The sequence below is a fragment of the Pongo abelii genome, chromosome 19 (assembly GCF_028885655.2).
Source record: "Pongo abelii isolate AG06213 chromosome 19, NHGRI_mPonAbe1-v2.0_pri, whole genome shotgun sequence".
Lineage (NCBI taxonomy): Eukaryota > Metazoa > Chordata > Mammalia > Primates > Hominidae > Pongo > Pongo abelii.
Window position 1 is genome coordinate 24,534,283 of NC_072004.2, and position 72,089 is coordinate 24,606,371.

Below are 72,089 nucleotides of genomic sequence, written 5' to 3' on the forward strand. Positions count from 1 at the left end.
ACCAGCCTGGACAGCATAGGAAGATCCCATCTCAATTTTTAAAAATGAGAAAAAAATAGATAAACTTAAGCCTATTAAAATTTTAAGGGTTTATTTGAGCAAACAGAGATTCATGGATCAGGCAGCTCCAGACTGAAAGTGGTTGGAGGATCTACTGGAGGTGTTTGTAAGGAAAGCTTTTATAGGGTGAATATAGAAGTAGAGTAGAGAAATTATTTGATTGGCAAAAATTTGGGCAGTTGCATTATTTGAACTATCCTGGTGGTAGGTCTCTCGTTACACAGCTAAAACACAGCAGATCACTTGTTGGTTGGCTAAGCTTGTTTCATTTTGTCTATGTAGGAACCCAGGCCATGGGAGCTATCTCAGCCTGATGCTCTCCCATTACGATATTTTACACTTTCTCTCTGTATCAGCATAAGCAGGAGTCTTCCCCAGGAGGGTTCTTACCACCCTGTTTCCCTCAGCAAAATGAAACTGTCCCTTTTGCCTCTGAGGCAATCTTCTGAACAAGGCTTTCCTAATATTCTTATCACATCTTATTTTATCTTATCCTCTTTTCTGCATCTTGTTTACATGCTTCTGGAACACTTGTGTGTCTTGCACCCATCTCCTGCATTATTTAGGCAATCCTAAAAGAAGACCGTTAGGATGGATTGGTAGAGAACTGCTGGCATATTGAGCCCTCTCTTTGTATCTGGAACTTTCATAATTACCTTAGTTCTCCATGCCAATTTTGCACTTATCTTTGTTCTCCACTTCAAAATACATTTATCTCTGACAGAAGCTGCGTACATAAAAGGGACCTTGTCCAGTGGTACTTATGAGGCAGGAGACATGATATAGTTAAAATTATAAACTATAATCACTATATAGTTATATACTATATATAACCACTATATCACTCCCAGGTTCAAGTGATACTCCTGCCTCAGCCTCCTGAGTACCTGGGATTACAGGCATGTGCCACCACACTCGATTAATCCTATATGTTTTAAAATAGGAATAGATTTTCTCAGCTAAACTGAAGGGAAATGCTAAGGAAAGAGTGAGATTTGACTTGATAATTATGTGTCTGAATGAATCAGCCAATTAATAAAATAAAAACAGGCTGTGGACAGTGGTGCACGCCAGTCATTCCAGCAATTTGGGAGGCCAAGGTGGGCAGATCACTTGAGTCCAAGAGTTTGAGACCAGCCTGAGCAACATATCAAAACCCCATCTCTACAAAAAATACAAAAATTAGCCAGGTGTGGTGGCTCATGCCTGTAGTCCCTGCTACTTGGGAGGTTGAGGCAGGAGGATCACCTGAGCCTGGAGATGTACAGGCTGCAGTGAGCTATGATCATGCCACCGCACTTCCAGCCTGGGTGACAGAGTGAGACCCTGTCCCAAAGAAACGAAACTAAAATGAAATGAAAGCAAACACAAGACAAAAATTGATGGACTTATTTTAACACATAGCATGATGAATACACATAGACAACGATACTAACCCAATGGGTTTTTGTCAATCAAATGCATAGTCACTAGTCTAAAGGAAATAGGAATAATGACTGTGAATTAACAATCATTTACAACATTAGAAATACAAAATACAAATTATCATCAGATATATCAGACTCACCATTATTTGACCTTTTAAGAATTCATCCTGCTCTCCATAATGAATAAGAAAATATTGATAACTATTTTTTCCCTTAACATAGCCCTTCGTGCTCCTCAATCTCTGAATTTGTATTTACATCTTAACACTCTTTTTTTTGTAATTATTTTCTGCAGCTTTTTTCTCTTCATTTGAGACATCTCCTATATTCTCTTTACACTTTTCCACAAATGACTCAATTTTTTTTGTAAACTTCATTAATGAGTTCCATGTATGTGATGATAGTGTAATGATAAATTATCCATGTGGTTTCCCTCCAGTCTTGTTCATTATTCAAGTGACTCTCGTTGGTTTAGCAACAGGTAGGAGATATCTATGACATTTTGTTCAGGTTAAGCAGAAAGAAGGAAACAAAATCTACATTCTCTTTTTCATATTTTAAACACAAGCCAACAAATAATTTGAAAGGACCCATGATTAGACAGGGAGGATTTTATGCTCCTTCAAGAGTAATTGAGATTGTTTAATTGTATGGAGGAATGAGCATATCTCAAGGGGAATCGAGAAGATATGATATTTGGATGACAGAATCATTAAGAACTGGCTTTGTGCACTGGCTACACCATTGCACACAGGAAATATTAGGGTGCAGTGGTGCATGCCTGTAATCCCAGCACTTTAGGAGGCTGAGGCAGTTGGATCACCTGAGGTCAGGAGTTCAAGACCAGCCTGCCAAACATGGTGAAACCCCATCTCTACTAAATACAAAAAATTAGCTGGGTGTGGTGGCACATGCTTCTAATCCCAGCTACTTGGGAGGCTGAGGCAGGAGAATCACTTGAACTTGGGAGGCAGAGGTTGCAGTGAGCTGAGATAGTGCCATTGCACTCCAGCCTGGGCAACAAGAGTGAAACTCTGTCTCAAAAAAAAAAAAAATCACAGCCCCACCAACTATTTCACATAGGATGATTAAGGATTCCAGAGCCCATGCTACCTCTAGTGGCTCCAACCCCTGCCACACCACACATATATCTTGACAGGGCCTGTTACAGAGAAGAAAAGGCCCAGTAAATTAATATCACAATCATAGCCACATACCCACTAAAAGACTCAAATTAAAATTTTGACGAAATTAAGTGTCAAGAAGAATGCGAAGGTTTGGGAATTATCAGACATTGTAAGACTGTCAGTTGGTGTGTTAACATTGGGATGAAACGAATAATACCTAGTAAAACTGACGATATGTTTACCCTGTAACCTATGGCTTCACCTCTTGCTTTATACTGTACATAAATACACACTAATGGTAACCAAATAGAAATACAAACATGTTCACAACAGCATCATTTGTAACTGACAAAAATGAACACAACCCACATGTCCACCAACAATGAAGGGATACACACTGGTGTACTGTATTTTTATTTTTTTATATTTATTTTATGTATATAAATATAAATTTGTATATATTTTTTGAGACAGAGTATTGCTTAGTCACCCAGGTTGGAGTGCAGTGGTGCAATCTTGGCTCCCTGCAACCTCTGCCTCCCGGGTTCAAGCAATTCTCCTGTCTCAGCCTCCTCAGTAGCTGGGATTACAGGCACATGCAGCCACTCCCGGTAAATTTTTGTATTTCTACTAGAGATGGGGTTTCACTTTGTTGGTAAGGCCGATCTCAAACTCCTGTCCTGAGGTGATCCACCTATCTCAGACTCCCAAAGTGCTGGGATTACAGGTGGCAGGCACTGCGCCTGGGCTTTTTTTTTTTTTTTTTTTTTTTGAGACTGTCATTCTATTGCCCAGGTTGGAGTACAGGGCTCGATCTTGGGTCACTGCAACATCCACCACCTCCCAGGTTCAACTGATTCTCCTACCTTAGCCTCTCAAATAATTGAGATTACAGTCGCACACTACCATACCTGGCTAATTTTTTTTTTTTTTTTTTTTTTTAGGAAGTCTGGTTCTGTCACCCAGGCTGGAGTGCAGTGGTGCAAACTTGGCTCACTGCAACCTCTGGCTCCCAGATTCAAGTGATCTCCAGCCTCAGCCTCCTGAGTAGCTGAGACTACAGGCATGTGCCACCATGCCTGGCTAATTTTTTGTATTTTTAGTAGAGATGTGGTTTCACCATGTTCGCCACGATTGCCTCCATCTCCTGACCTTGTAATCCACCTGCCTTGGCCTCCCAAAGTGCTGAGATTACAGTCATTAGCCACCACATGGCCTAATTTTTGTAGTTTTAATAGAGATGGAGTTTCACCATGTTGGCTAGGGTGGTCTGGAACTCCTGACCTCAAGTGATCTGCCTGCCTCGGCCTCCCAAAGTGCTGGGATTATAGGCGTGAGCCATTGTGCCTGGCTGGTGTGTGTTTTAATAGAATGCAGAAACAATGCTAAGTGTGAATCTTAAATACTTAATATTGAGTAAAAGGAGCCAGATGCACCAGGATACAGACTTTTACTCCAATTATGTAAGAGAAAAACCAGGCAAAATCATACTTTACTTTAGGCACATAAAAAATGCATAATAAGGCCAGGCACTAAGGTCAGGAGTTCTAAACCTCCTGACCAACATGCAAAACCCCATCTCTACTACAAATACAAAAATTATCCAGGCATGGTGGTACATGGCCCATGCCTGTAATCCCAGCTACTTGGGAGGTTGAGGCATGAGAATCACTTGAATCTGGGAGGCGGAGGTTGCAGTGAGTCAAGATCATGCCACTACACCCCAGCCTGGGTGACAGAGCGAGGCTCCATCTCCAAAAAAAAAAAGAGATATAAAATACATAATAAAATTATAATGGGAACCAAGGAGAGGATGGCAGATATCCACAGGTAATGTGGATATCTGTTATATCTGTTACTAATAAGGGGAAGGAAGACTTTAGGATCAGTTAGGAGCATACAGAGGACTTCTTGTGGTGATAGTGCTCTATTTCTTCACCTGGATAGGTATCAAACAGATGTTTATTTAATAACGATGTATCCATATCTTTGTTTGTATATTTTAAAATAAGAATGAAATAGAGGAAAGGAAGGTGAATGGAAAGAGATTTCTCCATTCATCAAAATTTTAAAGTCATGTTTTTCCTCAGGTTCTTCTCCAAGCTCAGTCTGAAATGGTGAAAGCAGCCAAGCGTGGTGGTTCATGCCTGTAATCTCAGCATTTTGGGAGGCCGAGCTGGATGGATCACCTGCGGTCAGGAGCTAAGACCAGCCTGGCCAACATGGTAAAACCCTGTCTCTACTAAAAATACATAAATTAGCTGGGCGTGGTGGTGGGCACCTATAATCCCAGCTACTCAGGAGGCTACAGTGAGCTGAGATCACACCACTTGACTCAAAAGAGTGAAATTCTGTCTCAAAACAAAACAACAACAACAATGACAAAGGAAACAGGAAAACATCCTCAATAATAGAGGACTCATTAAACTAGGGTGCAGCCACTCATACTGTGTCTTGATTTGTAGATTAAGAAAATGATGACCCTCCCTAGGTACTGATTTAGAGTGACATTTCTGTGAAAATAGAGAAATACTTACATATCCATAGAACACATATATGTATTTAAAATTGTATATGAGTATGACATACACATACATATTTGTGTGTATGGCATCTGCATCCTTGTATGTTTAAATACAATCTGGCAATTGCATTCTTTGGTATATACCCAAATATTTGAAAACTTATATCCACTCAAATCCTGCACATGAATGTTTACAGCAGCTTATACACAACTGAAAAAGACTGGAAGTAACCAAGATATCCTACAATAGAGAAATGGATAAACTAACTCTGAAACGTTCATACAATGGAATATTCTTCATGAATAAAAAGAAATGAACTACCAAGGCATGAAAAGACATGGAGGAATCTTAAACACGTATTTCTAAGTGAAATAAGCCAATACAGAAAGGCCACATAGTATAGAGTTCCAATTATATGGAATACTAGAAAAGGCAAAACCAGGCAGATGGTATTATAAAAAGTTCAGTGGTCGCCAGAGGCTTGAGCAGAGGGAAGGATGAATAGGTGGAGCACAGAAGATTTTTAGGGCAGTGAAACTTTTCTGTGTGATGCTATAATGGTGGATATATGTTCTTAAGCATTTGTCAAAGCCCATAAATGGTAGAACACAGAGAGTGAATCTTAATATTAGCCATGAACTTAATAATATCGATATTGGCTCATCAAGCATAACAAATTACCACACTAACAAGACGATAATAGAGGAAGTGTGTGTACTATGGTGTGAGGTAGATATTAGAGCTCAATATGCCTTCTGCTCTATTTTTCTGTACACCTACAACTGTTCTAAAAATTAAGTCATTTATTTATTTATTTATTTTTATTTATTGAGATGGAGTCTCACTCTGTCACCCAGGCTGGAGTGCAATGGCCTGATCTCGGCTCATGGCAACCTCTGCTTCCCGGGTTCAAGCGATTCTTCTGTCTCAGCCTCCTGAGTAGTTGGGATTACAGGCACCAGCCACCATACCTGGCTAATTTTTTGTATTTTTAGTTGAGACGGGGATTCACTGTGTCAGCCAGGATGGTCTTGATCTGCTGACCTCGTGATCCACCCACCTTGGCCTTCCAAAGTGCTTGGATTACAGACATAAGTCACCACACCTGGCCTTATTTATCTTTTTGAGACAGGTTTTATCTCTGTCACTCAGGCTGGAGTGCAGTGGTGCAATCATGGCTCAATGCAGCCCCAACCTCCAGGGCTCAAGTAACCCTCCCGCCTCAGCCTCTTGAGTAGCTGGGATCACAGGCATGTGCCACCATGCCCAGCACATTTCTTAGACCTCTGAAAAGATGCTCAACACCATATATCACAAGGGGATTCAAATTAAAACAACGATGTGATACCATTACACATCTCTTAGACTGGCTTGAATGCAAATACCAACACCAAATGCTGGTGAAGATATGGAGTGACAGGAACTCATCTCTATTTCTGCTGAGAATGCAAAGTGGGACAGCCATTGTGGAAGGCAGTTTTGCAAGTTCCTGCCAGTCTAAACATATGCTTACCATACGATCCGGCAAAAAAATGAAATTTTAAAAATATATTTTATATACTTAAAACATATACATTTAAATAAATATATAATTTATATATATTTAAAAGTATATATATTTTTATTTTTTGTAGAGACAGTCTCTACAGACTATAGCCTGCAGAAGCTATTAATTTTAAAAGCATTTTAAACTCTTGAACAAGAAATTATTTGAAGAGTGAAAAATAAAATGATAGAGTACTGATTGGTAAATTCCAAATGTTGTATATTACATAATTTGGATTAATTTTAAATTCCAAAAAGTGAAACTTTAAAAAATATTTTAAAAATTTCCTAATCTGAAGTCCATCCTAGTTCAACACATTCAAGAGCTGATTTCAACGGAGAGATAAGTGGTCAACAAGTTCTTAGGTTTTGACTTTGTTTTCCGACTATTTGTGTTTGTGAAGGGTGAATTTTTAGATTTTGTTCCTTTCTTCTTAGGGTATTGACTAATATTTTATTAAGTCAGAGAGACAATAAATTAGAATTATCTGTTAGTCCATTTTATCTGTTATAAATATTTCCTCCAAATTCACTTATCTAAAGTTTTTGGTTTATTTAGTCGTGTGCGGTGGCTCATGCCTGTAATCTCAGCACTTTGGAGGCTGAGGTGGGGGATCACTTGAGGTCAGGAGTTCAAGATCAGCCTGCCCAACATGGCAAAACCCGGTGCCTACTACCATACAAAAATTAGTTGGGCGGCTGGGCGTGGTGGCTCACTCCTATAATCCTAGCACTTTGGGAGGCCAAGGTGGGCAGATCACCTGAGGTTGGGAGTAAAGAAACAAGAGAGTAAAGAATTTCTGAGACCAAAAAGTCTGAGAACAGCTGCTCAATATATTCATTCAACAAATATTTGTCTCCTTACCATGTGCATGGTACAGTTCTAGGCTCTAGGGACAAATAGCACTGAACAAAACTGACAATATGTCCTGCTCTCATCAAGTTTACATTCTAGTGGACATAATAGAAGAACAGAGATGATTTGTCAAAAATCAGTCCGGGCACAGTGGCTCATGCATGTAATCCCAACACTTTGGGAGGCCAAGGCAGGGAGATCACTTGAGGTCAGGAGTTCGAGATCAGCCTGGCCAATATGGTGAAACCCTGTCTCCACTAAAAACACAAAAATTAGCCAGGGCTGGGTGTGGTGGCTCACCCCTGTAATCCCAACACTTTGGGAGTCCGAGGTGGTTTGGATCACCTGAGGTAAGGGGTTCAAGACCAGTCTGGCCAACATGATGAAACTCTGTCTCTACTAAAATACAAAAAAAAAAAAAAATGTTAACCAGGCGTGGTGGCAGATGCCTGTAATCCCAGCTACTTGGGAGGCTGAGGCAGGATATGACTTGAACCTGGGAGGCGGAGGTTGCAGTGAGCCAAGATCACACCAATGCACTCCAGCCTGGGTGACAGAGCGAGACTCCATCTCAAAAAAAAAAAAAAAAAAATTTTAAGTGCTATGGAAAAAAAGGGAAGCGGCAAATAGTTTCAATTTCAGATAGGATGATCTCTGACAAGACAAGAATGATATTAAGACATGAAGAAAATTAAGACAAAGATCCTTACAGGTATGTGGAGGAAGAGCTTCTTTTCTTTCCTTTTCTGATTTATTTATTTATTTATTTATTTATTTATTTATTTATTCATTTTTTAGACAGAGTTTCATTCTTGTTGCCCAGGCTGCAGTGCAATGGCACCATCTCAGCTCACTGCAACCTCCACCTCCCGGGTTCAAGTGATTCTCCTGCCTCAGCTACTCTCCCGAGTGACAGGTGACCAAGAGAGCCATTGAAAATAGTGAGAGTGACCGGGTGCAGTCCCAGCACTTTGGGAGGCTGAGATGGGTGGATCATGAGGTCAGGCATTCAAGACCAGCCTGGCTGAGAGTGTGAAACCCCGTCTCTACAAAAAATGCAAAAATTAGCCAGGCGTGGTGGTGTGCCCCTGTAATCCCAGCTACTCCAGAGGCTGAGGCAGGAGAATCACTTGAATATGGGAGGTGGAGGTTGCAGTCAGCCCAGATCATGCCACTGCACTCTAGCCTGGGTGACAGAGCAATATTCTGCCTCAAAAAAAAAAAAAAGAAAGAAAAGAAAAGAAAAAGAAAATGGTGACAGCACTATGTTTAAAAAGTGGTCCAGGCACTGGGGTAAGGGGTGAGTGTCAGCCAAGTCATCAGCTGTCAGAACAGGAAGCCATCAGGTAATGTATCAAGTTGACATATTGAGAAGGAGGATCTACCTATTATATAATACAGAGATAAGCACTCAGATATATAGATTAGAAATAGTTAAGAAAATTTAAACATTTGATTATTCAGGAAGTAGACCTGGGAGCATTGGAGAAACAGGGTGGGGGAGTAGACTGCATGGAAAGCTCTTTCTTAGTTTGTGATTTTTCAATTATGCACATAGGTTTCTTACATAACATGGAAAATTCAATTAAAGAAGAAACAACATTGTGTTCTGAGGTCCCAAATGTTTAGTGATTAATTAGAAAGACTCACAAAACTGAGTGAAGCTGTTATACTCATAGTTTATTACAACAAAAAGATACAGATTAAAATCAGCAGCAAAAAAAGGTGCACAGGGCAGAGTCCAGGAGAGACAAAAGCACAAGCTTCCAGTTGTCCTCTCCCAGTGACATCGTGTGGACAGTGCTTAATTCACCCAGCGATATGTGGCAAAAAGTACAGAATATACTCCCCAACAAGAAGCTTACCTGAGCCTTGGTGTTGAGCATTTTACTGGAGGTTGGTCACATGGACAAGAGCACCCACTTGGATGACCTTAGTTTCTCTGTCTCCACCCTTCCCAAGGTCAAGCTGACACTGCATGGTCCAAGGTCCCCATAATAAATCACGTTGTTAACTCCCAGATAGGCAGAAGATTCCAAGGACTTAGAGGTTATTTCCTGGGAGCTAGATTAGATTTCTTTGGAGTGTGCCAGGTTTGGGCAATTCAGGCCTACTAAGTTTCCTTGAATGCACACAAGTGATAGTATGTAGGAAATGATTACTCGCATATATTGCTGGTGAAAGTACAGTGTTATATAACCTTTTGGAAAGAAATCAAGTGTGTAGCACATAAACATTATATTTGGTTTGTTTTTGTTTTTGTCTGAGACAGGGTCTCACTCTGTCACCCACACTGGGGTGCTGTGGCATGATCACAACTCACTGCAGCCTCGACCTCCCAGGCTCCAGCTATCCTCCCACCTCAGTCTCCAGAGTAGCTGGGACCACAGCCACCTGCAAGTACACCCAGCTACTTTTTGTGTTTTTTGTACAGATAGGGTTGCACCATGATGCCCAGGCTGATTTCAAACTCCTGGGTTCAAACAATCCCCTACCTCAGCTCCCCAAAGAGCTAGGATTGCAGGAGTGAGCCACTGCACCCAACCTATATTTGTATATACATTAAATTGTATATGTTAGGCCGGGCACAGTGGCTCATGCCTGTAATTCCAGCATTTTGGGAGGCCAAGGTGGGTGGATCACTTGAGGTCAGGAGTTTGAGAGCAGCCTGGCCAACATGGTGAAAACCCATCTCCACTAAAAAAACAAAGTTAGCTGGACATGGTGGAAGATGCCTGTATTCCCAGCTACTCAGGAGGCTGAGGCAGGAGAATCAATTGGACCAAACAGTGGAAGTTGCAGTGAGCCGATCACACCACTGCACTCCAGCCTGGATGAGAGAGCAAAACTACATCTCAAAAAACAAAACAAAAAAATTGTATGTTATTGTATGTATGTGTACATATTAAGTTGTATATACACATATTAAATATATATACTTATATTACACTTTATACACATACACTTGTTTCCTCATGCAATTTGTTTCAGCAGAAGTAAAAATTAATAAAGATATAAGTAGAAGAATATTTACAGAAGCGCTATTTTTGGTGGCAAAAGTACTTTAATATCTTAAAATGCTCATATAATGAAAGATACTTTAACTCTTACAAAGAATGAGTTAGCTTTTTATCTACTATAAAGGTACCCTAATATCTTTATACCTAAAGTGATATACGTGGGCAATTGTTATATTAAAAAAGGAGAATGCTTTATAATTAAAGAAAAAAGAAAGAAACGTTATATAGTAGCCCTCCCTTATCTGCAGGAGATGTGTTCTAAGACCCGCAGTGGATGCCTGAACCTTGGGTAGCATTGACCCAATTGCTGTCAATCAGAACACATTTCTGTTTATGATTTCCAAGCACAAATTTAATGCCTTTTTCATCTTAACTAAGCACTTATCACACACGTGGTTGTACTTTTTAGAGCTTGGGTTGCAACAAACAATACTAACAGAAATTTATTTTTCCTTCTTACATTTTCACCGTCGGAGGATTTGTTCTTACCATTGATCTTAGCAACCTGAGCACATGACTTCTCTCTTTTTTTCTTTCTTCCTCCCTTCCTCTTTCTTTCTTTCTTTCTTCTTTTTTCTTTTTCTTTCTTTCATCTTTCTTTCTCTTTATTTTATGTATTTACTTATTTATTGAGATGGAATCTCAGTCTGTCACCCAGGTTGGAGTGCAGTAATGTGATATTGGCTCACTGCAAACTTCTCTTCCTGGGTTCAAGAGATTCTCGTGCCTCTGCTTCCCAAGTAGCTGGGATTAATGTGCTCGCCACCGTGCCCAAATAATTTTCGTACTTTTTATAGCGATGGGGTTTCACCATATTGGCCAGGTTAGTCTCGAACTCCTAACCTCAAAAGATCCACCCGTTTCAGTCTCCCAAAGTGTTGGGATTACAGGCATGAGCCAGCACACCTGGCCTATATATTCTGTTGTTTGCTGGCCAATACTTATATGAATCTTGGAGAACATCATGGAAAGATACTCATCATCTTGTTAACTGGTTATTTCAAGAGTGGAACTGGAGGGGGAATACTGCCTTTCCTGTGTATTTATTTGTAATGTTTCATTTTCATTATGAACATGCATTATTTTAATATGTTTAAATATTAATAAAGAGAGGTAAATATATGTAATTTTAATTCAAGCTGAAATCCTCAAGGCAATCACATATAATTAAATAGATGGAGGAAAGAAAACATTTAAAATACCTGAAGGAAAAGGAGGGAAGTCCGGGCAAGGAGGCTTATGCCTATGTCAGCACTTTGAGAAGCCAAGGCAGGTGGATCACTTGGGGTCAGAAGTTCGAGACCAGTTTAGCCAACATGGTGAAACCCTGTCTCTACTGAAAATACAAAAATTAGCCAGGCATGATGGCATGCACCTGTAATCCCAGCTACTTGGAAGGTTGAGGCGGGAGAATCGCTTGAACCCGGGAGGCAGAGGTTGCAATGAACCGAGATTGTGCCACTGCAGTTCAGCCTGGGTGACACAGCGAGACTCTTTGTCAATCAATCAATAAAAGGAGGGGGAAAAACACAAGTAAAAAATAAGTGATTCAAAAGTAGCAATGTACCATAATGCCTAAATTTGTGGGATTGGCAGGGTGTGATGGCTCCCACCTGTAATCCCAGCACTTTGAGAGGCCAAGGTGGGTCGATCACCTGGTCAGGAGTTCAAGACCAGCCTGACCAACATTGTGAAACCCTGTCTCTACTAAAAATAAAAAATTTAGCAAGATGTGGTGGTGGACACCTGTAGTCCTAGCTACTAGGGAGGCTGAAGCAGGAGAATCACTTGAACCTGGGAATCAGAGGTTGCAGTGAGCTAAGATTGCCCCACTGCACTCCAGCCTGGGTGACAGCAAGACTACCTCCAAATAAATAAATAAATAAATAAATAAATAACACTTTGTGGGACCAATTCCAATTGAGTCCAGGGGAGCACAAACTGGCGACCAACATCCCCCCTCAGATCCCTTCAGGGTCGAGAGAGTGCATCTGGAACAGACTGGGAAACTCCAGCAGGCAAAGTAAGGTGCCAGGAATAGACACCACCTGACACATTCTCCATGTTCCCTCCACCCACCCCTCTCCCCACCAGGCTTCCATCGGGCTCCAATTCTGCACTCTCCCCAAGAGCCTCAGATTGAAACATTGCAAGGAAGACACCGATGCTCAAAGTCACAGGTTTAGGAATCTGAGCTACAAAGAAAAATGAGCCCCTGCTCCCCCAACTGCCCGGTACTCCCCTCAGCACTGCTGCCCTGCACCTGCCCCCTCCTCCATAATTTGAGCTGTCCTCACAGAAGCTGGACAGATGGCCCGCCTGTCAGGAAAGAGAGGACCAGCATGTGGCAAATGCCTGGGGTATGTAGGAGCAGATGGTGAGATTAGCACAGGGATGTAAGAAACAAGTGGTTCTCAGACCAAAGACGACTTTGTGGGAGAGGGCACATTAGGCCTTCATGGGGGCGTGCGCTGGACAGGAGCTCCCCAGTTACCGAAATAATTATCTGAGAAAGGCTCTGATCTGACCCGAAATGCCCTTGAATCCCGTGGCAATGCCTCAGCGTCTGGCAGTAACAGGCTTCTGTGCCCAGAATCTCTATGTCTGGAGGTGCCGCCTCCATCAGCCTCTAACAGTCGAGAGGTACCTCCCATTGGCACCTGATGGGTTAGGGAGGCTGTTCTTCCAGCTGTGACAGATCCAGCCAACGAGCGCTCCCGGGACTTCTTAGTTGTTTCTTCCCACACACCTGCCACTCAAAGCCACAAACCACTTGCACGCCACCTTGAGGACACCTTAAAACGGCCATCTAGATCTGAACTGCACTGAGGGAATGGTCAGCTTTACTCCCATTAGATGGCTTGGCCCAAAGGACCTAGTGACCACCCAGACAAAAATTCTTCCTAAAAGCTGCACGCGTCTGTGGTCTCTAAGAGGCAAAACTACATCCTAAAGAAAAAGCCAACCCACCCCCACCTACAACACAAAACAAAACAAAAAGAAAACCCACCACCAACCCACCTTTCATGTGAGGAGTCCTTGAGAAGGGCCTCTCCAGCCAGGACCAGGCAAGGGAATCTGTGCACTTGGCCAGACCCAGAACACAGTGTCAGGGACCTGACAGTCACACTCTGACCCCGTAGAATTTCCACCGACACGCAGATCAGGATGTGTCAGCCTGAGAGATGACACCGCAAATCTGGCTTTCACAGATTGATTCCACACACATCCCATCACTGACACCAGATTCCCTCATCACTGACCCTACATATCCACAAGAATTGATTCCATGGACCTCATCACTATCCCAAAGACCACACATCACTAGAGATCATCATCTCTCACCCCAGGGACCCCACATATTCCCCATCCCTGATTCCAGGATCTATAGAACCCCATCTCTTGCCCCCACAGACCTATTAATAAAAGGATACATTTATAGGAGACTGTGTTGACCATTTTGCACACCCATTGCGCGCGCGTGTGTGTGTGTGTGTGTGTGCTGATTAATGGACTTAGGTAAACTTTAGCGTTTTGGTAGGCAATGCAATTTTTCAATGCCTTTTCTTTCTTTTTCTTGTACATCTTTAAAGGCCTTACTCTAGTAAGTGTGCATTGCAGTTTATTAATGCCTATCCCTTATTGAGTCCTTGTCATGCATATTTGTTATTAATCATAATTCACAATTCTTGTAATTCAGAGACACCAGAGATTCACATAAGAAGAATGGCTTTGGGTTTTTATTTGTTTTGGTTTCTGTAGATTATCAGATTCATTCATTTGTATCAAGTCACTAAGTGTATACATTGTTTTCTAAAAAAAAATTCCAATTAATTTTTTTTAAGACAGGGTATCACTCTGTCACCCAGGCTGGAGTGCAGTGGTATAATCATGGCCACTGTAGCCTCAACCTCCTGGGCTCAAGTGATCCTCCCTCCTCAGCTTACGGAGTAGCTGAGACTACAGGCATGAACCAATATGCCCACCTAACTAAAATTTTTTTTGTAGATATATGTGTCACACTATGTTGCAGAGACTGGTCTTGAACTTCTGGGCTCAACTGATCCTCCCACCTTGGCCTCCCAAAGTGTTGAGATTACAGGTGTGAGCCACTGTACTCAGCTGACAAAATCTTAAAAAGAGGAAAATACTTTGGGGCCTAATGTAAAATTTCCACTGAGATGATGCATCAGAAATTAAGGTAGAATAAGATGGCCCTAGGGCATCAAAACAACAAAAACTAAATCTTGGGCTGGGTGCGGTGGCTCATGCCTCTAATCCCAGCAATTTTGGAGACCAAGGTGGGGGACTCACTTTAGCTCAGAAGTTTGAGACCATCTAGCCACCATGGTGAAACACTGTCTCTACTGAAAATACAAAAATTAGCCTGGAGGTTGCACTGAGCCAAGATTGTGCCAATGCACTCCAGTCTGGGCAATAGAGGGAGATTCTGTCTCAAAAAAAAAAAAAAAAAAGAAGAAGAAACAAAATCTTAATTTCTTCATCAAATGTAAAAAATATGGACTGGACTCTGGAGGAATAATACACAAAAAGACACATAGGCACTATTTTCTTTGAAGTTTTATTGAGAAATATTGATAACATACCACAGAAGCCACTGATTTAAAGTGTAAAATTCAATGGTTTTCAGTATATTTGCACTGTTATGCAAACATCACCACAACAAATTTTAGATCATTTTCATTATCCTGAAGTAAACACCATATCCCTCCATTTCCCCCCAACTCCCCTAACCCTGGGCCACCACTAATCTACTTTCTGTTTCTATGTATTGGTCTATTTTGGACATTTTATTTAAATGGAATTACATAACATGTGGTCCTTTGTGACTGGCTTCTTTCACTTAACATAAAATTTTCAAGGTTTATTCAATCTTGCATGTGCAGAGGGGGCACATTACATAAGGATAAACCTGGGATGGGGGGTGCTTACTGATTTGATTTGGAATCTTCCCTCCAAAATTGTAAAGGGAAATGATTGTTGGTTTCAAATAGAGGAAAAACCTATTCAGGCTAAAATCCTGTTTTCAGCAGTTTGTAATGTGGGGTTTTATCGCAAAGAATGGCAAGACTTTTAGGCTTATTTTCTGCAAATTCTCCCTGTGTTTGGGGAACAGTCACAGAATGTGTAGGAATGGGCTTCTAGGCTCTGTGGCTGGAGATTCAAGTCCAGGAGAACACAGGTCCCAGGGTAGGCAGAGAAAAACAGTGGAAGAGTGCCAACAGAATGCTTTGAAATGGAAAATTTTAAATGTTCCCTCCAAAAGGAGTCCCAGATAACCACACAAAAGAGGACTTTACTGGGCAGGTCCATCGCAATGGTTCAATAACAAGACACAGACAGACTGGGAAAGAAGGAAGTTTATTTCTGCAGCCACTTACAGGGAGAAGCACCGGGTAACTCACCAGATCAACTCAAAGTTACAAGTTTTTTTTTTTTCTAGTGCTTATATACTTCTTAAGCTCCATGTGGGATTGCACCTACAAGCAGGAGTGTTTCATTCAATCAGCAGCTAATTTTTAACTCGGGTCTAGCGTCTGGAAAGATTTCTCTAGAGTCTTGGTAAGTTTCTGAATCTTAAGACAGGCCAAGGTGAATGTGTAAGAATGCTATCATTATTCTATTCAGAATTTAGGGTCTGAGAAAACCCAGAAGGGGTCTCAATGGGTTGGTTTTCACATTCCATCCCTGATACTCAGGCACCAGTTTCTTCATTTCTTTAACGTTAACTTATGCATTCATCAAAATTATAGTAAAGGGTTAGTAGAAACTGTTCTGGTTGCTATTGGAAACCTGGCCTGCCACACTGCCATAGGAACTGAAGCCTACTACAGAACATCGAAAATGCCTGCGAACACTGACTTTACTGACCATTCAATTAAATTGCAGAAAAGCAAGCTCACGCTGCCTCCCTGATCTGTCCTCCAGAATTGCTAGTTAGAAACGTGCACATTGTCCTAGGTTCAGTTTTGCAAAGATGGAGTCTGGCAGTGAAAGCATTTGTTTGAGTTCATGCATTAAGGTCTGCTTTGTCTATTTCTTTTATATTTGTTTACTTGTGTCTTTTGAGACGGAGTTTCAATCCTCTTGTCCAAGCTGGAGTGCAATGTGGCGGTCTCGGCTCACTGAAACTTCCGCCTCCTGGGTTGAAATCGTTCTCCTGCCTCAGCCTCTCAAGTAGCTGGGATTACAGGCATGCGCCACCATGCCCGGCTAATTTTTGCGTTTTTAGTAGAGATGGGGTTTCACCATGTAGGCCAGGATGGTCTTGAACTCCTGAGCTCAGGCAATCCACCCGCCTCGGGGTCCAAAGAGCTGTGATTACAGGCATGAGCACCCTCCGCTGGCCTATTTTATTTTAAGATGAAGTCTTGCTCTGTAGCCCAGGCTGCAGCGCAGTGGCACGAGCTCGGCTCACTGCAACCTCTGCCACTGGGATTCAAGAGATTCTTGTGCCTCCGCCTCACAAATAGCTGGGATAACAGGCGCCCGCCACCATGCCTGGCTAATTCTTTATTTTTAGTACAGACGGAGTTTCACCATGTTGGCCAGACTGGCCTCGAACTTCTGACCTCAAGTGATCCGCCCACCTCGGCCACCAAAATTGCTGGAATTACAGGCGTGAGCCACAACACCCAGCCCCATTTCCTTTATTTTATTTATTATTTCGAGAAGGAGTTTCGCTCTTGCCATCCAGGCTGGAGTGCAGTGGCGCGATCTCGGCTCACTGCAACCTTCACCTCCTGGGTTCAAGCTCTTCTCCTGCATCAGCCTCCGGAGTAGCTGGGATTACAGGCGCGTGCCACCATGCCCAGCTACATTTCCTTTATTTTATTTTTTATAATTTACTAGCCTGTTTGTTGATAACAAGACTGGCGGTGCTCAAGGTTGGTCTGGGTGCTCACCGGGCGGTGGGCGTGAACCAGGTGGGAGGGTCTCCAGTGCCTGGTACAAATCTGCAAGAAAGTGCAGGAAACGGCACTAAGGGTGATAGTAAAGTTTTGGTTTGGCGGGGCGGGTAGGCGTTCCAGCGCAGAAATGCGCAGGAAAGGTTTTGCTGTGCTTGTAGGCAGGTCATCCCCAAGAGCTTCTTATTGGCTTGCAGTGACACAAGATCGCGCCACTGCACTCCAGCCCAGGCTACAGAGTGAGACTCTGTATAAAAAAAAAAAAAAAAAAAGTGAATGAATATCCATTGATGCATGAAATGGCTGCATTAAAGGAAAACTAGCCAAGAAAAGACAAGGCAAAAAAAAGTCAAGGATCAGTATGAAAAATAAATATATTTTAAAAGATTTGTTTTTAAAGCAACAACACGGGTTTAAATTTTAAAGGGAAAGAAGTAGCTCCGAGATAGAGGAAACAGGATGGCTTCTGAAAAGGGAATACTATTCTTTGAAATGGAAAGAAATTATGACAAGAGGGTAGCACAGACTGAAGAGGTGGAGGTAAAAGGGGGTTCTTGGCCAGACACAGTGGCTCACACCTGTAATACCAGCACTTTCGGAGGCCAAGGCAGGTGGATCATCTGAGGTCAGGAGTTGGAGGCCAGCCTAGCCAACATGGTGAAACCCCGTCTCTACTAAAAATACAAAAATTAGTTGGGCATGGTGGGTGCCTATAATGCCAGTTCCTTTAGAGGCTGAGGCAGGAGAATTGCTTCAACCCAGGGGCGGAGGTTGCAGTGAGCCGAGATCACATCACTGTTCTCCAGGCTGGGTGACTGAGGAAGACTCTCTCTCAAATTAAAAAAATTTTTAAAAAAGTGTGTGTGGTGGGGGTATCTTGACTTTTCTCCATGTGTCTTAGGCCAAAACTCTTACATGGTACCTTGCGGAAGAGATTCCTCAACCAATACCTTTACGGTGCTGCCTCCCTGATGGGCTGGGTTCTAAACAGCAGTGCCTTCCCCATCTTCTCAGTCCTTACTCACCTGGGCACCATCCTCCCAGTACATCCCTAGAAACCCTCCAGGGCTCTTTCCCTTGCTCCAGTAAGGAAATCACATCAGGCTTTGGACAGAGAGACCTGTTTATAAGAAAAGGAGTAAGATGGCCAGGCACAGTGGCTCACTCCTGTAATCCCAGCACTTTGGGAGGCCAAAACAGGTGGATTTCTTGAGGTCAGGAGTTCAAGACCAGCCTGACCAACATGGTGAAACCCCGTCTCTACTAAAAGCACAAAAATTAGCCAGGCGTGGTGTCGGTTGCCTGTAATCCCAGCTACTCAGGAGGCTGAGACATGAGAATCTCTTGAACCCGAGATGAATGTTGGAGTGAACTGAGATCGCGCCATTGCACTCCAGCCTGGGTGATAGAGTGAGACTTCATCTCAAAAAAAAAAAAGAAAAAGAAAGAAAAGAAGTAAGACATACTCATGCTGTACCTGAATTCAGTTAGTCCCTTAGTACTCACGAAGGACTAGAGAAAGGTGTAAAGGCCTGAAGCATGGAGAAGATGGAGTGACCCCAAAGAGCTGCCCATCTATTAATCTACAAAACATAAAACAATTCCCTAGGCAGCAGGTGAAATGTCACCCAGAGAAGTGAAAGCTACACCCAAAATTCATGAGTTATTTGGGGATAGACATCCTTACCTAGTGAGACCAGGCTGCTATACTTCTCCATCATTACATCTCTGTGTAAGTCCTTCTAAGCAGCGTCCAGGCACTCCCATTCCTCCTGAGAGAAGTCTATAGACAGATCCTGGAACATGCCCAACCCCTGAAATGACAAACCCAGGCAGCACTGCTGAAATTAAAGGAAAGGTTTTTAAGATGAAGGAAGAGATGGAAAGGTGCTGAAGGATGGAGAGAATATAGTGAGTGGACCGGCTAGTCTGAGAGTGGGGAAGAGTAAAAAAATTAGTGTAACTTCAACAAAGTACCTCCGTGTTCATGAATGTTCCTGTTGTGGCCAGCAAACCTCCTTCATAGAATGGGACATTCCCAGTATTCCATGGTTAGAGCTTGGAATGAATAAAGTACATTGATATATAATATTATTTCCCAAATAAATGAAATAGAGTTGAAAAGCACACAGCAAGCTGTAGGCCTGGCAAAGCTTCAAGAATATTACAGTAAACATCTGATATGCAAGTTACTATTTACTATTTACAACAAAAGCTTACACTTCCCCCTTACCATTTTCTTTCTTGTTTTTTTTTCTCGTTTCATTTTTTTGTTTTTGTTTTCACTTTAAGACAGGGTCTCGTTCTGTTGCCCAGGTTGGAGTACAGTGGCACAATCACAGCTCACTGCAGCCTCAACCTCCCAGGCTCAGGTGATCCTCCCACCTCAACCTCTGTATTAGCTTTGACTATAGGCATGCGCCACCATGCCCAGCTAATTTTTTTTGTATTTTTAGTAGAAACGAGGTTTTGCCATTTGGCCAGGCTGCTCTCAAACTCCTGAGCTCAAGCAATCCATCTTTGGCCTCCCAAAGTGCTGGGATTACAGGCATGAGCCACCACACCCAGCCTTGTCTCTTTTCTTAAAGGAAGATAGGATCTTTCAAAAATATCTACAAAAAGTTTAAAAACCTCTATTGGCCAGGCATAGTGGCTCACACCTGTAAACCCAGCACTTTGGGAGGGCAAGGTTGATGGATCACCTGAGGTCAGGAGTTCGAGACCAGCCTGACCAACATGGAGAGACCATTTTAGTCTCTACTAAAAATATAAAATTAGCTGGGTGTGGTGGCACATGCCTGTAATCCCAGCTACTTGGGAGGCTGAGGCAGGAGAATCGCTTGAACCTGGGACGTGGAGGTTGCAGTGAGCCAAGATCGCACCACTGCACTCCAGCCTGGGAATAAGATTGAAACTCTGTCTCAAAAGAAAAACAATTACAACAACAACAAAACCTCTATTGCACTTTGATAATTAGTACTTCCATAAAATAGTATAGATAGTACTTTGATAATTAAATGTACATTGGCTGGGTGTGGTAACCCACACCTGTAATCACAGCAGTTTGGGAGGCCAAGGCAGGTGAACTGCTTGAGCTCAGGAGTTCAAGATCAACCTGGGCAACATGGCAAATCCCAATCTCTACAAAAATATATATCATATACAAATTAGCCCGATGTAGTGGGACATGCCTCTAGTCCCACCTACTTGGGAGGCTGAGATGGGAGGATTGCTTGAGCCTAGGAGGTCAAGGCTGCAGTGAAATGTGTTCCTGCCACTGCACTCCAGCCTAGGCACCAGAGCAAGATCCTGTCTCAAAAAAAAAAAAAAATATCAGGCGCGGTGGCTCACGCCTGTAATCCCAGAACTTTGAGGCTGAGTAGGGCAGATCATGAGGTCAAGGGTTCAAAACCATCCTGGCCAACATGGTGAAACTCTGACTGTACTAAAAATACAAAAATTAGTTTGGCATGTTGGCGCGTGCCTGTAGTCCCAGCTACTCAGGAGGCTGAGGCAGGAAGAATTGCTTGAACCCAGATGGTGGAGGTTGCAGTGAGCCAAGGTCGTGCCACTGCACTCCAGCCTGGTAACAGATCGAGAGTGCGTCTCAAAAAAAAAAAAAAAAAAAAAAGAGTGGGTATCATGGTAGGAATAAACTGCACACAGGTCAGACAAAAGTTACAAGGGCCTCTGCCAGTATAAACAAGCTTCCTGTGAGACACCTGGTCATGGGTCAGACACTTGAGCATTAGACTGTGGGCCAGGAAAAAGAAATTTCTGGTGAAAGGCTACTCTAAAGACCCACAGGCCCCTCCCCTAGAGCCCCATTAGAGTGAGGTAGAGTTTATAGCCATTCTCCTGAGAGACCTCAAGACCCAACTAGAAGAAAACCATAACATTTGTTATATAGAAGGCATTTTCCAAACAGTAGTTCATAGATAAAAGATATTGTCTTCCTTTGGATATAAAACAAAATCTCAAGATACACCAAAACTGTTTTGCTTTTACTGAATAATTTTTGTGCATATGTGTTTAGCTGCAAGTGGCTAACATGCTGTGATTTTCTTTCCTTTCCCTTTTTTTTTTCTTGAGACAGTCTTGCTGTGTCACCCAGGCTGAAGTGCAGTGGCCTGATCTTGGCTCACTGCAACCTCAGCCTCCCATAGCTGGGATTACAGGTGCCTGCCGCCACACCCAGCTAATTTTTGTATTTTTAGTAGAGACGGGGTTTCACTGTGTTGCCAAGTCTGGTCTCGAACTCGTGGCCTCAAGTGATCCACCCATGTTGGCTCCCAAAGTACTAGGATTACAGGCGTGAGCCACCATGCCTGGCCAACTCTGATTTTCTAACTTGCCTCATGTATCAGGTTCATACTGGGAAAAAAACAGGTCAGAGCCATTGGAGCCATGTGTACAGATGTGCAGTAGCTCTGCTAGTAACACTGCTGCTTGCTTCAGCTCTTAAGACAAGAGCTCTGCCCTTGCTCTAGCTGTCTCTCATTCCCCCTAACAGATGCACAATCATGTCACTCCATTAGATTCACTTTCAATATCCCATCATTAGATTAAAACAAACAGGCCAAAAAGATAACTTGAGGAAATGCTTTCACGTCCACAGTGTTCTCATAGGGCCAGTATCATTTAGACATGTCAGGACCGTGGTTGCAGGGGACAGAATGGAGTGTCATCCTTAACTGGCCATCCAATGTCATCAGCATGAACAGGAGGACTTTATAGGCTATTATCTGATGTTTTCTGAATATTACCTTACAAATGCTCCTTTATTTATAACTTAAGAATAGGGACCCTGTCTTTTAAAGCTTTATACATCCTCAAGTAAAGGTTTTTCATATTAAATCCATTAATAATATCTAAAGGCTGACCTGGAAATTCCATTTCTAAGTATTTATCCAAAGTAAAGAAGTTTTTTCTTTTTTTGAGACGGAGTTTCTCCCTTGTTGCCCAGGCTGGAGTGCAGTGGTGTGATCTTTGCTCACTGCGACCTCTGCCTCCTGGGTTCAAGCGATTCTCCTGCCTCACCCTCCCGAGTAGCTGGGATTACAGGCATGCACCACCACGCTCAGCTAATTTTGTATTTGTAGGAGAGACGGGGTTTCTCCATATTAGTCAGGCTGGTCTCAAACTCCTGACCTCAGGTGATCCACCCACCTTGGCCTCCCAAAGTGCTGGGATTACAGGTGTGAGCCATCACGTCCTGCCAAGATTTTTTTTTTTGAGACAAGTCTCAATCTGTTACCCAGGCTACAGTGCAGTGAGGTGATCACAGCTCACTGCAACCTCTGCCTCCTGGGTTCAAGTGATTTTTGTGACTCAGCCATCAAAGTAGCTTGGAATACAGGCACACACCACCATACCCCGCTAATTTTTTTTGGTATTTTTGGTAGAGAGCAGGTTTCACCATGTTAGCCAGGCTGGTCTCAAACTCGTGGCCTCAAGCAAGGCCACTTTGGGAGGCTAAGGTGGGCAGATCATCTGAGGTCAGGAGTTCAAGACCAGCCTGGCCAACATGGTGAAACCCTGTCTCTAATTAAAATACAAAAGGTAGCCAGGCATTGTGGCAGGTGCCTGTAATACCAGCTACTCGAGAGTCAGAGGCAGGAGAATTGTTTCACCCTGGGAGGCGGAGGTGGCATTGAGCCAAGACTGTACCACTGCACTCCAGCCTGGGCAACAGAGCGAGACTCTCTACCAAAATATAAATAAATATAAAAATACAAAAAAGCCAGGCACAGTGGCTCATGCCTGTAATCCCAGCACTGTGGGAGGCCGAGGCAGGTGGATGACTTGAGATCAGGAGTTCCAGACCAGCCTGGCCAACATGGCAAAACTCTGTCTCTACTAAAAATACAAAAATTAGTCGGATGTGGTGGCTCACCCTCTAACCCCAGCTACTTGGGAGGCTGAGGCAGGAGAATCGCTTGAACCTGGGAGGCGGAAGTTGTAGTGAGCAGAGTTTGTGCCATTGCACTGCAGCCTGGGCAATAAGAGTGAAACTCCATCTCAAAAAAAAAAAAAAAAAAGGATACAAAAAATTAGTGGGGTGTAGTGGCACATGCCTGTAATCTAGGCTACTCAGGAGGCTGAGGCAGGAGAATCACCTGAACCTGGAAGGTGAAGATTACAGTGAGCTGAGACTGCACCACTGCACTCCAGCCTGGGTCACAAGAGCCAAGAGCGAGAATCCATCTAAAAAAAAAAAAGAATTTCTATTTGGGGGACAAAATAAAAGAAATGGAGTGAAAGAGATGTAAGGAAATTGAAAGTCAACAGGCTCATAATGCCAATAAATAATGATGGAACAAAGAAATCAGTATTGGCTAAATAAAACCAACGTGTTTTTAAATATTTTTTCAAAATTTAGACAAAGTTTTCCAGTACACTGAAACACTTCTACTATCAAGACTATAATATTGGCTGAGCACAGTGGCTTATGCCTATAATCCCAGCACTTTGGGATGCCAAGGCAGGAGGATCGTTTGATCCCAAAAGTTCACGTCAAGCCTGGGAAATATAGGGAAACACTGTCTCTGCAAAAATAAAATAAAATAATAAGCCAGGCATGGTGGTATACATCGGTGAGCTGTGACCACCCCACTGCGCTCTAGGCTGTGTAACAGAGCAAGACCCTGTCTCAACAAAAAAACTAGAATATAAAATAAATGACATTCAGGTAAGTGGAATATTAGGTGTTCAATAAACATAGGTTATTCCCTCCCCATCTCCATAGAATCATCAATTTTTTTTAAAGAGAAGTTTTGATTAGAATCTAAAAATATCAATACTTGTCTTTCTAAAAAAGGAGGGAGGATTTAAATATAACAATTTCTTGGTTATTTCTATTTTTTTCATTGTTGCTTAATATTAGTAATGAAGATGCAATTGCTCCCTTTCAAACATAGTTTTAATTAGTTGCACAAAATGCCACCTTATAGTCTGATGTACTTCAAATTTCCCTATCTATGAAAGCTAAATTTGGATATTATCATCTCAAGGATATTAAAATCTCTGTCTTTAAATCTATCTAGGGTTCTACATTTTCTGTAAGCCTTAGTGAATCTCACTATAGTCCTCCTTCCCTTTAAAAATGCAGTGATAGGCCGGGTGCAGTGGCTCTTCCCTGTAACCCCAGCACCTTGGGAGGCTCAGGTGGGAAGATTGCTGGAGCTCAGGGGTTCAAGACCAGACTGGGCAACATGGCAAAACCCCGTCTGTGCGAACATTACAAATATTAGCCCGGCATGGTGCCATAGGCCTATAATCCAGCTACTTGGGAGGCTGAGGAGGGAGGATCCCTTCAGCCCTGGAGGTCAAAGCTGCAGTATTCCCTGATCCTGCCACTGCACTTTTGGAGGCTGAGGCAAGTGGATCACCTGAGATCAGGAGTTCGTGACCAGCCTGGCCAATATGGTGAAACCCTGTCTCTACTAAAAATCCAAAATTGGTTGGGTGTGGTGGCAGGTACCTGTAATCCCAACTATTCAGGAGGCTGAGACAGGAGAATTACTTGAACCTGGGAGGCAGAGGCTGCAGTGAGCCGAGATTGCACAACTGCAGTTCAGCCTGGGCAAGGCAGAGTGAGACTCTGTCAAAAAAATAAAATAAAATAAATAAAAAATAAATAAATAAATAAATAAAGAAGAAAAAGAAAGAAAAAGAAAATCAGTGATAGGTGAGTCACCTCATGCATATAATCATAGCACTTTGGAGGCAGAGGGGGAGGATCACTTGAACTCAGGAGTTCAAGACCAGCCCAGACAACATAGTAAGTCTTCTTCCCTACTGAAAATTATTTTTAATTACGCCACAGTGCTAGTGTGTGCCTCTGGTTTCAGCTTATTTGGCAGGCTGAGGTAGAAGGATCATTTGAGCATAGGAGATCAAGGCTGCAATGAGCTGAGATCGTGCCACTGCACTCCAGCCTGGGAGACAGAGTGAGACCCTACCTCAAAAATAAAAATAAATACATGAATAAAAATTCAGCGATGGAGTTGATGGACTTGAGGTTGAAGACCCCCAACGTGTACCCGTTTGGAAAAAACTCAACCTGTGTTCTTCCTCTGCTTCACACCAAAACCACAACAATCAACCCAGAAGACTTCTGTGGCCTCAAAATATGAGGAGATTTCTCCCTATCAGCAAGCAAGGAATCAGTTCTGCAGCAGACACCAATTCGATTCTGACATTATCTACCATGAGAGAGTGTCACCCCACAGATTGAGGGCTCAGCCCCCAAAACTGCCCCCCTTTCAGACACCAGTCACAAGTCCCAGCCTCTGGAAATTATGACTGATGGGTTTAATTTGGAGTTCCTATGACCCCCTCTTTGGGTTTGATTAATTTGCTAGAATAAAATGCCTCACAAATCTCAAGGAAACACATTTACTGTTTGATTATAGGGACATTCCAAAGGATATAGATGAAGAGATGCCTAGCGCGAGGTATAGAAGAAGGGGCACAGAGCTTCCATCCCCTCCCTGGGCATGACCCTCCAGGAACCTGCATGTGTTCAGCTCTCTGGAAGCTCTCCGAATCCACTCCTTTTGGGTTTGTAAGGAGGCTTCATTACATAGGCATGATTGATTAAACCATTGACCACTTGCCATCAACTCAATCCTCAGTCCCCTCCACTCCCCAGGGGTGGGAGGGTAGGGGCTGAAAGTCCCAACCCTCTAATCCTGCCTTGGTCTTTCTGATGACCAGCCCACATCCTGAAGCTATCGGTCAATCACTAACATATAAAAAGCCAAAGCCTGGGTGCGGTGGCTCACTCCTGTAATCCCAACACTGGGAGCCTGAGGCAGGCAGATCACTTGAGGTCAGGAGTTTGAGATCAGACTGGCCAATATGTTGAAACCGCGTCTCTACTAAAAAATAAAACAAAGACAAAAATTAGCCGGGTGTGGTGGCACATGCCTGTAGTCTACTCGGGAGGCTGAGGCAGAAGAATTGCTTGAACCCAAGAGGCAGAGGTTGCAGTGAGTGGAGATTGCGCCACTGCACTCCAGCCTGGGTGACAGAGCAAGACTCCGTTTTCAAAAAAAACAAAAAACAAAAAACAACAAAAAAAGCAAGCCCTTAGGACATTCCAAGGATTTTAGGAGTTGTATGCCAGGAAATTGGGACAAAGACCACATCTGTATTTGACAAAATCACAGAACCGTATGAGTATTTAATTCAATACAGACATGGAAACTGGCCCAAGCATTTACTCACAGATGACTGGGAAAATCCCTGGTCCTGTGGGTACAAACTATTGATCAAACCCCCAATCTCATTCCTACCCCTAAAATACAGCAGAGTGAAAGATCTTATTACCTATTTGGACTGACATTAACACCATCCCTTAAACTGCATGCCTTTCAATCCCGTGGCTATGGCATGTGATGCCACATAGAATATGCACGAATCTTCTCTCCAGCAATTGAGTTGTTAGGATAAAGGCTCTTGTCTTTACCTTCTTTCTCTCACAGCCAAGAATATTAAGGAAGGTGGACACAAAGGATGAGGTTGGAACGGAAGTTTAATAAGCAAAAGAAGAAAGCTCTCCCAAGCGGAGAGGGGACCCAAAAGAGGGTTGCCAACTAGGAGGCTGAATCTGGGGGTTTTGTGAACTGGGAAGGTGAAGAATGTGCTCACTGGTCTGTGGGCTGTCTTGGAGAAAGCACTACTTAGCTTGGCCCGGGAACTTAGCCTGGGACCAATCAGAGGCTGAAGTGAAAGCTTGGCCCAGGACCATTCAGGGGCTGAAGTGAAATTTGGGCCCAGGACCAATCAGGGGCTGAAGTGATGATTCCTAGAGGTTCGGCTCACAGTCCAAAGCATGTCTAGAAAAGGAAAGTGGCCGCCGGAGCCTGTTAGTCCAAGCTGCACCGTTTTGTAAGCCCCCACCATTTCACAGACCCTGGTCAGAGGGAAACATTCCACTGGGGTTTGGACTGCGAGAAACATCCTCCCCAACCGCCTGACTTGCTTATCACATCCTGCTGGGGAAAGGCCCAAGAAACATCCTTATCAACATTCTCCCAGGCAACAAGCCATACTGCCCAGACCCCTCCTGCCCAGGCCTATAATTACTCCAGCCTGTAAGCGGCAGTGGGCTCTGGCATTTAGTTGGTCCCCTCCATAGAGCCGCCAACTCTCTCTCTTTCTTTAACCTTCACTTTCCCTTCAAAATCTAACAGAGCTCACCGCATACATGCCCACAAAAAAAAAGCGACTATTTCCTGGAAGCCCGCTGGTCACACAAAGAACAAAGGCATTTCTATGTTGGGCCTAGGTCCCTTATTAATGCAGCTGAGGAATGTCTTTAGGACAACCCCCTTTGCTAGTTTTCCTTCTCTGTGCCAGCAGCCTGATTTTTCAGGCTGTTTCGCTGTTTAAAGGAGTTTTACCGAGGACCCGCCCTAACTCCCTAAAGGGTTTTTTCTCTCAAGGGAACACACAAAGTTCCAATCGCACACATGCCTCCCCATATCCACTTACCCTCTGCTTCACAGCCAATCACACTCTCCTCTCTCACACAGACCACGGGGCCACACAAGTTGCACCTGCACAGCCACAGACCTGCAACTCACGCACACACAGTACTGCACACACACGCAAAGTTACACACCCACCCTGGGACACGCAGCCCCAACCACACAGTCACCGGTTGTCCACATCCGCACACACAACGCGGCTCGTCCAGGACACACACATCCACTCCGAGCGCGCACAGTCACAAGCGCCCACCTTATCACCCAGAGTCAGCACCACACAGCCACAGTCACAGACCACGAAGACCCACGGCAACCATCGCAATCACACACGCAAAATCCTCTCCTCAGCCCTCCACACACAAAAGGACTGGAGCCGGATTCCTCATTCTCAGCTTTCTCTAGTTCTGCTTGGGGCCAGCCTGGCCAAGTTACTCCGGACTCCAAGGCGGAGCAGCAGCTAATTGTGCCCAGCGAAAGATTCTGCCCCCTGGCTAAGAGGAAGCCGAAATCTCGCGAGACGTGGTGTTGGCCTGCGGGATCCTCCAGGAAATGTAGTCCAGAGCCCGACTGCTCCCCTACTAAAAATACAAAAATTAGCCGGGCCTGGTGGGCGCCTGTAATCTCAGCTTCTTGGAAGATTGAGGCAGCAGAATCGCTTGAACCTGGGAGGTGGAGGTTGCAGTGAGCCGGGTTCGTGCCGTTGAACTCCAGCCTGGGTGACAGAGCGAGACTCAAAAAAACAAAGTAAGCAGACATGTCTGCTGCCCACGTGAGGTTTACATTCTAGTCTGGAGAAAAAAAAATATTTTAAATTAAAAGGGGAAAATGAAGTAATTTTATATTGTGATAAATACTATGAAATAAATCAATAGGTGGTATAAGCAGTAACTTGAGGGATACTTCTGTAGCATTGATAGGACAGGTGTCTGAGAGAGAACCCTCGAGCTTTGGTGGTGAGGAGCCAGCAGTGTGGAAGGGTATTCCAAGCAGAGGCACACTTACACTGAAGACCCTGAAAAATCAGAGAGCGCTTGGAGCGTTCCAGAAACAGAAAGCAGCCTGGTGTGACTGAAGATTAGCAAGTGAATGGGAAATTAGTTTAGATTTAGGATGCAGAGGTCGGCATTTTCCAATTCATATGAGAAAATGATAGTGCTGAGATTACAGGCGTGAGCCACTGCACCCAGCCCCAAACCAAATTTTTATAGCAGCAAGAATAGATGTTCTGGTAGGGTCAGCGTCTAAAGATTTTACAAACAATATCTCTTCTTCTAGTTTGCAGTCATTATTGAAATAACAAACATAATCCTATTGTCAGGCCTTACTCTCAGTAACTGATTTCATTGATCTGAATACAAAACTTACTTGATTAATCAGCTACTCTTTGGTATTACCTGACATCTCATTAATGCATCTTTGAATTGAATTATTGCTCAATAGGAGTGATTGTGAAATAGTGGCAATGTGTTACATCACTATTGAAGTTACCGTCTCTAATGTGAGTCCTATGACAGTTTCAGCAAGTATAAAGTACGATGGGGTTTTACAATGATTTCTGTAATATTTTCTTTTTTTTTGAGAGACAGTCTCTCTCTGTTAGCCAGGCTGGAGTGCAGTGGCATGATCTCAGCTCACTGCAAGCTCCATCTCCAGGGCTCAAGTGATTCTCCCGCCTCAGCCTCCTGAGTAGCTGGGATTACAGGCGTGTGCCACCACGCCCGGCTAACTTTGTATTTTTAGTAGAGACGGGGTTTCACCATGTTGGCCAGACTGGTCTCAAACTCCCGACCTCAGGTGATGCGCCTGCCTCGGCCTCTCAAATTGCTGGGATTACAGGCGTGAGTCACCGTGCCTGGCCTATTTCTGCAATTTTATAAGGCAATTATTTCATCATAATTTGTTTGCTTATCCTTTTTTTTCTTTTTGAGACCGAGTGTTGCTGTATAGTCAAGGCTGGAGCATGGTGCTGCAATCTCAGCTCACTGCATCCTCCGTCTCTCAGGTTGAAGCGAGACTCCTGCCTCAGCCTCCCGAGTACCTGGAATTACAGGTGCACACACCATGCCCGGCTAATTTTTGTGTTTTTAGTAGAGACAAGGTTTCACCATATTACCCAGGCTGGTCTTCAACTCCTGGGCTCACGTGATACACCCACCTTGGCCTCCCAAAGTGTTGGGATTACAGGTGTGAGCCACCTCACCCCACGGCTTGTCCTTCTTAAATAGGAAGTAATAGTGTTACAGTTCAAAATTCTATTTTAAACTTTTTAAATATTCTGTTTCTCGACTTTATCAGGATGTTTCTTTTTTGATGATCCACAAATCTTGATGATTTCATAGCCCTGTTTGTGAAAACAAACAAAAAACAAACAAATAAAATCTATTATTCATAAGAAACAAGCTGTTTTGAGTTAAATGGGGTTTTCAATAAAACCATAAGCTAGGCTGGGCGCGATGGCTCATGCCTGTAATCCTAGCACTTTGGGAGGCTGAGGTGGGTGGATTGCCTGAACTCAGGATTTCGAGACCAGCCTGGGCAACAGGGTGAAACCCCGTCTTTACTAAAATACAAAAAATTAGCTGGGTGTGGTGGCATGTACCTGTAGTCCCTGCTACACAGGAGGCCAAGACAGGAGACTTGCTAGAACCCAGGAGGTGGAGGTTACAGTGAGCCGAGATCATGCCACTGCATTCCAGCCTGGGCAACAGAGTGAGACTCCATCTCTAAAAACAAAAACAAACAAACAAACAAAAAAACAAAACCAGTTGGCCAGATATTCACTCATTCAGATGTAGTCAACACTTTTCATTTTCAACACTTAACACAATTAATGCTAGGTTGAATTACTTTCATAATAAAATAATATTTCAAATTATTTCATAATATGAAATAAAGTATATATTTCATAATATATGCTTTCAATATAAAATATAAACTATTTTACATAATTCCCAAAGCACTGAGGATCAATCATAAATACTATCCACAAGGCAGCCAACAGACACACACAGACCACCTCTCATATAACTTTGGGATAGAGCACTCAATTAAGAAAAAGTCTTCCAGGTATAGCCATCAATTTGCCTTCATTTTGTAGCACTGATCTTGCAATGATTTTTTTTTGAGGTGGAGGCTCACTCTGTCACCCAGGATGAAGGGCAGTGGCACGATCCACTCACTGCAACCTCTGCCTCCTGGGTTCAAATGATTTTCCTGCTTCAGCCTCCCATGTAGCTGGGATTACAGGCAGGTGCCACCACTTCCGGGTAATTTGTTTTGTATTTTCAGTTGACACAGTGTTTTACTATGTTGGCCAGGCTGGTCTTGAACTCCTGAGCTTCAGTGATCCACCTTCCTTGGCCTCCCAGAGTGCTGGGATTACAGGTTTGAACCACTGTGCATGGCCTGATCTTACATGGATTTTTTATCTTCCATAAAATGATTAATGCTGCCCATAATATTTGAGAGAAATTAAATACCAAGGAGTAAAATTTTCTGCAATAGGCCAGGCACGGTGGCTCATACCTGTAATCCCAGCACTTTGGGAGGCCGAGGCAGGCAGATCACTTGAGATCAGTAGTTCTAGACCAGCCTGGCCAACATGGTGAAACTCCATCTCTACAAAAAATACAAAAATTAGCTGAGTGTGGTGGTGTATGCCAGTAATCCCAGCTACTTGGTAGACTGAGGCAGGAGAATTCCTTGAACCCAGGAGGCAGAGGTTGCAGTGAGCAGAGATTGCAACACTGCACTCCAGCCTGGGCGACAGAGCGAGCCTCCATCTCCGAAAAAATAAATTGTGGAAGGCCACAAACCACTGCAACAACTATAATTCATTTTACCTTCAATAACCAATGTTCTCCCTCTTAGGGGCAATATCACTCCCATTAAGAATGCTTGGCCAGGCACAGAGGCCCATGCCTGTAATTCCAACACTTTGGGAGGCCAAGAGGGGCAGATCCACTGAGGTCAGGAGTTTCAGACCAGCCTGGCCAACATGGTGAAACCCTGTCTCAACTAAAAATACAAAAATTAGCCAGGCATGGTGGCATGCACCTGTAGTCCCAACTACTCAGGAGGTCGAGGCAGGAGAATCACTTGAACCTGGGAGGTGGAGGTTGCATTGAGCTGAGATTATGCCACTGTTCTCCAGCCTAGGTGACAGAGTGAGACCCTGTCTCAAAAAAAAAAAAAAAAAAAGAAAAAAAGAATGCTTTCAGTAAGGCTAAATAAATATACAAATTAGGCATGTGGCATGTGTGTTAGTATACGTACAATATATTTCCTAGTTCTGCCCACTAAGAGGGACTAGAAGCAATGACACACCCATAGCAATGAGCACACGTGTCAACCCGATCTTGGTGATTTTGTTTTTGTTTAGTTTTTAAAAATAGAGATGGGGGTCTCACTGTGTTTCCCAATCTTGTCTCAAACTGTTGGCCTCAAGGGATCCTCCTGCCTCAGCCTCCCAAAGTGTTGAGATTACAGACCTGAGCCACCTCACCCAGCCCAAGATTTTGGTGCTTTGTAAATAATACTTTTCAATAAAATAAACCAAAGATCTTTAAATAAATGGTTTATTCTACATCTGGGTCAGGGAAAATACCAGATGAATCTAAACACTTTATGATGCCAGAAAGTTGGGAATTAGTCCCACACCCCAATCCCCTGATAAAGGCATGCTATAAACAGAACACAGGAGCCAACCTAAAGAAATGCCCAAAGCCAATGTGTGCTTTTTTTTTTTTTCTTGATGCAGTTTCACTCTTGTCACCCAGGCTGGAATGCAATGGCATGATCTCGGCTCACTGCAACCTCTGCCTCCCGGATTCAGGTGATTCTCCTGCCTCAGCCTCCTGAGTAGCTAGGATTATAGGCACATGCCACCAATCATGGCTAATTTTTGTGTATATTTGGTAGAGATGGGGTTTCACTGTGTTGGCGAGGATGGCCTCGATCTCCTGGCCTTGTGATCTGCCTGCCTTGGCCTGTCAAAATGGTGGGATTACAGTCATGAGCAAGCACGCCCAGTGAACTGTGACCATTTTCAAAGCCATGATTTATGGGAATAGCAGTTATTTCTCTTTGTGTAAATAAACAGAGGCCTCCAAAATAAGAACAAGAGAGACTTATGCATACAGACCTTGCTACAGAGTAAGAGTTCCGTTTGTTTGTCTATAGGTTCTGGATATTATTAGGCCTTTGTTGGATACATCGTTTGTGAGTATCTTCTCCCATTCTGTAGTTTGTTTACTCTGTTGATAGTTTGTCTTGTTGTGTTTATGCTTTTATTTTACTTTAAATTTTTTTTTGAGGCAGTCTCGCTCTGTCACCCAGGCTGGAATGTAGTGGTGCGATCTTGGCTCACTGCAATCTCTGCCTCCTGGGTTCAAGCAATCTTCTGCCTCAGCCTCCTGAATAGCTGGGATTACAGGTGTGTGCCACCACCACCTAATTTTTGTATTTTTAATAGAGACAGGGTTTCACCATGTTGGTCAGGCTGGTCTCAAGCTCCTGACCTTGTGATCTGCCCAACCCGGCCTCCCAGCTTCTGTTTTAATTAGGTACCACTTGTCTATTTTTGTTTTTGCTGCAATTGCTCTTTTGGAATCTTAGCCAAAAATTATTTGCAAAGGCCAATGTTGAGAAGAGTGTTTCCTAGGTTGTCTTCCAGGATTTTTATAGTTTGAGGTCTATATTTAAATCTTTAATCCATTTGGAGTTAATTTTTGTATATGATGAAAGGTAGGGGGCCCAGACTCAGTCTTCTGCATGTGGGTAGCCAGTTATCCCAGAATCATTTGTTGAATAGGGAGTCCTTTCCTCACTGCTTGCTTTTGTTGACTTTGTCAAAGATCACATGATTGTAGGTGTGTGAATTTATTTCTGGGTTCTCTAACTTATTCCATTGGTCTATGTGTCTGTATTTGTACCACTACTATGCTATTTTGGTTACTGTAGCCTAGTTGTATAGTTTGAAGTGGCATATATGATGCCCATCAGCAGTGGATTGGATAACAAAAATGTGGTAATTATACATCATGGAATACTACATAGCTATAGAAAAATAAACCATGTCCTTTGAAGCAACATGGATGCAGCTGGAGGCCATTATCCTAAACAAATTAATGCAGCATCCAGTAACCAAATACCCCATGGTCTCACTTATAAGTGGGAGCTAAACATTGAGTACACATGGACACATAGATGGGGTCAATAGACACTGGGGCCTGCTTGAGTGGGGAGGGTGGCATGAGGCTATGGGTCAAAAAACTATTGGGTACTGTGGTTACTACCTGGGTGACAATATCATTTGTACACCAAACCCCAGTGACATACAATTTACCCATGTAACAAGCCTGCACATGTATCCCTTAAACCTAAAAACAGAAAAAATTAAAAATAAATAAATAAATAAATGATGTATAAGTCTAATTGTTGAATGTTGTGAATGGTACCAACAGAGCCATTGAAAATAGTGAAGCGTGGCCAGGTCAGTGGCTCATGCCTGTAATCCCAACACTTTGGGAGGCTGAGGTGGGTGGATCACAAGATCAGGAGTTTGAGACCAGCCTGGCCAAGATGGCGAAACCCCGCTTCTACTAAAAATATAAAAATTAACTGGGCATGGTGGCTCGTGTCTGTAATCCCAGCTACTCATGTGGCTGAGGCAGGAAAATCACTTGAACCTGGGAGGCGGAGGTTGCAGTGAGCTGAGATTGCACCACTGCACTCTAGTCTGGGCGACAGAGCAAGACTCTGTCTCAAAAAAAAAAAAAAAAGAAAGAAAGAAAAGAAAAGAAAAAGAAAATAGTGAGAGCACCATATAAGGAAAGTGGTTCAGGCACTGTGGTAAGGGGTGAGTGTCAGCCAAGTCATCTGCTATCAGAACACGAAGCCATCAGGTAATATATCAAGTTGATATATTAAGAAGGAGGGGCCAGGTGCGGTGGCTCATGCCTGTAATCCCAGCACTTTGGGAGGCCAAGGCAGGCAGATCATGAGGTCAGGAGATCAAGACCATCCTGGCTAACACGGTGAAACCCCGTCTCTACTAAAAATACCAAAAAATTAGCAAGGCATGGTGGCGGGTGCCTATAGTCCCAGCTGCTGGGGAGGCTGAGGCAGCAGAATGGAGTGAACCCGGGAGGTGGACCTTGCACTGAGTGAAGGTCGTGCCACTGCACTCCAGCCTGAGTGACATAGCAAGACTCTGTCCCAGAAAAAAATAAAAAAAACAGAAGGAGGAGGATCTACCTATTATATAACAGAGATAAGCACTCAGATATATAGATTATAAATAGTTTAGAAAATTTAAATATTTGATTATTCAGAAAGTAGACTTGGGAGCATTGGAGAAACAGGGTGGGGAGTAGACTGCATGGAAAGCTCTTTCTTAGTGTGGGATTTTCAATTATGCACATAGGTTTCTTACATAACATGAAAAATTCAATTAAGTAACAAAATTGTGTTTTGGGGTCCCAAAAGTTCAGTGATTGATTAGAAGGACTCACAAAACTGAGTCAAGCTGTTATACTCATAGTTATAGTTTATTACAACAAAAGGATACAGATTAAAATCAGCAACAGAAAAAGGTGCATAGGGCAGGGTCTAGGAGAAACCAAGCACAGGCTTCCAGTTGTCCTCTCCCAGTGGCATCATGTGGACAGTGCTTAATTCACCCAGTGATATGTGGCAGAAAGTACAGGAAATACTCCCCAACAAGAAGCTTACCTGAGCCTTGGGGTTGAGGGTTTTACTGGAGGTTGGTCTCATGGACAAGAGCACCCATTTGGATGACCTTAGTTTCTCTGTCTCCACCCTTCCCAAGGTCAAGCTGACACTGCATGGTCCAAGGTCCCCACAATAAATCACATTGTTAACTCCCAGATAGGCAGGAGATTCCAAGGACTTAGAGGTTATTTCCCAGGAGCTGGGCTAGAGTCACACCATTCTTTGGAGTATGCCAGGTTTGGGCAATTCAGGCCTACTAAGTTTCCTTGACTGCACACAAGTGATAGTGAGTATGTAGGAAATGATTACTCGCACATATTGCTGGTTAAAGTACAGTGTTATATAACCGTTTGGAAAGAAATCAAGTGTGTAGTGTATAAACATTATATTTGGTTTGATTTGTTTTTGTCTAAGAGAGGGTCTCACTCTGTCACCCACGCTGGAGTGCAGTGGCATGATCACAACTCACTGCAGCCTCGACCACCTGGGCTCCAGCTATCCTCCCACCTCAGTCTCCTGAGTAGCTAGGAGCACAGGCACGTGCCACCACACCCAACTCATTTTGTGTTTTTTGTACAGACAGGGTTTCACCATGATGCCCAGGCTGGTTTCAAACTCCTGGGTTCAAACAATCCCCTACCTCAGCTCGTCAAAGTGCTAGGATTACAGGAGTGAGCCACTGCACCCAACCTATATTTGAATATACATTAAATTGTATATGTTAGGCCGGACGCGGTGGCTCACATGTGTAATTCCAGCACCTTGGGAGGGCAAGGTCGGTGGACGACTTGAGGTCAGGAGTTCGAGAGCAGCCTGGTCAACATGGTGAAAACCCATCTCCACTAAAAAGACAAAGATAGCTGGACTTGGTGGCAGATGCCTGTATTCCCAGCTACTCAGGAGGCTGAGGCAGGAGAATCACTTGAATCCAAGATGTGGAGGTTGCAGTGAACTGAAATCACACCACTGCACTCCAACCTGGGCAACAGAGCAAAACTCCATCTCAAAAAACAACCAAAAAATTGGGTATGTTATTCCATGTATGTGTATATATTAAGTTGTATATACACATATTAAATATATATACATATATTACATTTTATACACATACATTTTTTCCTCATGCAATTTGTTTTAGCAGAAGTAAAAATTAATAAAGATATAAGTAAAAGAATATTTACAGAAGCACTATTTTTGGTGGCAAAGGTACTTTAGCATTTTAAATGTTCATATAATGGAAGATACTTTAACTCTTACAAATAATGAGTTAGCTTTTTATCTACTAGAAAGGTATCCTAATATCTTTATACCTAAAGTGATATCAATGGCAAATTGTTATATAAAAAAGGAGAATACTTTATAATTAAAGAAAAAAAGAAAGAAACGTTATATAGTAGCCCTCCCTTATCTGCAGGAGACATGTTCTAAGACCCGCAGTGGATGCCTGAACCTTTGATAACATTGACCCAATTGCTGTCAATCAGAGTGCATTTCTGTTTATGATTTCCATGCACAAATTTAATGCCTTTTTCATCTTAACTAAGTACTTATCACACATGTGGCTGTACTTTTTAGAGCTTGGGGTACAACAAACAAGACTAAGAGAAATTTCCTTTTCCTTCTTACATTTTCACCGCTAGAGGTTTTGTTCTTACCATCGATCTTAGCAACCTGAGCACAGGACTTCTTTTTCTTTCTATTTTTTTTTTTCTTTCTTTCTTTCTTGGTTGCTTGCTTGCTTTCTTGCTTCCTTTCTCTGTCTCTCTCTCTCTCTCTTTCTTCCTTTTTTCTTTGTTTCTTTCATCTTTCTTTTTTTCTTTCTTTCTTTCTCTTTATTTATTTATTGAGATGGAGTCTCACTCTGTCGCCCAGGTGGGAGTGAGGTAATGTGATATCGGCTCCCTGTAACCTTCATCTCCCAGGTTCAAGCGATTCTCGTGCCTCCACCTCCCAAGTAGCTGAGAATACAGGCGTCCGCCACCACGCCCAAATAATTTTTTTGTTTTTTGTAGTGATGGGGTTTCACTATGTTGGACAGCCTAGTCTTGAACTCCTGACCTCAAATGATCCACCCGGTTCAGTCTCCCAAAGTGCTGGGATTACATGCATGAGCCACTGCACCTGAGCTGTGTATGCCATTGTATGATTGCAAATAATTATATGAATCTTGGAGAACATCATGGAAAGATGTCATCATCTTCTTAACTGGTTATTTCAAGAGTGGAACTGGAAGGGGAATACTGCCTTTCCTGTGTATTTATTTGTAATGTTTCATTTTCATTATGAACATATATTATTTTGATATGTTTAAATATTAATAAACACGGGCAAAAATATGTAATTTTAATTCAAGCTGAAATCATCAAGTCAATCATACATAACAGATGGAGCAAATAAAACATTTAAAATCCCTGAATGAAAAGGAGGGGTGGCCGGGCACGGTGGCTTACGCCTATAATCCCAGCACTTTGGGAGGCCGAGGCAGGCAGATCACTTGGGGTCAGAAGTTTGAGACTGCCTTGGCCAATCGAGACCCCTGGACTCGATTGGAATTGGTCCCACAAACTTTTTTTTTGAGGGAGTCTCGCACTGTCACCCAGGGTGGAGTGCAACGGGGCAATCTTGGCTCACTGTAACCTCTGCCTCCTGGGTTCAAGCAATTCTCCTGCCTCAGCCTCCCTAGTAGCTTGGAATTCAGGTGTCCACCAAAACACCTGGCTAATTTTTTTTCTATTTTTAGTAGGGACAGGGGTTCACAATGTTGGTCAGGCTGGTCTCAAACTCCTGACTTCAGGTGATCCACTGGCCTTGGCCTCTCAAAGTGCTGGGATTACAGGTGGGAGCCATCACACCCCACCAATCCCACAAATTTAGGCATTATGATACATTGGAGCCACCATGCCCCACCAATTACACATATTTAGGCATTATGATATATTGCTACTTTTAGAATCACTTGATTTTTAAATTGTGTTTTTTCTCTTCCATTTGTTTGTATATTTATTTGTTTATTTATTTATTGAGACAGAGTCTCGCAGTGTCACCCAGCCTGGAGTGCAGTGGCGTGATCTCAGCTCATTGCAACCTCCACCTCCCAGCACTTCACCTCCACCACACTGGTAAGTAACATGCCTCCTCAGGCCTCCTCAGGGTCTAGAGAGTGCGTCTGGAACAGACTGGGAAACTCCAGTGGGCAAAGTAAGGTGCCAGGAATAAAGACACCTCCTGAAACATTCTCCATGTCCCCTCTACCCACTCCTCTCCCCACCACTCTTCCATCTGGCTCCAACTCTGCCCTCTCCCCAAGAGCCTCAGATTGAAACGTTGCAAGGAAGACAAAGATTTTCAAAGTCACAGGCTTGGGAATCTGAGCTATAAACAAAAATGAGCCCCTGCTCCCCCAACTCACAATACTCCCCTGGGCACTGCTGCCCTGCACCCGCCCCCTCCTCCATAATTTGAACTGTCCTCCCAGAAACTGGAGAGAGACTGCCCGCCTGTCAGGAAAGAAAGGACCAGCATGCAGCAAATGCCTGGGCTATGTAGGAACAGATGGCGAGATTAGTGCAGGGATTTAAGAAACAAGTGGCTCTCAGACCAAAGAAGACTGTGGCCGAGATGGCACAGTAAGCATTCATAGGGGCGTGCGCTGGACACGAGCTTGCCAGTTACCCAAAGAATTGTCTGAGAAAGGCTCTGATCTGACCCGAAAGGCCCTTGGTTCCCACGGCAACTCCTCAGCGTCTGGCAGTAATAGGCTTCTGTGCCCAGACTTTCTGGGTCTGGAAGTCCCCCTCCGCCAGCCTCTTGCAGCCCAGAGGCACCTCCCATTGGTGCCTGAAGGGTTAAGGAGGCTGTTCTTCTAGCTGTGACAGATCAAGCCTGAGGACCTCTCTTGTGTCTTTCTTAGTTGTTTCTTCATGCCCACCTGCCACTCAAAGCCACAACCCACTTGCATGTCCCCGAGTGGACCCCTTAAAGCGACCATCTAGATCTGAACTGCACTGAGGGAATGGTCAGCTTCGTTCCCATTAGATGGCTTGGGCCAAAGGACCTAGCGATCGCCCAGACAAAAATGTCTTCCTAAAAGCTGGACGTGTCTGTGGTCTCTAAGAGGCAAAACCAAACCAAAAAGAAAAAGCCAACCCACCCACCCCCACCACAAAACAAAAACAAAAACCGCCGACAATGCACCTTTCACATGAGGAGTCCCTGAGGAGGGCCTCGCCAGCCAGGATCGGGTAAGGGAATCTATGCCCTTGGCCGGACCCAGAACACCCAGTGGCAGGGACCTGACTGTCACATTCTGACCCCATAGAATTTCCACCACTGACACACAGATCAGGATGTGTCAGCCTGAGAGATTACACCACAAATCTGGCCTTCACAGATTGATTCCACACTCTCTCACTGATTCCACCCACATCCCATCACTGACACCAGATTCCCTCATCACTGACCCTACATACCCACAAGAATTGATTCCACGGATCTCATCACTATCCCAAAGACCACCCATCACTAATCTACAGACCCTCATCTCTCACCCCAGGGACCCCACAGATTCCCCATCCCTGATTCCAGGATCTATAGAACCTCATCTTTTACCCCCACAGACCTATTTATAAGAGGATACGTTCATGGAATACCGTGTTGATCATTTTACACATCCATTGCATGTGTGTGTGTGTGTGTGTGTGCTGATTAATAGACTTAGGTAAACTTTAGCACTTTGGTAGCCAATGCAGTTTTTCAATGCCTTTTCTTTTTCTTGTACAACTTTAAAGACCTTACTCCAGTAAGTGTGATTTGCAATTTATCAATGCCTATCTCTTATTGGATCCTTGTCATGCATATTTGTTATTAATCATAATTCACAATTCTTGCAACTCAGAAACACCAGAGACTCATGTAAGAAGAATGGCTGTGGGTTTTTATTATTGTTTTTTTTTTTTGGTTTCTGTAGATTATAAAAGTCATTCATTTGTATCAAGTCAGTAAGTGTATATTTTGTTTTCTTAAAAAAAGTAATTAAAAATATTTTTGCTGGAATGCAGTGGTATAATCATGGCCACTGAAGCCTCGACCTCCTGGGCTCAAGTTATCCTCCCACCTCAGCCTACCTACTGGCTGAGACCACAGGCATGCAACAATATACCCACCTAATTAAACAATTTTTTTTTTTGTAAAGATGGGCGCCTCACTATGTTGCAGAGATTGGTCTTGAATTCCTGGGCTCAACTGATCCTCCCACCTTGGCCTCCCAAAGTGTTGCAGTTAGAGGTGAGAGCCACTGCACTCAGATGATAAAATCTTACAAACAGTAAAATATTTTGGGAAGTAATGTAAAATTTCCACTGAGATGATGCATCAGAAATTAAAGTAGAATAAAATGGTCCTAGGGCATCTGAAACAATGGAAACTAAATCTTGAGCCAGGCGTGGTGGCTCATGCCTGCAATCCCAGCACTTTGGGAGGCCAACGTGGTGGACTCATTTGAGGTCAGAAGTTCGAGACCAGCCTAGCCAACACGGTGAAACACCATCTCTACTAGGAACACAAAAATTAGCTGGGAGGTTGCAGTGAGCTGAAATCGTGCCACTGCACTCCAGCCTGGGCAACAGAGGGAGACTCTGTCTCAAAACATAAAATAAATAAAATAAAAATAAAAAAGAAGAAGAAACAATATCTTGATTTCTTCATCAAGTGTAAAAATGTGGACTCTGGAGGCACACAGGTACTCTTTTTCTTTGAAGTTTTATTGAGAAATATTAACATATCACAGAAGCCACCCATTTAAAGTGTAAAATTCAATGATTTCAGTATATTTGCACAGTTGTGCAAACATCACCACAATAAATTTTAGATCATTTTCATTACCCCAAAGTAAACCCCATATCCCTCCATTTCCCCAATTCCCCTAACCCTGGGCCACCACTAATCTACTTTCTGTCTCTATGCATTCATGTATTTTGAACATTTTATTTAAATGGAATTACATAACATGTGATATTTCATGACTGGCTTCTTCCACTTAGCATAATATTTTCAAGGTTCATTTAATCCTGCATGTGCAGAGGGGGTACTTTGCATAAGGATAAACCTGGTGGGTGGTGCTTACTGATTGATTTTGAAACTTCACTCCAAAATTGTGTGTATGTGTATGTATATATATATATATATCTTTTTTTTTTTTTTTTGAGACAGAATCTGGCTGTGTTGCCAGGCTGGAGTGCAGTGGTGCAATCTCGGCTCACTGCAACCTCTGCCTCCCTGGTTCAAATGATTATCCTGCCTCAGCCTCCTGAGTAGTTGGGATTACAGGCGTGTGCCACCACACCTGGCTACTTCTGTATTTTTAGTAGAAACGGGGCTCTTCCATGTTGGTCGGGCTGGTCCTGACCACCACCATGCCCAGCTAATTTTTTTTTGAAGACAGGGTCTCACTCTGTTACCCAGGCTGGAGTGCAGTAGCACAATGTCAGTTCACTGCAGCCTCGAACTCCAGGGCTCAAATGATCCTCCCACTTCAGCCGCCCAGGTAGCTGAGACAACAAACATGTGCCACCACACCTGACTAATTTTTGTATTTTTAAAATACAAAAAACCCTGTTAAGACAGGGTTTTGGCATGTTGTCCAGGCTGGTCTCGAACTCCAGAGCTCAAGTGATCCACCTACCTCGGCCTCCCAAAGTGCTGGGATTACAGGTGTGAGCCACTGCACTTGGCCTATTTTTTTTTTTTTTTTTTTTCTGAAGAGATGAGGTATTTCTGTGTTGCCCAGACTGGTCTCAAACTCCTGGCTCAAGCAATCCTCCTGCCTTGGCCTTCCAAAATGCTGGGATTACAGGTGTGAGCCACCACACCGACCCATTCTTTCTTTTATACTGAGTATTCAGAAATTTTTTTCAATGTGTTTTCCACTTACAGCATTTCTCAGGTTGGACTAGCCATCTTTCAAGTGTTCAGCAGCCTTATTGGACAGCACAGCTCTGGAGGGTGACTTTATGTACATTCCCACTGCTCTCATTGCCTCCTTGATTCCCGTCTACCCCAAACCCCTGCAGTATGTGACTATCGTGTCTCTCTCTCCTCTCTTTCTGTTTCTTGTATTCCTTTAATACGGAGAATTATTTCCAATTCCTTAACATCGTGCCCTAATTTTTTTCTGTCTTATATTTGAGGGTCACAGTTTTCCTCTCACCATCATTACAGTCTTTTCCCATAACATGTGACATGCTTTTTTGTCTTGGTTGAGTATTTATTTGCAATACATGAATGGTTGTTTTCTTTGATACATTAGTGACTTACATACTTTTTTTTTTCTGAGATGGAGTCTTGCTCTGTCACCCAGGCTGGAGTGCAGTGGCACTATCTGAGCTCACTACAATCTCTGCCTTCCAGGTTAAAGTGATTCTCCTGCCTCAGCCTCCTGAGAAGCTGGGATTACAGATGTGCACCACCACGCCCAGCTAATTTTTGTTCTCTTAGTAGAGACAGAGTTTTGCCATTTTGGCTAGGCTGGTCTTGAGCTCCTGACCTCAGGAGATCCACCCACCTCAGCCTCCCAAAGTGCTGGGATTATAGGTGTGAGTCACCTCACTTGTCCAGTCTGCACTATTCCTTAGTGTCTGACAATTTGGGCCAAACAATGTCTTTCTCATTCAGATGTGACCCTCAGGGTCTAATTTTTGTATTTTTAGTATAGACAAGGTTTCTTTTCTTTCTTTCTTTCTTTTTTTTTTTTTTGTTGTTGTTTTTGAGACAGAGTTTCACTCTTGTCACCCAGGCTGGAGTGCAGTGGCACGATCTCAGCTCACTGCAACCTCTGCATCCTGGGTTCAAGCGATTCTCCTGCTTCAGCTTCCTGGGCAGCTGGGATTACAGGTGCCTGCCACCACACCCGGCTAATTTTTTGTATTTTTAGTAGAAACAGGGTTTTGCCATGTTGGGCAGACTGGTCTCGAATTCCTGACCTTAGGTGATCTGCCAACCTCAGCCTCCCAAAGTGTGGGGTTACAGGCATGAGCCAGCGCCTGGCCTCTCCTGGCTAATTCTTTGTATTTTTGAAGAGATGTGGTTTCACCATGTTGGCCAGGATGGTCTTGATCTCCTGATCTTATGATCCTCTGGCCTCAGCCTCCCAAAGAGTTGGGATTAGAGGTGTGAACCACTGTGCCCAGCCTCAATGTAGCTTTTTATCAAAGTATTTATGTAGGAAAAATCAATCAAAGGGCACAAGCATTTCAATACTTAGGTTATTTAAGATGAAATTTGTGACCAGAAGAGTGCCAGACACACATGAAATGTTTCGTGCATGAAGGAACCACAAATTAGATAAACAAATCTGAGGGAACTAAGTAACAAAAAATTTTCTGTTGTTTGTTTTGGTATGTTATTTTGGTAACGTGATTAATCACGTATGTCGACGGCATTGGGAAGAATTTCCAGATTCTCTGATATGCATGACATCTTAATCCTATGAAATAAAGCAAGGCTATCTTAGGAAATTATTTATCACTGCCAAGGACCTTTACATGAGAAGATAAATTAAAATTACTATTAAATTTGTAACAATCAGATGGGCTGGCAGGCAAGCTGTGTCATTTTTTCTTGGCATTTTTTCTTTTCCTTGATTCAATAAAACAATCCTAAATGCCAGCTATCTGCAGAACACTCACTAGACTATGTTTAATGATATGTGAAACACAACCTGCTCACTCACAGATCCTTGCCAAGTCCTGTTTCCATCCTCTCAAAACCTGTGTTACCCTGTGGCTAGATTTCTCAATGAGATGAGAGAGAGAGATGAATGAGAACCATCTCTTTTGAGTCGCTCTACACAGCTCCTGCAGGTAGACAATGACCTCTCTGGTGAGGCTTTTATCCTTGGCTCAGGGGTGGAGGTCTTAATCCTAGAAAAGAGGCCTCTCAGGGTGGGGAGCTCCCCACCTCATCCAGACCTTCACAAACCGAAACTGGAACCACCAGAAAAACGACTGACAACCGGCCACAAGACCCAGGCACAGACACGGGGAGAGGGTGACCAGAAGAAAGGTCGACGTACAAGATACCGCCCTCTGGCGCACAGGGCACATGTGTCCCAGCACACACACAGAGACGGGCACAGAGCAAAAGAGTGAGAAAGGAGAGAGAGAGAAATAAGAAAGAGACTTACGCACACGCACAAACGCACAAAGACATAGGGCAGTGGCACGGTAACACCCACCCCGAGGCAGCCCCTGAAGCTGCCGTGTTCTGCTCTCCACAACTACGACCCACCTGTGAGAGAGCAGCTCATGGGCACACAAGCAAACCTCTCGTTTTTTGAAAAGACTTACTGGCACACGGTCCGTGCAGGCCTGAGGCTGAGATCCCGCCCTGCTTCTTTGGCCCTCCGCCCACGGTTTCTTCCTTCTGGACAACCCTCCGTGAATCCCGGCCTCCAGAGACCATCCTGCTGATGCCCTGGCCAGGACTGGTCTAGCCTCGACTCTGATTAATCCCTGTAATCCCATGTACTCGGGAGGTGGAGGCAGGAGAATCATTTGAACCCAGGCGGCAGAGTTTACAATGAGCTGAGATCCCGCCACTGCACTCCAGACTGGGTGACAGAGTGAGACTCCGACTATTAAAAAATAATAATAAATTATGGCGGAGCGGCAGCTGCAGGGACTGGGGCGGTGGCTGGTGAAGTGAAGATTGGGAGAGGGGCCTCATCGACCCTCCGCAAATCCTGGCCTGAGGCTGGGATCTCGCACTGCCTCCCCTGCGATCTGCCTGAGGTTTCTTTCTCCCGAGGTTTCTTCCTGATTGTTGACCCTCCGAGAATACCGGTCTCCAGATACCATCCTGTTAACACCCTGGCCAGGACTGCTCTCAGCCTCGACTCTGACGCACTATCACACAGGACTCCTACTTTGCCAAGTCTCAGGGACCTATTTCTGGGCAACAGTGGCGGACACTGTTACCAAAGCGGTGGCTCGGGCCTCACGCATGCTCACTGGCGAGGTCGACTCCGCCCTTGCTCCGGAGAGTCAGGCTGCGGACCCTTTAAAAAATGGCGGCAACACAGCTGACTGGGAGGACTGGGGCGGCGGTACAGTCTGAGGCGGCGGGTGGGAAGGGTACTAGGAGGGAGCCTGCAGGAGACCCAGGGTTGGACCCATAGGAGTCCTGTCGTCAGGACCTTCTTGATCCGTCTTCTCCTTCAGTTCCTGGTGGAGGAGGAGCTTCAGGGTGCCACTGGGCTCTCTGGACTCCTCTTTGAATCTGATTATGGATCCGAATGGGTGATCAGGAATGGGGTTACGATGTAGTGAGGCGGGAAGGGTCTCACTGGGGCACAGAAAGATCCCAAGGGACGTAAGGCGTACTGTAGGCTGAAAATGCACTGACCCATGAGCCCACTGCCTCCCTCCTTCCTGGGTGGAGCAGTGGCCTGCCTTTATCTCCAAGGCCCGGGGCTCTGGCATCCCGAAACTGCTTTCCGCCACACGTGCAAAGAGAGACAGAGGCGAGTCCGAGATGGAGCCAATGTGACCACACGTGGCACTGACCTCACCCAAGAGCAGATGGAGTGAGTGTGTGTCTCTGAGGCCATATGGGGCGACGCCAAGACAGACAGAGACATCAAGGTGTGCCTCCGTGGGCCACTGGGACCTCCCACACAAAGCTGAGGAAAAGCCAAGCACACCTAAAAACCTCAGAGACAGGGCCTGTGTCCGAGTCCAAGCCACATTCAGGGATGCCTGCCAGAGGGGCCCAGAGGTTTCGACAAAGTACATTCCACCCCAATCCTGCCAGCAGGTAGGTACCTCTGATGCCAACTCCCCTGCACCCAGCAAAACACAGTCCCCTCGGCTCCCTGACATCCGTGGCAGCCAAAAGATTCACTGCTTGAAGGCACTCTCCCCAGGAACAGAGCAACCGGATTGCCCTCAGGAATGAGAGAGGAAGTACAGGTGGGATTCAACACCGCCTTTCCTAGAAAACAAAGGTCAGCCACGGTCGGGTCGCCTTCCACTCTTCCTGGACTGACTACGCAGTCATCACTTCGGACATGGAGACCAAGGGAGCTTTGCTGTCCAAGACAGTTATGGCATCCCAGAGCTCCAGGATCATCACACCTGCCCAATCATCCAGAAATAGGTTTGGAGAGGGAAGCAATCATGAAATGGACCCCATAGAAATTTCTCCCTGATGGACTGGGAAGTGTTCTTTGTTGAAGACGTTGAGCCAGACTAAGAAGCCTCTAGGATTCCCAGAACCTGGGCAGACAGAACAAGAGGGAAGACAGAGTAGAGGCCAGCGCCCAGGCAGGATACAGCACAATGCCACCATCACGGGCATCCGGGAAAAAGTGTCAAGCGGGTGACTTGGCCAGGAAGGCCAGCCTTTGGGTGACAGAAATGCTTGCCGCATCCTGTTGCTGGCTTCCTTCTTCATCGCTGTGTCGAACTGTTCCTGGATTTCTGAATGAGGGCAAAGTGCGAGAGGAGTGAAAACCGTCTTCTTGAAGGTCTGTGGACACCCTCCTGGGGGTGGACAATGAGCACCTGTGAGTCCTTTGTCCTTGGCTGGGTTGTGGTCGTCTTGATCCTAGCAAAGAGGCAGCTGAGGATGGGAAGGGTATTAAAACCCTTGCGAGTCAGGCTGGAGGCTCAGAGCCCCGACAACGAAGCAGGGCCACAGAGAACTCCTGTTTTGCCAAGTCTCAGGGGGTGGATTCTAAGACAACCATGGAAATCAATGTGATGGGAGAATCAGCTAGAGTCTCGCGGATAGGCATTTGCTGGGCCGACTCGCGTTGCGCTCCTGGAAGACAGGCTGTGGCCCCTTTAAACAATGGCGACTGCACAGTGGCAGGGGGAATCCTGCTGCAGCCGTGGCGATGGTGGGATGCAGGTTCCAGTAGGGGACGGCAGGGGAGAGAGGGCCACGGGAGTCCCAGGGCCAAATCCCAAGGAGTCCTGTCCTAAAGACTTCCTTAAGCTGACTTCCACAGATAGAGGGAGAGCTTCAGGGCACCTACTGGCATCTCAAGACCCGTCTTCACATCCGATTTTGGACCCCTCTGGGTGAAGGATGGGCTCACCACATCTGCTGAGAAAGGAAGCGCCTCGTTGCAGGGCAGAATGATCACATGGGCCTCAAGGTGTGGTGTCAGCAGAAAAATCACTGACCCATGAGCCCTCTGCCTCCCTCCTCCTTTGAAAGAGCAGTCGCCTGCCCCACTTGTAAAAGCTCTGGGGCGCTTGCAAGCTGATACCTCTTTCCAGGACACATGCAAACAGGGACAAGGGCGATTCCAAAGTGGAGTCAATTCTAACATGCGTGGCACTGGCGTATCCCAGAGCAGATGGTGTGAATGTGTGTCACTGAAGGCATATGGGGTGATGGCGAAACACAAGATGGTGTTCAGGCATGTGCCAGGTGGAAGGGGGGCACAAGTGACTTTCCATCAATGCCAAGGAAAATCAAAGAACACCTGGATCCAGGAGGGGGCCAAAAGATTCAGGGAGTCAGTCCACAAAGGAGCAGAGGAGAGAATGTTTCTCAATAATGAGACTGGAAGTGCAGATGAAATGTGACACTGCCTGTCTTAGAAGACTAAGCTGGTCACAGTGGCCTACTGCTCATTCTAGGCTATCCACCAACCGATGAGGTGAAACAGGGAGACCAAGGTAGCTTGCCTGTCTGAGACACCTATGGAAGTGAAGCTCTCCAGGGTCATCCAACCAGCCCAATCAAGCAGAAACAGGTTGGGAAAGAGAAAAAATCGTGATGTGCATGTCCCCCAAGTGTCTCCCTGATGGACTGGAAAGTGATCTTTGTTGAAGACATTCAGCCAGACCTAGACGCATCTAGGCCCCTCAGAAACAGGGGAGACAGAGCAAGAGGGAGGACAGAGCAGGGGCCAGAGCCCAGGTAGGATACAGCACTTTGCCACCTCCACGGGCACAAGGGGAGGGGTGCTGAACCGGTGACTTGTCCAGAGAGGCGAGCGTTCCTGTGACAGGGATTGTTGCCATCTCCCATTCCCGGCTTCCTCTTCAAGACTGTATCGTGGTGTGGCTTCATTTCTCAGAGAAGAGCCATGAAAAGATACAATCATCTTCTTGGACGTGGGTCTGCTCCTTTCCTGCAGGACAGTGAGCTCCTGTGGGGCCTTTGTCCTTGGGTGGAGTGTGGTCATCTTGACCCTAGAAAAGAGGCCGCTCAGGATGGGGATGATAGTTCAATTGCTCCGGGTCCGACGCGTCTCCTCATGTGGTCGGGGCTTTCACAAACCCAAAGTGGAACGGCCAGGAAAACGACTAACAGCCGGCCACATGAACCAGGCAGAGATGCAGAAAGAGGCTCACCAAAGACCGGCCGACATGCAAGAATCGCTTTCTGGCTCACAGGGCACATACGTCCAAACACACACACACACAAGGCACGCACACACAAACACACACACACAAAACGGACAGAGAGAGGGAAAGAAACAGAGAGACAGCGAGAGAGGAGAGAATGGGAGACACACACACATACACACACACACACACACACACCGTGACACGGCAGTGGCACGGAAACACACCCTCCTCAGCCTGAATGCCACCCCTGAGGCTGGGGGTTTCCGCTTTCAACGAGAACAACCCTCGGGTGACAGAGCAGCCCAACGGCACGCAGGCAGGCCTGTCCTAGAGATCACGGGGGCACGACTTTTGGGGAGACTCACCCGAACACCATCCGGGCAGGCCTGAGGCTAGGCTGCCATGGTGCTTCCCACGGACTCCGCCGGGGGTTTCTTCATCCTGATCGGCCCTTTGCGACTCTTGGCATCCAGAGACGTTCCTGTCGACCCCGTGGAGAGGTCAGGCAGGAGCCTCGGAGCCCCGACGCCCAAGTACTGCCACGGAGGGCTCTTGCTTTGCCAAGCCTCCAGGACTGGTTTCTAAGACAACCGTGGGAATCACTGTGATAGGAGAAGCCAAGCCCTTCGGGCCTCGCGCATGCGCATTGGCTGGGCCGACTCGCGCTCCGCTCCTGGCAGTCAGGTGGAGTCCCCTTGAAACAATGGCAGCTGCGCGGCTGCAGAGAGGCTCCTGCTGCAGCCTAGGCGGCGGCTGGATACAGGATCCTGTAGGGGGCGGCGTGGGAGAGAGGTCCGCGGGCGACCTAAGGCCAAATCCTCAGGAGTCCTGTCTTCAGGACTTGCTTGAGCCGACTTCCACCGATGGAGGGAGAGCACGAGGGAGCCTGCTGGGGTCTCAGGACTCCTCTTTGAATCACATCTTGGACCCCTCCGGGTGAGAAAGGATGGGATCACCACATCTGCTAAGGCAGGCAGGGCCTCGCTGCAGCACAGAATGTTCCCATGGGCCTCAAAGCATGGTGTCAGCTGAAAATTCACTGACCCATGAGCTGTCTGCCTCCCTCCTCCACTGAAAGAGCAAGTGGCCGCCCTGCTTCTAAAAGCCCTGGGTCTCCTGAAAGCTGATACCGCTTTCCAGGACAAGTGCAAACAGGGACAGAGACGATTCCCAGGTGGAGCCAAGGCGACCACGTGTGGCACTGGCATATACCAGAGCAGACGGTATGGATGTGTGTCACCGAGGGCATATGGGGCGATGGTGAAACAAGCAATGGTGTCCAGGCATGTGCCTGGCTGAAGGGGGCACAAGTGATCTTTTCATCAATGCCAACCAAAATCAAAGAACACCTGGGATCCAGGAGGGGGCCAAAAGATTCAGGGAGTCAGTCCACCCAGGAGCAGAGGAGAGGATGTCCCTCAAGAATGAGACAGGAGATGCAGAGGACATGCGACACTGTGCCTGTCCTAGAAGACAAGGCCAGTCACGGTCACTTACCATTGCTTCTAGGCAATTCATCTACACATGAGGTGAAACATGGAGACCAAGGTAGCTTCCCTGTCTGAGACACGCATGGAAGCCAAGAGCTCCAGGGACATCAAACCTGCCCAATCAAGCAGAAACAGGTTTGGAGAGAGAAACAATCACGACACGGATCTCCAGGAAGTGTGTCCCTGACGCACTGGGAAGTGATCTTTGTTGAAGACATTCAGCCAGAGCGAGAGGCATCTAGGCACCTGAGAAACAGGGGAGACAGAGCGAGAGGGAAGGCAGGGCAGAGGCCAGAGCTCAGGCAGGATACAGCACCGTGCCTCCTCCATGGGCGTAAGGGGAGGGGGGCCAAAAGTGTGGCTTGTCCAGAGAGGCCAGTGTTCCAGTGACAGGGATTGTTGCCAACTCCCATTCCCGGATTCCTCTTCAAGACTCTATCGTGATGTGGCTTCATTGCTCACAGAAGAGATGGGGAAAGATACAACCTCATTTCTGACGTGGGTCCACTCCTCTCCTGCAGGACAATGAGCTCCTGTGGGGCTTTTGTCCTTGGCTGCAGTGCGGTCATCTTGATCCTAAAAAAGAGGCCGCTCAGGATGGGGATGAGATTTCAATTGCACCAGGACCGACACATCTCCTCACGCGGTCGAAGCCTTCACACAGCCAAAGTGGTACCTGGGCGAAAACGATTGACAGCCGGCCACAGGACCCAGGCAGAGATGCAGAAAGAGGCTCACCAAAGACAGGCCGACATGCGAGAGATCGCTTTGTGGTGCGCAGGGCACATTCGTCCAAAGACACACTCGCACACAGGCACACACACAAACGGACAGAGAGAGGGAAAGAAACACACAGACAGTGAGAGACACAGAGAGAAGAGAGAATGGGAGACACACACAAACGCGCACACACACACACACAAACACACACACACAGAGTCATACAGCAGTGGCACAGAAACACACTCCCCCAGGCAACCCCTGAGGCTGCTGGGTTCTGCTCCGGATGAGAACGACCCTCGGCTGAGAGAGCAGCCCAGGGGCACGCAGGCCGACCTGTCCTTGAGATTCCGGGGGCATGACTTTTGGGGAGACTCATCCGAACACAGTCCGGGCAGGCCTGAGGCTGGGATGCCTTGCTGTTTCCCCTGGAATCCGCCCGTGGTCTCGTCATCCTGGTCGGCCCTTTGCGACTCCTGGCATTTGGAGACGTTCCTGTCGATCCCGTGGAGAGGTCAGGTCGGAGCCTCGGAGTCCCGACACCAAAGCACTGCCAAGGAGGACTCCTGCTTTGCCAAGCCTCAGGGACTTGTTTCTAAGACAACCGTGGGAACCACTGTGACGGGAGAATCCGCTCGCGCCTCGCGCATGCGCATTAGCTGGGCCAACTAAGGCTCCGCTCCTGGCAGTGGGGCTGTGTCCCCTTTAAATAAGGCCGCGGCTGCGCGACTGCAGGGGGCCTCCTCCTACAGCCTTGGCAGAGGCTGGATCTGGGGTCCTGTTTGGGGCCGCATGGGAGAGGGGCCCGCCGGTGTCCTGGCCCAGGGCCAAACCCCCAGGAGTCCAGTCTTCAGGACCTCCTTGAGCCGACTTCCACCGATGGACAGGGAGCTTCAGGGCACCTGCTAGGTTCTCAGGACTCCCGTTCAGATCCGATTTGGACCCCTCCGGGTGAGAAAGGATGGGTTCACCACATCTGGTGAGGCAGGCAGAGCCTCGCTGCAGCACAGAATGATCCCATGGGCCTCAACGCGTGGTGTCAGCTGAAAATTCATTGATCTCTGAGCCCTCTGCCTCCCTCCCCCTTTGAAAGAGCAGTGGCCTGCCCCGCTTCTAAAAGCCCTGGGATTCCTCCAAGCCGACACCGCCTTCCAGGACACGTGCAAATACAGAGGCGATTCTGAAGTGAGGCCAATGCGATCAAGCGTGGCGCTGGCGTATGCCAGAGCAGATAGTGTGAATGTGTGTCACCGGAGGCATATGGGGCAACAGCGAAACCAACAATGGTGTCCAGGCATGTGTCCGGTGGAAGGGGGATCAAGTGACCTTTCCATCAATGCCAAGGAAAATCAAAGAACACATGGGAACCAGGAGAGGGCCTATGCCTGAGTCCAAGCCACATTTTGAAATGCCTGCCAGAGGATTAAAGAGGTTTCTGCGAAATTCACCCCACCCCCAACCCTCCACAGCCCAGGTAGCCCTGACCCAACATCCCCTGTAACCAGCCCCAGCCCCAGCCCCAGCCCAGTCCCTTTGGCTCCTTTCCCCGACATTCATTACGGTCAAAAGATCCAGGGAGTCAGTCCACTGAGGAGCAGAGGAGAGGAAGTCTCTTACGAATGAGACATGAAGTGCAGAGGAAATGCGACACCACCTGTCCTAGAAGACAAGGCCTGTCAAGGTGGCCTAGTGCTCATTCCAGGCCACCCACCCACCCATGAGGTGAAACACGGAGAGGAAGGAAGCTTCCCTGTCTGAGACAAATATGGAAGCCAAGAGCTCCAGGGTCGTCAATCCTGCCCTATCAAGCAGAAACAGGTTGAAAGAAACAATCACGACAGGGATCTCCAGGAAGTGTCTCCTTGACGGACTGGGATGTGATCATTGTTAAAGACATTCAGCCAGAGCGAGAGGCATCTAGGCCCCTCAGAAACTGGCGAGACAGAGCAAGAGGAAGGACAAAGCAGAGGTCAAAGCCCAGGCAGGATACAGCACTGTGCCACTGCCACAGGCATGAGGGGAGGGGTGCCAAAAAGGTGACTTTTCCAGAAAGGCCAGCGTTTCAGTGAATATCTGTGAAAATGCTTTGTGATGCATGGGTTATCCCTCAGAGTTAAACATTTGTTTTGACTTAGCAGTTTGGAAACACTCTTTTTTTAAGAATCAATGAAGGGATATTTTGAAGCCCATTGAAGAGTATATTGATAAACGAAATAACCCACCATAGAAACTAGCAAAAAATTATTAGTGAAAATGCTCTGTGATGTGTGGATTCATCTCACAGAGTTAAACTTTTATTTTGATTCTGCAGGTTTCAAACACTCTTTTGTAGAATCTACAAAGGAACATTTCACAGCCCACTGAGGCCTATAGTGAAAACTGAATATCTTGTGATAAAAGCTAGAAACGAGCTATCTGTGAAAATGTTTGTGATGCGTGGATTTATCTCATAGAGTTATACCTTTGTTTATATACAGCAGGTTGGAAATACTCTTTTAGTAGAATCTAAAATAAGAAATTTCTGAGTCCTTGAGGCCTATTATAAAAAAATGAATATCCCTGATAAAAACTGACAACAAATTATCTGTGAAAATGCTTTGAGATGTGTGGTTTCATCTCGCAGAGTTAAACCCTTGTTTTGGTTCAGAAGGTTGAAAACACTCTTTTTGTAATATCTATGGAGGGACATTTTGGAGCCCATAGAGGCCTACACTAAAAACCAAATATCCCAGGATAAAAACTAGAAACAAGCTATGTGTGACAATGGTTTGCAATGTGTAGAATCACCTCACAGAGTTAAACCTTGTTTTGATTGGGCAGGTTGGAAACATTCTTTTTGTAGAATAAAGGAAGGGACATTTTGAAGCTCATTGTGGCCTACAGTGAAAAACAATATATGCCATGATAAAAACTAGAACAAGCTATCTATAAAAATGTTTTGCAATGTGTGGTTTCATCTCACAGAGTTTAACCTTTATTTTGACTTAGCAGGTTGGAAATACTATTTTTCTAGAATCTGCAAGGGGACATTTCAAACCCAATGAGGCCTGTAGTAAAAAACTGAATATCCCACGATGAAAACTAGAAACTAGCTATCTGTGAAAATGCTTTGCGATGTGTGGATTCATTCAACAGCGTTGAATGTTAGTTTTGATTCAGCAGGTTGGAAACTTAGCAGGTTGGAAACATTCATTTTGTAGAATCAAAGAGGGGACTTTTCTTAGCCCCCTGAGGCCTATAGTGAAAAACCAAATATCCCATGATAAAAACTAGAAACAAGTTATCTGTAAAAATGCTTTGCAATTTGCGGATTTGTCTCACAATGTTAAACCTTTGTTTTGATTCAGCAGGTTGGAAACTCTCTTTTTGCACAATTGATGAGGAGATATTTCAAAGCCCATTGATTGAGGCTTATAGTGAAAAACCTAAAATCCTAATAAAAACTATAAAGAAGCTATCTCTAAAAATGCTTTGAGATGTGTGATTTCATCTCATGGAGTTAAATCTTTCTTTTTATTCAGCAGGTTGGAAACATTCTTATTGTAGAATATATGATAGGATATTTCAGAGCAAATTGAGGCCTGTAGTGAAAAACAGAATATACTGTGATAAAAGCTAGAAACAAGGTATCTGTAAAAATGCTTTGTGATGTGTAGATTTATCATAAAATGTTAAACCTTTGTATTGCATCAGCAGGTTGGAAACTCTCTGCTTGTAGAATCTACGAGAGGTCAATTTGGAGCCCATTTTGGCATGTAGTGAAAAACCAATATCCCATGATAAAAACTAGAAAAAAGCTATCTGTGAAAATGCTTTCTGATGTCTGGATTCATCACACAGAGTTAAATCTTTGTTTTGGTTCAGGAGGTTGAAAATACTGTTTCTGGAAAATCTATAGAAGGCAGGTTGGAAACACTTTTTTTTGGTAGAACCTACAAAGAGACACTTTGGAGCCCATTGAAGCCTGTAGTAAAAATGCAAATATCCCATGATGAAAACTAGAAAAAGATTTATGTGAAAATGCTTTGCAATGAGTGGATTCATCTCACAAGGTTTAAGCTTTGTTGTGATTTAGCAGATTGGAAGCACTATTCATGGAGAATCTACAAAGGGACATTTTGGAGCCCATTGAGGCCTCTTTTAAAAATTGAATGTCTCACAATGAAAACTAGAAATAAGCTATCTGTGAAAATGCTTTGTGATGTATGGATGCATCTCCCAGAGTTAAATCCTTGTTTTTATTCAGCAGGTTGCAGACAGTCTAATTCTGGAATGTGTTAAAAGACAGTTCAGGGCCCATTGAGAACTATAATAAAAAACCAAATATTCCTTGATAAAAACTAGAAAAATCTATCAGTGAAAATTCTTTGTGTTGTGTGGATTCAACTGAGAGTTAAAATTGTTTTGATTCAGCAGGTTGGAAGAACTCTTTTTTACAATGTATAAAGCGACATTTCACAGCCCATAGAGGCCTATATTTGTAAAACCGAATATTCTGCAATAAAAACAGGAAACAAGCTATCTGTGAAAATACTTTCCAATGTGTGGATTTATCTCACAAAGTCAAACCTTTGTTTTGTTACAGCAAGTTGAAAACACTCTTTTTGAAGAACATTCAAAGGAATATTTTGAAGCCAATTGAGGCCTGCGGTGGAAAACCAAATATCTTATCATAAAAACTTGAAAGAAGTTGTCTGTGAAAATGCTTTGTGATGTGTTCATTCATCTGACAGAGATAAACCCTTATTTTGATTCGGCAGGTTGGAAACACTCTTTTTTGTAGAATCTAGAAAGGAATATTTCAGAGCCCATTGAGGCCTATAGAGAAAAACCTAATATCCTGTGATAAAAACTGGAAACAAAATATCTGTGAAAATGTTTTCTGATGTGTCAATTCATCTATCAGAGGTAAAACATTTTTTTGATTCAGCAGGTTGGAAAAACTCTTTCTAGAATCTATAAATGGATATTTCAGAGTCCATTGAGGCCTACTGTGGAAAATTGAATATTCTGCAATAAAAACTAGAAACAAGCTATCTGTGTAAATGCTTTGCCATGTGTGGGTTCATCTTACAGAGTTAAACCTTTGTTTTGATTCAGCAGGTTGAAAACATTCTTTTAATAGAATCTACAAAGGGATATTTCAAAGTACATTGAAGGCTATACTGAAAAACCTAATACCAGTGATTAAAACTAGCAGCAAGCTATCTGTGAAAATGCTTTCACAAATCCAAATATGTGGATTTGTCTCACAAACTTAAACCTTTGTTTTGATTCAGCAGGTTGGAAACACTCTTTTTGTACAACCTATGAAGGGACATTTTGGAGCTCATTGAGGCCTATAGTGAAAAAATGAATATTTCAATATAAAAACTAGAAACAAGAAATATTTGAAAATGCTTGGTGGTGTGTGGATTCATCTCACAGAGGTAAACCTTTATATTGATTCAGCACATTGGAAACACTCTTTTTAAAGAATCTACAAAAGGACATTTTGGAGCCCATTGACAAGTATATTGAAAAACTGAATATGCCACGATACATACTAGCAACAATCTATTAGTGAAAATGCTTTGTAATGTGCGGATTCATCTCACAAAGTTAAACCTTTATTATCATTCAGTAGGTTGAGGACACTCTTTATGTAGCATATACAAAAAAAGACATTTTTGTGAACATTGAGGACTAAAGTAAAACACCAAATATTTCACGGTAAAAACTAAAAACTGTCTATCTGTGAAAATGCTTTGTGAAGTGTAGATTTATCTCACAGAGTTAAACCTTTATTTTGATTCAACAAGATGAAAACATCTTTTTTGTAGAATCTATGAAGGGACATTTCGGAGCCTATTGTGGACTATAGTGAAAAACCTAATATCCCGGCATAAATACTAGAAAGAAGCTATCTTTGCAAATGATTTGCGATGTGTGGATTCATCTTACAGAGATAAACCTTTTCGTATCAGTTAAACCGTTTTTTTTTATTTCCTGCAAGTTGGAGTCTTCCCACCTGAGCACGGGGCCATGTTGTGGACAGCTTGTGCAATGAAGGGAATGCAAGGATGGAGTTGGAAGCACTTCCTGTGTCATCTCTCTGCACCTTTTTTAGCAGATGAAGGTGCAGGACCCCATCCACAACTCAGCAGACTATATGTTCACCTGTATCTGACCTTATTGCTGCTCACACTCCTAGTTCCGGAATGAAATCCCAAGATGTTGGAGGAGTGCTCCCTTCATGATGTGAAGCACCTGCTGGGCTGCAAACTGAATTCAAATTGGATTCAAGCAGCCTGTGGACAAGACTGATAGGGTCCTGCCGTGGTTTGGCCACGGGACAATGAGGCCCTGACAGGTGTCTGCTCCTGAGAGTGGTGTGCTCCTCTTCTTTCTAGAAGAGTGGTTCCTTTGTATGGGGAGGTGATTTGTACACCTGTGAGTCTCAACCATCCCCCCAACTCACCGTGGACTCAGGAACCATGGAAAAACAAAGAACATGCAGCCCCATAGGCCAAGCAGAGCCACACAGACAGGTGCACCAGAAGGTGAAGGGACTCAAAACAAAAGTGCTGCAGTGCATTAAACACATTCCTTTTAGCAGATGCCCCTCACACACACACACAGACACACACAAACACACTCACATGCAGCCACACACACACACACACACAGACATTCAAACACTCACAACACTCCCACAGAAAGACACAGCCTGGCAGCTCCTGAGGCTGCATGGTTCTGCAGAAAGCCCCTTCTGAGAGAGAGCAGCCCCAGAAAACAGAGGCAGGCTGTACCTAGAAATCACAGGGAGGGAAGTTTCAAAAAGACTCACTCCGACACCGTCTAGGCAGGCCTGACTCATCTTGGGTATCCTTTTGGATCATTAGGGATTTCGTCGTTTATTTCTGGGGCTCCACTTGATGTTTCTTCAGGCTGGCTCACCACTGCCCGCTCCTAGGATTGTGGGAATATCCCATAGAGCCCTCAGAGTAGACAGGCGAGAGTTCAATGCCGACACACATCCACAGAGGATTCCTTCTCCACCAAGATGAAGGGACTTGTCACCAGGCAATGGTGGCATTCACCATGACGTGAGCCGCTGCTCACCACTGGTGCCTGGTCGCCTGACTGTCACATGAGCATTCACCAAGCAGGCTCGGACACCTGGCTGTCAGGGCTGTAAGCCTGACAGAGCCCAGGAAAATGGTACAGCCAGAGCTGGCCTAGTCTCCAGAAAAAGGCTGCCTGCAGCAACCAACTGCAGCACTCTAATAGTCTCAAACATAAGGCTTTCATGAGCCATCTCCGTGGTAGGGTCCCACAGGAGAAGGAGGGGTTTGAAGACTGTGAGGTGGGCTCTGGAGACTGCTCCTCTGACTCCATTCCCAAAAGAGGCTATGTGCATGAATTGGGTCTCCTGGGGATGAGAATAAAGTCTGGTGAGTTGTTAAGAGGTCTCTGGGTGATGGAATAATATCTGAGATCCAAGAAGCAGGTGTCAGTGGAAGATGACCAGGCCCTTGAACCCCCTGCCTTCCTTCATCCCAGGCCTCACAGGGTCTCCTGCTTCTCAGCACGGCTATCTGGTAAAGGCAGGAATGAAGACAAAGGCAAGTCCAAGGTGGAGCAGTGTTCTCACACCCAAAACAGGCCTCTCATGGGTGCACATGAGGTTGAGAGAATGTCTCAGAAGCTGTCTGGGGTAATTTGAAACCTGAAAATAATGTCCAGGAGTGCTGTTGATGGGCACTGTGGACCCCCCATGAAAGCAAAGAAAAATCAAGGCTCTCCTGGGAGAATGAGCAGACTTGTGCAGGAGTCCAAGCCATGTTCGAGGATTCCCGCCAGAGGACTTAAAAGCCTCCTGCAAAGTGCAAACAATGCCAGCCACCACTATGAGACCACTCCCCACAACCTGGTGTGCAGCCAGCCTACCCAAAATACCTTTTGCTCTCTGATATTCCTGGCAACCAAAATATCCACAATGAAAGTCAGCCCCACCCACCAACAGGCCAATGAGAAACCCCATCCACAATGAGAAAGGGAGTGCAGATGACATGAAACAGAGCCTAGATTGCCAGGTAAAAGCCAGACACAGCTGCGTGTTTCTCATCCTACAGGAGTCATGCAGCTGTCCTTTAGAAGTGGGAGAACAAGAGTTATCTTGATGGTGGATATAATCGAAATTTATGATTCTGAAAGTATCACAACTGCCCAGTCATTAAAATGTGACAGTGTTTATAAGAAAACACTTATGCAATGGATTTCCATGAGAGTCATCCTCCATGAACTGGGAAACTTTTAGTGTGGAAGACATTGGGCCAGACCCAGAAAAACCCCAGGTTCATGAGGAACATGGAAGTCAGACTGAGCCAGACCTAGGAAACTCTAGGCCCACAAGGAACATGGAAGTCACGAAAAGAGGAGGCCAGTGTGGAGGCCATATCCAACCCAGCATCAATCCATCTCACTCCAATGTGGCTCCGGGAATGAAAGCTCAATTCTGGAGCTGGCCAGAAGGGCCCCAGTTTGCAATCCAACTTTTCCCTGCACGATTGAGTCATCCCACCTGGGCACCAGGCCATGCTGTTGACAGTGCAGTGAAGGGAATGAGGGGATGGAAGCAACTTCTGTGTCATCTGTCTGCACCTGTTTTGCAGGTGAAGGTGCGAGATTCCATCCACACCTCAACAGATTGTATCCTCACCCCTATCTGACCTTATTGTTGCTCACACTGTGTGTCCCAGAATAAGATTCTGAGACAATGGAGGAGTGCCTCGCTGATGACCTGAAACACCTGCTCAGCTACAAACCAAAATCAAGGTAAATTCAAGAAGCCCTGTGACAGGACTGCTGGGGTCTGGCCCTGGGTTGGCCACAGAACAATAAAGCACAGGGAGTTGTCTGTTTGGGGGTGTGGTGTGCTTCTCTTCTTTGTAGAAATGTGGCTTTTTGGCAAGGGGAGGTGATTTTGACCCTGGCAGTTGTCAGCCATTCTTCCAATTCACTGTGGATTCAGAAGCCGTGGAAAAATGAAGAACATGGAGCCCCTCAGCCCAAGCAGAGCCACAGAGACAGGCCACCGGAAGGTGGGGTGACAAAAAACAGTGCTGCAGTGCGTTAGCCACATTTCTTTCAGCAGACTCCACTTACCCCCCCACACAGACACACACACACACACACACACACACACACACAACTCACATGACCGCACCCACAGGCAGATATCCACAACTTGAAACACTCTCACAGAAACACACATCCCAGCAGCTTCAGAGGCTGTGTGTTTCTGCAGGAAGCTCCTCTTGGGAGAGAGCAGCCTGGGAACACAGGCGGGCTGTACCTAGACATCACAGGTGGGGCAAGTTTCAAAAAGACTCACCCCTGCACCCTCTAGGCAGGCCCTTTCGGGCTGTCTTCATGGTCAGGTCCCGCTGGAGGAGGAGGCACTTGGAGACTGAGATGTGGGCGCTGGAAACTGTTCCTCTGATTCCATTCCTGAAAGAGGCTGTGTGCAAGAATTGGGTCCCATGGGGGAAGGGAATACAGTCTGCTGAGATGTTGAGGGGTGTCCAGGTGATGAAATCACACCCAAGACCCCAGAGGCAGATGTCAGCAGAAAATGGGAGGGCCCTTGAGCTCACTGCCTCCCTTCATCCCGGGCCTCACAGGGGCTCCTGCTTCTCAACATGGCTCTCTGGGAAAGGCAGGAACCATGACAAAGGCAAGTTCAAGGTGAAGCAGAAGTCTTACACTTTGAACTGACCTCACAGGTGCAGATGCAGTTCAGAGAGTGTCTCACTGGCTATCTGAGGCAATTGCAAGCAGAAAAAGTGTGTTTAGGAGTTCTGATGAAGAGTGGTATGGACTCCTCATGAAAGCAATGGAAAATCAATGCTTGCCTTGGAGAATGAGAGGGCCTGTGCTAGAGTCCAAGCCATGTTCAAGGATTTCAGCCAGAGGACACAAAAGCCTCCTGCAAACACCCCAATCCCCCACAGTGAGACCACTCCTCACAACCTGGAGTGCAGCCAGCCTACCCAAAGTACTTTTTGCTCCCTGAAATCCCTGGCAGCCAAAAGATCTGTAGAGAGAGGCAGTTCCATCTAGCAACAGATCAATAAAAGATCCCCTCCACAATGAAAAAGAACATGCAGATGATTGTAACAGAGCCTAGATGACCAGGCAAATCCAGACACTGCTGCCGGCTTCTCATCCTATAGGAATCATGCAGCCCTCTGATAAAAGTGGGAGAACAAGAGTGTCCTTGTTGGCAGATATGGTAAAAATGCTTTACTATGTGTGAATTTTCTATTCACAGTTAAAACTTTGTTTTGATTCAGAAGGATTAAAGACACTTTTTTTGTGTCCCTATGAGGGAAAATTTCAAAATCCATTGAGGCCTATAGTGAAACACCAAATATCCCATGAGTAAAAACTACAGAGAAGCTATGTCTGAAAATGCTTTCCAATGTGTGATTTTATCTCACAGAGTTAAACATTTCTGGGAATTGAACAATGAGAACACATGGACACAGGAAGGGGAACATCACACTTCGGGGCCTGTTGTGGGGTCGGGGGAGGGGGGAGGGATAGCATTGGGAGATATACCTAATGCTAGATGACGAGTTAGTGGATGCAGCGCACCAGCATGGCACATGTATACATATGTAACTTACCTGCACATTGTGCACATGTACCATAAAACCTAAAGTATAATAATAATAATAATAATAATAATAATAAAAGAAAAAAGGAATAAGCATAAATTTGCAAGTTGCGTTCAAAAAAAAACATTTCTTGTGATACAGTAGGCTGGAAACTCTTCTTTTCTGGAATCTAAGAGGGGATATTACAAAGCAAATTGAGGCCTATGGTAAGAAACTGACTATCCTGTGATAAAAACTAGAAACAAACTATCAGTGAAATGCTTTGTGATGTCTGGATTTATCTCACAAAGCTAAATCTTTGTTTTAATTCAGCAGTTTAGAAACACTTTCACTGTAGAATCTACAAAGGGACATTTTGGAGCCCACTGATGCCTATAGAGAAAAATGGAATATCCCGCGATGAAAACTTGATGCAAGCTATCTGTCAAAAGGATTCAGGAGGCATGGAATTATCTCACAGAGCCAACTTTTTGTTTTGATTCAGCAGGTTGGAAACGTTTTTTGTAGAATCTAAGATGAGACATTGTGAAGCACATCGAGGCCTGGAGTTTAAAACCAAATATCCTGCGATAAAAACTAGAAACAAGCTATCTGTGAAAATGCTTTGTGATCTATGAAATAAGTTCACACAGTTAAACCTTTGTTTTAATTCAGCAATTTGGAAACACTCTTTTTGTAGAATCTACAAGGGGACATTTCGGAGCCCATGGAGGTCTATAGTGAAAAACAATATCTCGCGATAAAAACTAGAAGTAAGATACGTGTGAAAATGCCTTAGGATGTGTGGGCTCATCTCAAAGAGTTATACCTTTCTTTTGATTCAGCAGGTTGAAAACAGTCTTTTTGTAGTATCTACCAATAAACATTTCAGAGCCCATTGAGGCCTACAGTGAAAAACAGAATATCCTGCAGAAAAAAACTAGAAGCTTGCTATCTGTGAATATGCTTTGCGATGTGTGGATTCGTCTTACAAATTTAAACCTTTCTTTTGATTCCATAGGTTGGAAACACTCTTTTTGTTGAAACTAAGAAGAAAAAATGTCAGAGCCCATTGGGGCTTATAGTGAAAAAAAAAAAAGAACACAAAAAACAAATATTACACGATGAAAACTAAAAACAAGCTATCAAGCTATCAGTGAAAATGTTTTGTGATGTGTGGATTCTTCTCACAGAGTTAAACTTTTTTTTTTTATTTAGCATGTTGGAAACACCCTTTTTGTAGAATCTATGAAGGGATATTTTGGAGCCCTTTGCGGCATATAGTGAAAAACTGAATATCCTGCGATAGAAACTAGAAATAAGCTATCAGTGAAAATGGTTTGTGATGTGCTGATTCATCTCCTAGAGTTCAACCTTTGATTCAACAGGTTGAAAACACTTTTACTGTAGAATCTAAGAAGAGCATTTTCAAAGACCTTTGAGGCCCATAATGAAAAATCAATTATCCTGCGATAAAAACTGGAAAGAAGATATCTGTCCAAATGCTTTATTCATCTCACAGAGTTAAACCTCTGCTTTAACTCAGCAACTTGGAAACACTCTTTTTGTAGAATCTACGAATGGGAATTTCTGAGACCTTGGAGGTACATTGTAAAAAAGCAAATATCCCACACACACAAAACTAGAAAACAGCTATCTGTGAAAACGACTGGCAGTGTCTGGATTCATCTCACAGAGTTAAACATTTGTTATCATTCAGTAGGCTAGAAACACGTTTTTCATAAATCTAAGGAAAGACATTTCGAACCCCTGAGGCCTATAGTGAGAAACAGAATATCCTGCGATAAAAACTACAAACAAGTTATCTGTGAAAATGCTTTGTGATATGTCAAATAATGTCACATATTCAAACCTTTGTTTTAATTCAGCAGTTTGGAAACACTCTTTTTGTAGATTCTAGATAAAAACATTTCAGAGCCCATTGAGGCCTATAGTGAAAAACCAAATATCCCATGAAAGAAACTAGAAGCAAGCTATCTGTGAAAAAGCTTTGCAATGTGTGCATCCAACTCACAGAGTTAAAACTTTCTTCTGATTCGGCAGAATCAGAACACTCAATTCAATCAGAATTGAAACACTCCTTTTCTAGAATGTATGAAGAAACATTTCAGAGCCTATTGAAACCTATAGTGAAAACCCTAATGTCTCATGATAAAAAACGGAAATAACCTATCTGTAAAAATGCTTTGGGATGTGTGGATTCATCTCAAAGAATTAAACATTGCTTTCATTCAGCAGGTTGGATACACTCTCTTTGTACAATCTGCACAAGGACATTTCAAAGCCCATTGAAGCCTGTAGTGAAAAACTTAATGTCCTGTGATAAAAACTACAAAAAAGCTGTGTCTCAAAGTTATATGTGATGTGTGATTTCATCTCACAGAGTTAAATCTTTCTTATGATTCAGCAGGTTGATGAAAAACCGATTATCCCACGATAACATCCAGAAACAAGCTATCAGTGAAAATAATTTGTGATGTGTGGATTCATCTCACAGAGTTAATCATTTTTTGGTTAAGCAGATTGGAAACACTCTTTGTGTAGAATCTACAAAGGGACAGTTTGAAGCCCATTGAGGCCCATAGTGAAATACCAAATATCTCACGATAAAAGTAGAAACAAGCTGTCTTTGAAAATGCTTTGCAATGTGTGGGTGCATCTCACAGATTTAAACCTTTGCATTTATTCAGCAGGTTGAAAACACTATTTTATAGAATACATGAAGGGATATTTCACACCCACTGATGCCTATAGTAAAAAACAGAATATTTCACAATAAAAAAAAAGTCTATATCTGAAAATGCTTTGTGATGTGTGGATTCATCTTCCAGAGTTAAACATTTGTTTTGATTCAGCAGGTTGGAAGCACTTTTTATGTAGAATCTATGAAGGGCCATTTCAGAGCCCATTGAGATCTACAGTGAAAGACCAAATATCCCACAGAAAAAAAAAAAGAAAAAAGCTATCTGTGAAAATGCTTTGCCATTGTGGATTCATGCCACAGAATTAAACCAGTGTTTTAAATATGCAGGTTGGAAAAACTCTTTTTGTAGAATCTACAAAGAAATATTTCAAAGCCCATTGAAGCCCATAGTGAAAAACAAAATATGTGGAGAAAAAAACTACAAACAACCTATCTGTGAAAATGCTTTCCAATGTGTGGATTCATATCATGGAGTTAAAGCTTTCTTTTGATTAAGCAGGTTGAAAGCAGTCTGTTTTTAGAATCTATGAGAAGACATTTTAGTGCCCTTTGAGGCCTATGGTGAAAAACTGAATATCCCGTGATAAAAGTGAGAAACAGGCTATCTGTGGAACTACATTGCAATGCATAGATTTAACTCACAGAGTTAAACCTTTGTTTTGATTTAGCTGGTTGGAAACACTCTTTTTGTGGAATCTACGAAGGGACAATACAGAGCCACTGGAGAAGTATTTGGAAAAAGCGAGTATCCTACAATGAAAAGTAGAAACAAGATATCTGTGAAAATGTTTTGCAATGTGTGGATCTATCTCACAGAGTTAAACCTTTGTTTTGATTCAGCAGGCTGGAAACCTTCTTTTTGCAGATTGTACAAAAGGACATTACAAAGCTCATTGAGACCTATAGTGAAAAGTTAAATATCCCACAATGAAAACTAGAAACAAGCTATCTGTGAAAAGTTCTTGTGACTTGGGGAATCATCTCTCAGAGTTAAACACATGTTATTTTTTCAGCAGGATGAAAAGACTATTTTTGTAGAATATATGAAGGGACGTTTTGGAGCCCATGGACAAGTACATGAAAACACTGAATATCCTGCAATAAAAACTACAAACAAGCTATCTGTGAAAATGCTTTGCATTGTGTGGATTCCTTTCACAGAGTTAAACATTTGTTTTGATTCAGCAGGTTGGAAACACTCTTTTTGTAGAATCTACTAACGGCCATTTCAGAGTCCATTGAGGACTACTACAGTGAAAGACTGAATATCCCATGATAAAAACTAGAAACAAGCTATCTGTGAAAATGCTTTGCAGTGTGTGGATTCATCTCAAAGAGTTAAACATCTGTTTTAATTTGGCAGATTTGAAAAACTTTTTGCACAATCTACAAAGAAACATTTCAAAGCCCATTGAAACCTACGGTGAAAAACAAAATATGTGGAGATATAAACTAGAAACAAGCTATCTGTGAAAATCCTCTGGGATGTGTGTATTCATATCACAGAGTTAAACCTTTGTTTTGATTAAGCAAGTTGGAAACAGTCAGTTTGTAGAATCTAGGAGAAGACGTTTTGGTGCCCATTGAGGCCTATAGTGAAAAATGAAGTATCCCACAATAAAAACAAAACAAACAAACAAAACCAAGCTATCTGTGAAAGTATTTTGCAATGTGTGGATTCACCTCACTAAGTTAAATCTTTATTTTGATTCAGCACTTTGAAAACCCTCTTTTTGTACAATCTATGAGAGTCATTTGGGAGCGTATTGAGGTCTATAGTGAAAAACCAAGTATCTCATGATAAAAGCTAGAAACTAGCAATCTGTGAAAGTGCTTTGCAATGTATGGATATATCTCACAGATTTAAACCCTTGTTTTGATTCAGTAGGTTGGAAACACTCTTTTTGTAAAATCTACATAGGGACATTTCAGAGTACATGAAAGCCATTAGTGAAAAACTGAAAATCCCATGACAAAAACTAGTAAAAAGCTATCTGTGAAAATACTTTGCGATGTCTCAATTCATTTCACAGAGTTAAACCTTATTTTAATTCAACAGGTTGAAACACTCTCTTTGTAGAAACTAAAATGGCACATTTCAGAGAACATTAAGGCCTAAAGTTAAAAACGTTATATCTCAAGATAAAAACTAGAAACAAGCTATATATGAGAATGCTTTGCGATGTCTGGATTCAACTCACAGGGTTAAACCTTTGTTTTTATTCAGCACGTTGTAAATGCTCTCTTTGTAGAGTCTATGAAGGGACATTTCAGAGCCCATCAAGAAGTATATGAAAAAACTGAACATCTTGCAATGAAAACTAGACACAAGCTATCTGTGAAAATTCCTTCCTATATGTGCATTCCTCTCACAGTATAAAACCTTTGTTTTTATTCAGCAGGCCAAAATCACTCTTTTTGTAGAATGTACAAAGGGATATTTTGGAGCCCATTGTGCCCTGTCATGAAAAACTGAGTATCGCGTGATAAAAACTAGAAACAAGCCAACTGTGAAAATGTTTTATGATTTGCTATTTTATGTCACAGAGTTAAACCTTTGTTTTTATTCAACAGGTTGAAAATACTCTTTTTGTAGAATCTATGAGGGGATGTTTCAGGGCCTGTTGAGGTCTATAGTGAAAAATCAAATATCCCGTGATAAAAACCAGAAACAAGGTATCTGTGAAAATGCTTTGAGATGTGTAGATTTGTAGATTTTTCTCACAGAATTAAATGTTTGATTTATCAGGTTGCAACAACTCTATTTGTAGAATCTATGAGGGGACATTTCAGAGACCATTGAGACCTACACTGAAAAAACTGAATATCCCATGATAAAAATTAGAAATAAGCTATTAGTAAAAATGCTTTGCAATGTGTGGACTTATCTCACAAAGTTAAAACATTGTTTTGATTCAGCAGGTGAGAAACACTCTTTGTAGAATCTAAGAAGGCACATTTCAGAGCCCATTGAGGTCTAAAGTAAAAAATCAAATATCCCACAATAAAAACTAGAAACAAGCTATATTGGAAAATGATTTGTGATGTGTGGATTCATTTCAGAGAATTAAACCTTTGCTTTGATTGAGCAGGATTGAAGCACTCTTTTTGTAGAATCTATGAAGGGGTATTTTGAAGCCCATTGAGGCCTATATTCAAAAACCAATCATTCCGTGATAAAAACTAGAAATAAGCTATCAGTGAAAATGCTTTGTGATGTGTGCATTTCTCACACAGAGTTATACTTTTGCCTTGACTCAGTCAGTTGGATACAGTCTTTTCATAGAATCTATGAAGGGACATTTCAGAGCCCATGGAGGAATATACTGAAAAACTGAATATCTCACGACGAAAAGTAAAAACAAGCTACTTGTGAAAATGCTTTGTGATGTGTCGATTCATCTCACAGTGTTAAGCCTTAATTTTTATACAGCATTTTGGAAACACTCTTTTAGTAGAATCTAAGAGGGGACAATTCTGAGTCCGTTGAGGCCTATTGTAAAATATCAAATATTCCCTGATCAAAAGTAGAAACAAGCTATCTGTGAAAATGTTTGCAATGTGCGGATTCACCTCAAAGAGTTAAAATTTTGTTTTGGTTCAGCAGGTTAGAAACATTCTGTTTGTAGAATCTACAAGGGGCATTTCTGAGCCCACTGAAGACTATAGTGAAAAACCGAATATTCCACGATAAAAACTAGAAAAAAAAACTGTGAAAATGCTTTGTCATATTTGAATTTATCTCACAACATTAAATATATGTTTTGATTCAACAGGTTGGAAACTCCTTTTTTTTTGTACAATTTATGAGGAGGCATTTCAAAGCCCATTGAGGCTTATAGTGAAAAACTGAATATTCTGAGATAAAAACTATATGAAGCTCTCTGAAAATGATTTACGATGGGTGATTTCATCTCACAGAATTAAACCATTCTTTTGATTCAGTAGGATAGAAACACTCTTTTCGTAAAATCTTCAATAGGACATTTCAGAGCAAATTGATGCCTACAGTGAAAAACCGAATATACAGCAATAATGTACAGATTCATCTTACAAATTTAAACCTTTATTTTGCTTCAGATGCTTGAAAACTCACTGTTTGTAGAATCTATGAGGGTAAAATTTGAAGCCAATATCAGCCTGTAGTGAAAAACCAATATCCCACAATAAAAGTAAAAAAAGCTATTGGCCAGGTGCAGTGGCTCACACCTGTAGTCCCAGCACTTTGGGAGGCTGAGGTGGGTGGATCACGAGGTCAGGAGATGGAGACCATCCTGGCTAACACGGTGAAACCCCTTCTCTACTAAAAACACAAAAAATTAGCCTGGCCTGGTGGCGGGCACCTGTAGTCTCAGCTACTTGGGAGGCTGAGGCAGGAGAATGGCATGAACCCAGGAAGCCAAGATTGCACCACTGCACTCCAGCCTGGGCGACTGAGTGAGACTCCATCTAAAAACAAAAACAAAACAAAACAAAAAACCTATCTGTGAAAATACTTTGTGATGTGTGGATTTATCTCAAAAAGTTAAACGTTGTTTTGATTCAGCAGGTTAAAACACTCTTTTTGTAGATTCTATAGAAGAATCTTTCAAAGCCCATTGAAGCCTATAGTGAAAAATCAATATCCTGAGATAAAATCTAGAAACAAGCTATCGGGGAAAATGCTTTGCAATGTGAAGATTTAACTCACAGAGGTAAACCCTTATTTACATACAGCTGGTTGGGGGACACTCTTTTTGTAGAATTAAGAAGTTACAACTAAGACGCTATTGAAGCTTATAGTGAAAAACCCAATATCCAGTGATGAACCCTAGAAACAAGCTATCTGTGAAAATTCTTTGTGATGTGTGATTTCATATCAAAGAGTTAAACCTTCATTTTTGTTCAGAAAAATGAAAAACTTTTTTTTTTGTAGAATCTGCAAAGAGATATTTCTGAGCCCATTGAGGCCAACAGTAAAAAATCAAATGTCTCATCATAAAAGCTAGAAACAAGCTATTTGTGAAAAAGCTTTCCAATGTGTAGATTCATTTCACAAAGTTAAATCTTTGCTTTTATACAGGGAGTTAGGAACACACTTTTATAGAACCTATGAATGGACATTTCAGAGTTCATTGAGGCTTATACTGTAAAACTGAATATCCTGTGATGAAAACTAGGAAAAAACTATCTGTGAAAATGCTTTGTGAGGTTCGGAGTCATCTCACAGATTTAAACTGTTGTTTTGATTCAGCAGGTAGGAAACACTATTTTTGTAAAATCTACTATGAGACATTTCTGAGCCCGATGAGGCATATAGTGAAAAACCGAATATCATGCTTTAAAAACTAGAAAGAAGTGATCTGAAAATATGCTTTGTGATGTGTGGATTCCTCTCAAAGAGTTACATGTTTGTTTTGATTCAGCAGTTTTAAAACACTCTTGTTACAGAATCTACAAAGGGACATTTCGGAGCGCTTGAGGCCGTTAGTGAAAAACCGAATATCCCACAATAATAATTAGAAACAGGCCATCTGTGAAGATGCTTTGTGATGCGCGGATTTATCTCATAGAGTTAAACCTTCCTTTTTATTCCATAGGTTGGAAACACTCATTTTGTACAATCTACAAAGGGACATTTCAGAGCTCGTTGAGGCTAATGTTGGAAAATCTAATATCCTGCTATAAATACTATGAAGAAGCTATTTCTGAAAATACTTTGTGATGTGTGATTTCATCTCAAAAGGTGAACTTTTCTTTTGATTCATCGGTTTGGAAACTTCTTTTGTAGAATCTACAAGGGGAGATTTCATAACCCATTGAAGCATACAGTGAAAAATCAAATATCTCTTGATAAAAACTCAAAGCAACGTATCTGTAAAAATGCTTTGCGAGGTGTAGATTCATCCTACAAAGTTAAACCTGTGTTTTACTTGAGCAGGTTGGTAACTCTTTGGTTGTACAATCTACAAGGCAACAATTCGTAGTCCATTGAGGCATTTAATGAAAAGCCAATAACTCATGGTAAAAATTAGAAACAAGCTATGGGTGAAAATGCTTTGCAATGTGTGGGTTCATCTCACAAAATTAAAACTTTGTTTTGATTCAACAGGTTGGAAACACTCTTTTTGTAGAATCTACAAAGGGACATTTCAGAGCCCATTGATGCTTACAGTGAAAAACCAAATACACCAGGATAAAAACTAGAAACAGGCTATTTGTGAAAAAGCTTTGCATATCATCTCACAGAATTGAACATTTGTTTTGATTCAGCAGGTTGGAAATATTCTTTTTGTAGAATCTACAAGGGGAAATTTTGGAGCAAATTGAGGCCTATAGCATGAAATCGAATATTATGCAATAAAAACTAGAGAAAATCTATTTATAAAAATGCTTTGTGATGTGTGGGTTCATCTCACAAAGTTAAATCTTTATTTTCATTTGGCATGTTGGAAACACCTTTTTGTAGAACCTATGAGGGGACATTTCATAGCCCATGGAGGCCTATAGTGAAAAACTGAATATTATATGATAGAAACTATAGAAGCTATATGTGAAAATGCTTTGCAATTTGCTGTTTCATCTCATACAGTTTAAACTTTCTTTTGATTCAGCTAAGTTGGAAACACTCTTTTTGTAGAATGTATGAAGGGACATTTCGGAGCCCATTGAGGCCTATAGTGAAAAGCCAAATAATTCATGATAAAAACTAGAAGCAAGCTATCTGTGAAATAGCTTTGCAATGTGGGGATTTATTTCACAGAGTTAAACTTTTGTTTCTACACAGTAGGTTCAAAACTCTCTTTTAGTAGAAGTTAAGAGGGGACAATTCAGAGCCCTTTGAGGCTTATAGTGAAAAATTCAAAGTTTTGTGATTAAAAACTAGATACAAACTATCTGTAAAAATGTTTGGTGATGTGAAAATTCATCTCACAGTGTTAAACATTTGTTTTGATTCAGTATGTGGGCAAAAATTTTTGTAGACTGTACAAAGGGACATTTTGGAGCCCATTGAGACCAATATTGAAAAAACGAACATCCTGCTATAAAACTAGAAAAGTTCTTGGTGAAAATGCTTTCTGATGTGTGAATTCATCTCACAGATGTAAACCTTTGTTTTCATTCAGCCGGTTGGAAACACGCTTTTTACAGAGTTCAGGAGGGGGTATTTCAGAGCCCATTGAAGCCTCTAGTTGAATACTGAATATTCCTATTGACATATGGTGTTGAGCATCTTTCAGAGGTCTAAGAAATGTGCCAGGTATGGTGGCACACGCTTGTGGTTCCAGCTACTCAGGAAGCTGAGGTGGGAGAGTTACTTGAGCCCTGGAGTTTGGGGCTGCATTGAGCCATGATTGCACCACTGCACTCCAGCCTGAGTGACAGAGATAAAACCTGTCTCAAAAAGATAAATAAGACCTGGTGTGATGGCTTATGCCAGTA

General features: G+C 43.6%; 1 protein-coding gene and 1 long non-coding RNA gene across 3 annotated transcripts; both read left to right on the plus strand.

Annotated features, from left to right (window-relative positions):
* Positions 1-15,632: 15,632 nt before the first annotated feature.
* LOC134760524 (uncharacterized) lies at positions 15,633-44,743 on the plus strand. 2 transcript variants are annotated; one of them, XR_010138113.1, is made up of 4 exons: positions 15,633-16,143; positions 38,751-38,841; positions 40,914-41,005; positions 42,653-44,743. It is a non-coding gene; the product is annotated as an uncharacterized LOC134760524 (long non-coding RNA). The 2 variants fall into 2 exon arrangements; XR_010138114.1 differs by lacking the exon at positions 40,914-41,005.
* Positions 44,744-50,025: 5,282 nt separating this feature from the next.
* LOC134760522 (protein FAM27D1) lies at positions 50,026-53,729 on the plus strand. Its single transcript, XM_063718461.1, is given in 5 exon segments — positions 50,026-51,391; positions 51,393-51,475; positions 51,478-51,649; positions 51,651-51,726; positions 51,728-53,729. Coding segments are annotated over 5 exon segments (789 nt in total). The 5' UTR covers positions 50,026-51,101; the 3' UTR covers positions 51,896-53,729.
* Positions 53,730-72,089: the final 18,360 nt, after the last annotated feature.